This window comes from Choloepus didactylus, chromosome 5 (assembly GCF_015220235.1).
Source record: "Choloepus didactylus isolate mChoDid1 chromosome 5, mChoDid1.pri, whole genome shotgun sequence".
Lineage (NCBI taxonomy): Eukaryota > Metazoa > Chordata > Mammalia > Pilosa > Megalonychidae > Choloepus > Choloepus didactylus.
The window spans coordinates 68389672-68461760 of NC_051311.1; the positions used below are offsets into that span (position 1 = coordinate 68389672).

At 36.9% G+C, this 72089-nt stretch overlaps 1 protein-coding gene and 1 pseudogene across 1 annotated transcript; both read right to left on the reverse strand.

Moving 5' to 3' along the window:
• Positions 1–17577: 17577 nt before the first annotated feature.
• LOC119534163 lies at positions 17578–18960 on the reverse strand (annotated as a pseudogene).
• A 46356-nt stretch (positions 18961–65316) lies between these two features.
• On the reverse strand, positions 65317–65836 carry LOC119534164 (small nuclear ribonucleoprotein Sm D1-like). Its single transcript, XM_037836260.1, has 2 exons — positions 65708–65836; positions 65317–65584 (listed from the first exon to the last, which is right to left on the reverse strand). The coding sequence occupies exons 1-2, from the start codon at positions 65796–65798 to the stop codon at positions 65439–65441; spliced, it is 237 nt and encodes a 78-aa protein (XP_037692188.1). The 5' UTR covers positions 65799–65836; the 3' UTR covers positions 65317–65438.
• Between the last annotated feature and the right edge of the window lie 6253 nt (positions 65837–72089).

Genomic DNA, 72089 nt, shown 5'->3' on the forward strand with positions numbered 1-72089 from the left:
GGGGAAAACTCCCCAAACCTTCTACACAATATAAATACACAAAGCATAAATGCCCAGTGAACTCCAAATAGAATAAATCCAAATAAAACCACTCAAAGACATATTCTGATCACACTGTCAAATACTGAAGAGAAGGAGCAAGTTCTGAAAGCAGCAAGAGAAAAGCAATTCACCATATACAAAGGAAACAACATAAGACTTAGTTGTGTCTACTCAGTGGCCACCATGGAGGTGAGAAGACAGTGGCATGAGATATTTAAAATGCTGAGAGAGAAAAATTTCCAACCAAGAATACTTTATCCAGCAAAACTCTCCTTCAAATTTGAGGGAGAGCTTAAATTTTTCACAGACAAACAAATGTTGAGAGATTTTGCTAATAAAAGACCTGCTCTGCTTCAAATACTAAAGGGAGCACTACAGACAGAGAAACAAAGAAAGGAGAGAGAGATGTAGAGAATTTTAACAGACATATATAGAACATTACATCCCAGGTCACTGGGACACACATTCTTCTCTAGTGATCATGGATGTTTCTCCAGAATGGACTTATGCTGGGACATAAAATAAGCCTCAATAAATTAAAAAAAAAAAATTGAATTTGTTCAAAGCACATTCTCTGACCACAATGGAATACAAATAGAAGTCAACAACCATCAGAGACTTGGAGAATTCACAAACACCTGGAGGGTAAAAATGAGGGGCAGATGAAAACACTCCTGGATAATCAAAAGCTGAGGGACTTCATCACCAGTAGATCAGTCCTATAAGAAATGCTAAAGGGAGTTAAGCAGGCTGAAAGGAAGGGACACTAAACAATTGACTGATCCTATATGAAAAACAAAAGATTTCCAGTAAAGATCACATGGTAAATATAAATATAATACTACTGTATTTTTGATTTGTAACTCCACTATTTACTTCCTACAGGATCTAAAATACATAAACTGTAATGATAAATCAGTGGTTTTGGACTCAACATAAAATATGTAATTTTTGACAAGAACTACATAAAGGTGGGGGAATGGAGGAGTATAGGAACATAGTTTATGTGTCCTATTGAAGTTAAGTTGGTATCAAAGAGAAACAAGATTATTATAGATTTAAGAGGTTAAATTTAAGCCCCATGGTAAACACAAAGAGAGTATCAGAGAATATGACCATAGAGATGAAAAGTAGGGTATGGGTTCCGAGAAGTGGGGGAAGGGGCAATGGGGAGTTAAGAAATGAGTGTAGGGTTTCTGTTTGGAGTGAAGGGAAATTTCTAGTAATGGATGGTGGGAAGGTGATAGGATTACAACATTCTAAATGTGATTAATCCCACTAATGGAGCGCTTGGGAGGGGTTGGAAAGGGAAGATTTCGGCTGTATATATGTTTCCACACCTGAAAAAAAAAGACAGTCTAAATAGATGACAATTAAATGCCAAGGATGATCCTGGATGGGGTCTGATGACAGAGGAGAGGAGGCTCAAAGGGACACAGATGGGACATAAGAAAAAAAAAAAAAAGGAAGTATAGAATGTAAGCTTTGTATCAATGTTGAATTTCCTGAACTTCTTAGCTGCACTTTATGGGATTGCATAAAAGAATGTTCTTGTTCATGGGAAATGTATATGTGAATTACATTGTTTGTTCAAAGATGTGTGCAGCTTGGTCTCATATGTTCAGAGGACAGAGCAATAGATGATGGATGATAGGGAGGGAGGGAGGGAGGGAGAGAGGAAGGGAAAGAAAGAAATGGTGGTGTGATAGGATGTTAAAGTTCATGGATCGTTGTATCAGAGGAGGGGGGTCAGGGTATGCTGGAGTTCTGTGTATGTGGTTTGTATTGTTTTTGCAACTGTTTCTGTAAGTTTGAATTTATTTCAAAATAAAATTAAAAAAATTCATTAAAGGAGCTATGTTCAAATTGGCTTGAAGATAAATAAGCACTTATATAAATTAAATATTCCTAAAATCCCAGAAATTAAGGAAACTAAACATACAATACTACCAATGTCAAGGTTTAATAAAAACAGCTGTCTCCTGATCTGTCAAAATTAAATACAAGAATGCTTTTTATTTTACTTGAAGATGTTCTTCCTAAACTTGTAGATGTTTACTGGTCAAATAAGCTAGTATTATATCTACCAGATGTTTAAAATCATAAAGATGTAAATCTGCATTTAACCAAATTTAGTCATTATTCAGACAAAGGTTAATTCAGTAGTAATTTTGTTTTTTAGGGTGTCAACTTAAAGATAGATTCCAAGACGTTTTGACAGCTTAAAATGTTAGGATTATGCTAAAATTATGCAAGATTTGTTTTTTTTTTTGTTTTTTTTTTTTGTTTGTTTTTTGTTTTTTGTTTTAACAACCTTTTATTGTGGTGGCATATATGCAATTCAAAAATTCCCATTTTAACCACTTTCAAGCATACAATTCAGTGCTATTAATTACATTTACAATATTAAACGGTTTTAAATAGGGAAGCTGTGTGCTCCAATTTCTTTTTTTTTTTTTTTTTTTTTTAATCATCATTTTATTGAGATATATTCACATACCACGCAGTCATACAAAACAAATTGTACTTTCGATTGTTTACAGTACCATTACATAGTTGTACATTCATCACCTAAATCAATCCCTGACACCTTCATTAGCACACACACAAAAATAACAAGAATAATAATTAGAGTGAAAAAGAGCAATTGAAGTAAAAAAGAACACTGGGTACCTTTGTCTGTTTGTTTGCTTCCCCTACTTTTCTACACATCCATCCATAAACTAGACAAAGTGGAGTTTGGTCCTTATGGCATTCCCAATCCCACTGTCACCCCTTGTAAGCTACATTTTTATACAACTGTCTTCGAGATTCATGGGTTCTGGGTTGTAGTTTAATAGTTTCAGGTATCCACCACCAGCTACCCCAATTCTTTAGAACCTAAAAAAGGTTGTCTAAAGTGTGCGTAAGAGTGCCCACCAGAGTGATCTCTCGGCTCGTTTTGGAATCTCTCTGCCACTGAAGCTTAATTCATTTCCTTTCACATCCCCCTTTTGGTCAAGAAGATGTTCTCCGTCCCACGATGCCGGGTCTACATTCCTCCCCGGGAGTCATATTCCACGTTGCCAGGGAGATTCACTTCCCTGGGTGTCTGATCCCACGTAGGGGGGAGGGCAGTGATTTCACCTTTCAAGTTGGCTTAGCCAGAGAGAGAGGGCCACATCTGAGCAACAAAGAGGCATTCAGGAGGAGACTCTTAGGCACAAATACAGGGAGGCCTAGCCTCTCCTTTGCAGCAACCGTCTTCCCAAGGGTAAAACTTATGGTAGAGGGATCAACCCATCAAACCACCAGTCCCCTATGTCTGTGGTCATGTTAGCAACCATGAAGGTGGGGTAGGCAAATACCCCTGCATTCTCCACAGGCTCCTCAAGGGGGCACTACATCTTTTTTTTTTTTTTTTTCCCTTGTTTGTCTTTTTTCTTTTTTTTTTTTTTTTTTTAACTTTCCCTTCTTTTTTAAATCAACTGTATGAAAAAAAAAGTTAAAAAGAAAACAAACATACAATAAAAGAACATTTCAAAGAGACCATAACAAGGGAGTAAGAAAAAGACAACTAACCTAAGATAACTGCTTAACTTCCAACATGTTCCTACTTTACCCCTAGAAAGTTACATAATATAGCAACATTTCAGTGAACTTGTTCCTACTACATCCATCAGAAATTAACAGACCATAGTCATTTCTGGGCATCCCCAGAACGTTAAATAGCTTATATGTTCTTCTTGGATTATTGTTCCCCCTTCCTTAATTGCTCTCTACTGCTAGTTCCCCTACATTCTACATTATAAACCATTTGTTTTACATTTTTCAAAGTTCACATTAGTGGTAGCATATAATATTTCTCTTTTTGTGCCTGGCTTATTTCGCTCAGCATTATGTCTTCAAGGTTCATCCATGTTGTCATATGTTTCACCAGATCGTTCCTTCTTACTGCCGCGTAGTATTCCATCGTGTTTATATACCACATTTTATTTATCCACTCATCTGTTGAAGGACATTTGGGTTGTTTCCATCTCTTGGCAATTGTGAATAATGCTGCTATGAACATTGGCGTGCAGATATCTGTTCGTGTCACTGCTTTCCGATCTTCCGGGTATATACCGAGAAGTGCAATCGCTGGATCGAATGGTAGCTCTATATCTAGTTTTCTAAGGAACTGCCAGACTGACTTCCAGAGTGGCTGAACCATTATACAGTACCACCAACAATGAATAAGAGTTCCAATTTCTCCACATCCCCTCCAGCATTTGTAGTTTCCTGTTTGTTTAATGGCAGCCATTCTAACCGGTGTTAGATGGTATCTCATTGTGGTCTTAATTTGCATCTCTCTAATAGCTAGTGAAGCGGAACATTTTTTCATGTGTTTCTTGGCCATTTGTATTTCCTCTTCAGAGAACTGTCTTTTCATATCTTTTGCCCATTTTATAATTAGGCTGTCTGTACTATTGTCATTGAGTTGTAGGATTTCTTTGTATATGCAAGATATCAGTCTTTTGTCAGATACATGGTTTCCAAAAATTTTTTCCCATTGAGTTGGCTGCCTCTTTACCTTTTTGAGAAATTACTTTGAGGTGCAGAAACTTCTAAGCTTGAGGAGTTCCCATTTATCTATTTTCTCTTTTGTTGCTTGTGCTTTGGGTGTAAAGTCTAGGAAGTGGCCTCCTAATACAAGGTCTTGAAGATGTTTTCCTACATTATCTTCTAGGAGTTTTATGGTACTTTCTTTTATATTGAGATCTTTGGTCCATTTTGAGTTAATTTTTGTGTAGGGGGTGAGGTAGGGGTCCTCTTTCATTCTTTTGGATATGGATATCCAACTCTCCCAGCCCCATTTGTTGAAAAGACCATTATGGCTCAGTTCGGTGACTTTGGGGGCCTTATCAAAGATCAGTCGGCCATAGATCTGAGGGTCTATCTCTGAATTCTCAATTCGATTCCATTGATCTATATGTCTATCTTTGTGCCAGTACCATGCTGTTTTGGCAACTGTGGCTTTATAATAAGCTTCAAAGTCAGGGAGTGTAAGTCCTCCCACTTCGTTTTTCTTTTTTAGAGTGTCTTTAGCAATTCGAGGCATCTTCCCTTTCCAAATAAATTTGATAACTAGCTTTTCCAAGTCTGCAAAGTAGGTTGTTGGAATTTTGATTGGGATTGCATTGAATCTGTAGATGAGTTTGGGTAGAATTGACATCTTAATGACATTTAGCCTTCCTATCCATGAACATGGAATATTTTTACATCTTTTAAGGTCTCCTTCTATTTCTTTTAGTAGAGTTATGTAGTTTTCTTTGTATAGGTCTTTTACATCTTTGGTTAAGTTTATTCCTAGGTACTTGATTTTTTTAGTTGCTATTGAAAATGGTATCTTTTCCTTGAGTGTCTCTTCAGTTTGTTCATTTCTAGCATATAGAAACATTACTGACTTATGTGCATTAATCTTGTATCCTGCTACTTTGCTAAATTTGTTTATTAGCTCTAGTAGGTGTATCGTCGATTTCTCAGGGTTTTCTAGATATAAGATCATATCATCTGCAAACAATGACAGTTTTACTTCTTCTTTTCCAATTTGGATGCCTTTTATTTCTTTGTCTTGCCGGATTGCCCTGGCTAGCACTTCCAGCACAATGTTGAATAACAGTGGTGACAGCGGGCATCCTTGTCTTGTTCCTGATCTTAGAGGGAAGGCTTTCAGTCTCTCACCATTGAGTACTATGCTGGCTGTGGGTTTTTCATATATGCTCTTTATCATGTTGAGGAAGTTTCCTTCAATTCCTACCTTTTGAAGTGTTTTTATCAAAAACGGATGTTGGATTTTGTCAAATGCTTTTTCAGCATCTATTGAGATGATCAATTGATTTTTCCCTTTTGACTTGTTAATGTGTTGTAATACATTGATTGTTTTTCTTATGTTGAACCATCCTTGCATGCCTGGAATGAACCCCACTTGGTCATGGTGTATGATTTTTTTAATGTGTCTTTGGATTCGATTTGCAAGTATTTTGTTGAGGATTTTTGCATCTATATTCATTAGGGAGATTGGCCGGTAGTTTTCCTTTTTTGTAGCATCTTTGCCTGGTTTTGGTATTAGATTGATGTTAGCTTCATAAAATGAGTTAGGTAGTGTTCCATTTTTTTCAATGTTTTGAAAGAGTTTGAGTAAGATTGGTGTCAGTTCTTTCTGGAAAGTTTGGTAGAATTCCCCTGTGAAGCCATCTGGCCCTGGGCATTTATTTGTGGGAAGATTTTTGATGACTGATTGGATCTCTTTGCTTGTGATGGGTTGGTTGAGGTCTTCTATTTCTTCTCTGGTCAGTCTAGGTTGTTCATATGTTTCCAGGAAATTGTCCATTTCTTCTACATTATCCAGTTTGTTGCCATACAGTTGTTCATAATATCCTCTTATAATTTTTTTAATTTCTTCAGGATCTGCAGTTATGTTACCTTTTTCATTCATTATTTTGTTTATATGGGTCTTCTCTCTTTTTGATTTTGTCAGTCTAGCTAGGGGCTTGTCAATCTTGTTGATCTTCTCAAAGAACCAACTTTTGGTGATATTTATCCTTTCTATTGTTTTTTTGTTCTCTATGTCATTTATTTCTGCTTTAATCCTTGTTATTTCTTTTCTTGTACTTGGTTTAGGATTGGTTTGCTGTTCATTTTCTAGCTTCTTCAGTTGATCCATTAGTTCTTTGATTTTGGCTCTTTCTTCCTTTTTAATATATGCGTTTAGTGCTATAAATTTCCCCCTTAGCACTGCTTTTGCTGCATCCCATAGGTTTTGGTATGTTGTGTTCTCATTTCATTCGTCTCTATATATTTAGCAATTTCTCTTGCTATTTCTTCTTTAACCCACTGATTGTTTAGGAGTGTGTTGTTTAACCTCCAGGTATTTGTGAATTTTCTAAGTCTCTGATGGTTATTGACTTCTAATTGTATTCCATTGTGGTCAGAGAATGTGCTTTGAATAATTTCAATCTTTTTAAATTTATTGAGGCTTGTTTTATGTCCCAGCATATGATCTATTCTGGAGAAAGTTCCGTGAGCACTAGAAAAGTATGTGTATCCTGGTGATTTGGGATGTAATGTCCTGTAGATGTCTGTTAAATCTAATTCATTTATCAGATTGTTTAGGTTTTCAGTTTCCTTATTGGTCTTCTGTCTGGTTGATCTATCTATAGGAGAGAGTGATGTGTTGAAGTCTCCCACAATTATTGTGGAAACATCAATTGCTTCCTTTAGTTTTGCCAATGTTTCTCTCATGTATTTTGTGGCACCTTGATTGGGTGCATAGACATTTACGATTGTTATTTCTTCTTGCTGAATTGCCCCTTTTATTAGTATGTAGTGGCCTTCTTTGTCTCTCAAAACATCCCTGCATTTGAAGTCTATTTTATCTGAGATTAATATTGCTACACCTGCTTTCTTTTGGCTGTAGCTTGCATGAAATATTTTTTTCCATCCTTTCACTTTCAGTTTCTTTGTGTCCCTGTGTCTAAGATGAGTCTCTTGTATGCAACATATTGATGGTTCATTTTTTTTGATCCATTCTGCGAATCTATATCTTTTAATTGGGGAGTTTAATCCATTTACATTCAACGTTAAAACCGTGAAGGCATTTCTTGAATTGGCCATCTTATCCTTTGGATTATGTTTGCCATATTTTTCCCTCTCTCTATTAATATCCTTTATTGTACCCATACCGAATCTCTTTAGTACTGAACCTTTCTCCAGGTCTCTCTGTCCTGTCTTTGTTTCTCTGTCTGTAGGGCTCCCTTTAGTATCTCCAGTAGGGCAGGTCTCTTGTTAGCAAATTCTCTCAGCATTTCTTTGTCTGTGAAAAATTTAAGCTCTCCCTCAAATTTGAAGGAGAGCTTTGCTGGATAAAGTATTCTTGGCTGGAAATTCCTCTCACTCAGAATTTTAAATATATCGAGCCACTGCCTTCTTGCCTCCATGGTGGCTGCTGAGTAGTCACTACTTAGTCTTATGCTGTTTCCTTTGTATGTGGTGAATTGCTTTTCTCTTGCTGCTTTCAGAACTTGTTCCTTCTCTTCTATGTTTGACAGTGTGAGCAGTATATGTCTCGGAGTGGGTTTTTTTGGATTTATTCTATTTGGAGTTCGCTGAGCATTTATGATTTGTGTATTTATGTTGTTTAGAAGATTTGGGAAGTTTTCCCCAACAATTTCTTTGAATACTCTTCCTAGACCTTTACCCTTTTCTTCCCCTTCTGGGACACCAATGAGTCTTATATTCGGACGTTTCATATTATCTATCATATCCCTGAGGTCCATTTCGAGTTTTTCAATTTTTTTCCCCATTCTTTCTTTATGCTTTCATTTTCCATTCTGTCATCTTCCAGGTCACTGATTCGTTGTTCAACTTCCTCTAGTCTTGTACTATGAGTGTCCAGAATCTTTTTAATTTGGTCAACAGTTTCTTTAATTTCCATAAGATCATCCATTTTTTTATTTAGTCTTGCAATGTCTTCTTTATGCTCTTCTAGGGTCTTCTTGATTTCCTTCATATCCCGTACTAGGGTCTCATTGTTCATCTTTAGTTCTTTGAGTAGCTGCTCTAGGTGGTGTGTCTCTTCTGGTCTTTTGATTTGGGTGCTTGGGCTTGGGTTATCCATATCGTCTGGTTTTTTCATATGCTTTATAATTTTCTGTTGTTTTTGGCCTCGTGGCATTTGCTGAACTTGATAGGGTTCTTTTAGGGTTTGTAGACCAGTTGAAGTCCTTATCTCTAATTTATCAGATCTACAGCTTCGTGGAGTACACTTTCTCTAACTAACCAGCAGGTGGCGTCCACGAGCCACCTGTTCTCCACAAGCCAGATCTCCCCTGCTTAGCCTTTTTGGTGAGTGGGGGAGTGAGTCTTGTGGGGCCCAATTGGTGTACCAAGCTTGCGTGTGTAGTTGGTGTTGCCTGCCCTGTATGTGGGGCGTGTTTCTGGGCAGTCGGGGAGGGGGGGTGGCCCTAACAATCAAATCTCCCTGATGATCCTAGAGTTTTAAAGCTGCTGCAATAGTCTAATCCTTCAGTTCAGTCCTGCCACAGTTTGTCTCTGCCACTGACCCACAAGTCTTTGGTATTGGCGTATGGCTCCTGAGACTTGCAAGTGGGCCCCTCTTCCAGGCTGTGCACCCCGGGTCTTCTGTTGAGGGATGACTGTGCTATGTCACAGGTGAGTGCCGTCCCCCCAGGGCAGTTCTGGGCTGCTGGGCTGTGTTGGGAGGCTCCCAGTCTGCTCAAATGATGGCTGAATGGGGCTCTGTTAATTCACACTGCTCCCCCTTCCCAGCTCTGGGACATTCAGCTGAGGTTGCAGGGAAGGCTAATGTCCACGCCCAGTTTTGTGGTGTTTGCCTGTTATTTGAAGCACTTCCGTCACACTGGGTTGTCTGGGGCAGCTCTGGGCTATGGGGCTGGCGATGGGCAGGAGTGTTTCCTGTCCACCAGGATGGTGGCTGTGAGCGGACACCCCCCTTTTCTTGGGAAGTTGTGTTGTTTAGTGAATTTTCTCAGCCACTGGAATATTGCCTTTTGTCTCAGAGCTCTCTTAGTTCTGCTCTTGACTTGACGTGCCCAAATTTCAATTCTTTGAAGCTTTCTGTATTGAGCTTCTTAGAGTAATTGTTTTAGAAAAAGCAAAAAGGATTTAAAAAAAAAAAAAAAAAAAAAAACGGCCCTCCTCAGAGATCTAATGGGTTATTGAAATGCTAATAGACAAAGCAACCAGGGCCATTAAGGAAAGGTGCACAGGGCAGAGAGATCAGCTTTGCTTCGGGATTTGCATATGCGCCTCAAGGCCTGATCTCCGCCCTTCCCCTTTCTGTGTTCACCAGAACTCGAAAAATCCTCTGCTTTTATTTTGGAGTTTTTCGTGTTGTTTTTTTTCTATGTCTGTCTCCTCTCTGCTGGGCTGGCTGCTCTCAGAGTCTCTGGTGTCTGGTCTCAGTCTATCTATGGTTGGAGTTTGAATCAGTAGAATGAGTTTCCGATAAGAGCAGCCACTGCAATTCTCCCTTCTCCTTCCCGGAGCTGACAGCCCCTCCTCCCCCGGGACTGAGCCTGGCAGGGAGGGGCGCGGGTCCCCTGGCCGCAAAAACTTACAGATTTCGCTGATCTCAGCAGTTCCACGTTTTCATGAGTGTTGTATGAAGTATGCCCAAAGACAGATTGCTCTGTGGTGTCCAGTCCACGCAGTTCCTGGCTTTCTACCTACTTTCCTGGAGGAGTAACTAAAACATACAGCTCACCAGTCTGCCATCTTGCCCCGCCCGCAAGATTTGTTTTTGTTAGAAAAAAGAGAAGGATCCCAGAAAAGGAATTTTACTTTTTGTGATCAAAGTTCAGTGAGATTTAGTGAATTTTTTTATGATTTGTGAGAGTTTGGCTTTCTTTCTCTTAAAATGATCACATTTTCTTGGATTATTGGTCTGCTACTAAATTTTTCTTTAATCTTTTTGAGTAATCTGCCTAGAAGGAAAAGATTCTTTTTTAGAATAATTTCTTTTGCTTTATATTCATGTTCTCATCTTTCATTGTTTAGAAGAACAAGTCTTCTCACTTTTAAAAGAACTAGGTGCTTATTTTTTATGTCACTTTGGTTATATAGAGTCAAGTATTGTTTCACAGTGACCTATCATCTTAGTTCACCAAGTGTTAAAACCTGAAAATTTTTTTAAATTTTGTCTTCTCCAAACAAAATCCTAAATAATGTTTCCTTGATCTCAAACTGTCTTTGGGATTTTTTCAGGGGGCTTCTGGAAAATCACAAAGGATTTGTTCCTTCACCTTGTAAAAGAGAGAGGAACTAGAAACAGGTTTACTTGACTGTGAGGACCCAGGACCCGGGCTCCACTCCTCCCCTCCACAGTAAAGTGAGTTATTTCATGTAGCTGCCTATTCGACCAGGACAGATGTTAAAAGCCATCAGACCTCCCTGGTGGGGTGGGGTGGGGTGAATGTATGTAAGCAAAGCATTGAAACTCCCCTCTCCTGATCACTGTTGATAACAAATCTCCATGCCTCTGTGTCACAAGACCCTGGGTAAATTCTGTTCTCATACCTTATGGAATATTGTTGTCCTAACCCTTATAAACACCCCCTGGTACACACACCCTGGCTCCTGCTTTTGCAGAGTACTAACCTCCATCTTTCCCAACCAGCCACTGCCGAGGAATAATCATCTCCTGTTAGCAAGTCCTATTAAACTCATGTCTAACTCCATGCCTGGCATGCTCTTTGGTCTTGGGGCTAAACTGGGTTGGAACACTGATATGTTATGAGTTGCATGGGAAATGTTATCAAATTAAAAGTGATTTTCTAAACTTCTGTTAGTTAAATTTGTATAGGTAAAATGTAATTAATTAAACCAAATATTTCAGAAATACATAGAATTTCTAAAGATTTTTTAATGTCCTAACTGTCCATGATTTATCCTGAATCTGAGCTGCCTGATATTAGACAACAGAATAGTGTTATTCTTAAAAATGTTACATGCCACAAAAACAAGAAAATGTCCTTCTGAGTTACACTGTTTTACTCTGATGCTGCCCTGAAAGTGCCTGCAATCAGCTAGAGGTCAGAGCTTTGTTTCCAACAAAAAGGGACTTTAAATGGGAAGCATGGTGAGTATATAAATCATCTTCCACCTGTCAACCATATAACTCCAGTAAAACTGTAAAGGTGGGGCAGGAGCAAACACCTCAACCAACAGGGCCATTTTATACAGCTACTCTCTTCAATAGGATATGAATATGAATATGTCCTTGTTATCAGATGCCTATTTTCAGGATGGATATAGGCTTTTCCTTGTTGCAAGGCTACTGCCCTTACAGAAGCTAAAAACGATTAGACTTTGTTTTCCCTACCTTGGGAATTCCTGCTATTCTGTCAAGCATAGAAACACCCACTTTACTGCAACTATAATCAAGGAAATTTGCAAGGTCTTACCCATTAACCAACAGCATCACTGTCACTCTTCAGGAAAGGTAGAAAGAACAAATGGTATCTCAAAACAAATAGCTAAATTATCTGAATCTCTTGGCCACTAAGCCAACAAATGACACTACTGAGACTTCAGAAACCATGGTATTGGAATGAGCTTGCAAAGCCTTGGGAAACTGAGTTACCTGGCTACAGATAGGTCATGAAACACAGGAAGCAAATAGTGGTGAATGAGAGACTAACATGTTTGTCAAGCCCTCATAACACACTAGTTTCCTGCCATCAGGCAAATCTATTCTTACAGTTATTTGATACATAGACATACCTTCATAGTTTGGACTAATGAATTACTCAGCATTGTTAATAACACAAGAGAATGAATTAAAGACTTTGTAAATCAAAACAAATTATACATTAGTATCCTTAAAGAATATTGATGATAAAGATGAGCACCTTTCTATCAGATTATATCTAGATAACATACGAAAGATGATTAAGCTATATTTTATAAAAGAATCACTTTTTCAAGTAGGCATTAGTCTATTGCACTAAGTTTCAGTAGAAAAGTTGGGGAATTCTCTTTTCAGTGAATGACCAGTATTATACCTTTGCACAAGAAAGACAATATACATAGATACACAGTTTGTTTTTGTAAATCAACAGCAAAGTGGGTTCACTTTTTTCAATTCAATCATTTGCTCTGGGGTTACAAACTACAGCCAGCCTATGGGCCAAATCCAGCCTACCACCTGTTTTTGTACCATAAACAAGCCAAGTATTTTTGTTTTTTTAAATTTGTATTTGGTTTTTAAAAAATTGAAAGAGTGTTCCTGACATGTGAAAATTATATGAATTTCAAATTTCAGTGTCTATAAATAAAGTTTTATTGGAACACAGCCCTGCTCATTTGTTATGTATTGTCTGTGCTCTCATCAATTTACTCTGCTGCTCAAAAGTATCACAATGACACAGTTGTAACTTCTGAGTACCATACATATCACCATACTGCAACATTTTATTTTCCTTTATTACCAGTGCACAGCCACCATGTCAAAACAAGAAAAGTGGACTTCAAATGTCGTACTTTTAAGGCAAAGTGAAGTGTGAATATATATTTTTTTGTTATCAACTGTCAAAGTGTTGTGTTTATTATGCAATGACACCATGGTTGTACTAAGAAAATACAATATATATCAACATAGCAGGGTATATAGCAGAATACACTGCTAAATTTATAATATTATTAAATATAAAATATTACCATGATAGGGAAGAGATATTTTAGAACTTTGTGTCTGAAACTGATTAAAAAAAAGAAAGAGAGGAAGGAAAGAAGGAAGGAAGGAAGGAAGGAAGGAGGGAGGGAGGGAGGGAAGGAGGAGGGAAGACTACAGATTAAACTGAAGTTCTACCTCACTAAGAGCCATACCTATTGATCACAAATGTGAAATACAAGGGACAGTGTTAGAAAGGTCACAAGAAAGGAATAAAAAAAGCTGGCTGTACTATTTGGAAGTAAATAAAGAGTTTCATTAAAATCAAAGGAGATTATTGGATCTATATCTTCAACAATTATATATATATACATATTTAATCTCCAAGACCGAACAAAACAAAACTTTTCTAAAAACACCACTTTTCCCTTTATTCTACTGAAGTTTCAACAAGACCACATGTAGTGAAAGGTAGCTTTCTGTGATCCGAGGGAAAGAGGCACAAAATTAGGTACGAGGGAGCTTGTGTTCAGGTGGAGACTGTGTCACTCCAGCTGTATGTCCCAGGGCGACACTCAGATACCAATGCAGCCGCTTCCCTCACACAGGGCTTTTATAGATAAATAGCAAATGTAAGCTAGATATAAAACTGCTATACAATCACAAGACGTTTCTGATAAAACTGGAAAATACTTTGCTACTCTGTAAAACTTTTTTTTCCATGAGATTTCTATTCACATGGTGAGGCAGAAAATAAGCTTTCACATATAATAATATATTTTACTGAAATGGTTAATCCGGAAGGTAAAATGACAGATTTTCATTGTGCAGCTAACTCAGATCCATCAGGTTTCCCAGCCTTTCCAGAGAGTCAGAACTCTTTCTTTTCTACACACTTTATGCTCTCTCTCCTCTATTCCAACTCGTGACCTAGGTAAGATTGAGAAGGTGACTATTCTGCAGGTCCCCATGCAAAGTAAGTGAAGAGAAAGTTATTAAAATTAGTGATAAGAAAATTACCCCTGCTGTGTTACTTAAGTTGACTGAAAACAACTATCAGTGCTTGGAATGACGGTCATAACCAATAAATTCAATCCTAGTCAATGACACCACTTTGAAATTGTACCACTGCTGAGCTGAAATAAAATGGTAAACCTGATGCAGCCCTTTGTTTCCTTTGTCAGCAATTATTTATTTCTAATCCATTGATACAGCTAGTGTGTTTTAGGACTCCTTGCACATCACTGGTTTGCAAAAGGCTGCAGCTCAGTCTGGTGAAATCTTATAGACCAAACATTTATAAGAGGGTCAAAGTCTTATGCCTGGATTTCATTAAGGATGATTTTACAGTTAGCTACTAACCAGTTTGTAACCCTTATAGATTCACAGTAATATCTGATTCTTTAAGCAAAGACTTAAGGAAAAGGGCATTTTGAGCCTTTTGTTTCTTTGTCAATTTAAAGTCTCTTAATGATAAGTAATTGTAATTGTGCTTGTACTGATATTTTTGCTCCCAATTTATGGATTTTTTTTTAAAATAAAGGTAAGTACCTTTATTAGAGATTGCCAGAACATCACAATTATGCTTTTCAGATCCAGCAACAGGGGTAAATTATGCCTTACTTTATTTTTCTTTTCTGCTATCAATAGGTAGATTGTTCACAAAAGATGTTAATAATTATTGCTAATGTTTTTACACTCTTACTCTATGCTGTAAGCATTCTAAGCTGTTAGGCATATAATATTATCTAATTTAAAACCTAAACCCTAAGATCTAGGTATTGCTATTATATCCATTTTACACATAAGAAAACAAAACCTTGTAGAGGTAAGGTAACTAATTAATCAGAATTAGAGTTTGGAATCTGTGCTTTCCTGATAACCAAAACTGATTTCTTAACCACCATTATGCTATCCTGCTTCCCATGCAAGGGGACAAAAACAGGTTAGAAAAAATTTGTTAGCATAGGTTTATCCTACAATTTGTATATCAATAGACAGTTACAAGTCTGGCAGGTCGGAATGTTTTTGTGAAAAGAACATTGGCTTTAATTATGGTCACCTGGGTTTGGTGCTGAACTCCTTAGCCCTAGCTGTGTGAAGTAAATCACAATACTTGCCCTCTTTAATACCCATTTACTCATTTGTAAAGTAAGAGTGTTAGTAATTACCTTAAAATATTCTGTAAGTTTTAAATAAGACAATGTATTACAGTAGCTAGCACAAAATAGGCACAAAATAATTATTTTCCTTTTGTCAGTATTTTTTCAACTGTGCATAACTTCCTTTCTATAGAAAGGCTGAATCAATGTCTCAATCACCCCTAAATACCTTAAATTCTGACACAGAGTTTTTTGAAACTTGTCACAGGTTCTAAACACCACAATAAATTAAGATGGAATTTTTAATTAAGTTTTATTTGCAAACACCATATACCCATCAAGCTAAAACTATCCTTCCCCTACCCCCCCCTCCCTAGTAACCTCAAATCTACTTTCTGTCTCTGCAAATTTTCTATTTCTAGATATCTCATGTAAGTGACATCATATAATATTTGTCTCTACGTGCCTTGCTTATTTTATCAACATAAAGTTTTCAAGGTTTTTTACATTGTAGCATGCCTCAGAACTTCATTCTTTATTATGGCTGAGTAATAGTCCACTGTTTATACACCACATTTTGTTTATCCATTCATCTGTTGGTGGACATTTGGGTTGTTTCCATCTTTTGGCTATTATGAATAATTCTGCTATGAGCACTGTATATAAGCATCTGTTTAGTACTTGTTTCACTTTCTTTGGATAATATACCTAGGAATGGAATTGCAAGGCCATATGGTAATTCTATATTTAACTTTTGACAAATGATCATATTGTTTTCTACAGTAACTGCTGTACTTTCCCAACAATGCACTGGAGTTCCAATTTCTCTGCATCTTCTCCAAAATTTGTTATTTTCTATTTTTTAGTAATAGTCATCCTTCTTGGTATAAAGCAATTTCTTAGTGTAGTTCTTTTTTTTTGTTTATTCTCCCCCAACTTTTTAATTATGAATTCATAGTTATATAAAGTAACATGGATTTCATAAACTGAATACAACATAGTTTAAAAACAGATGACCCTTATCTGCAGTTCATACTTCAGCATCACTTTTCTAGGTATATTGCAGAAGCAATTACATTTAAAAAAGGTCCATTTCATAATGCAATCTGGTAACTAGATCAAATGAAAACAACTCAGATCAAGGAGCTCATGGTATGCTGCTGAAATATTTTAAAATACCTTAAAACAGGGTATTTATGCCTACAGGCTAGCTTTAAAGAAAAGGATAAATATCTAGCATATCCCTGAAAATAATTATACTGCCACTGTGAATTTTTATGAGGCATAAGAATAAACCAACAGACTGCTGGATTTACAAAAGTCAATTGTTATCTATTAAAATTTGGTTGTAGGACAAGGAGACTTACTCCATATGCATTTTTAATGTACCCCAGAATTAACCTGTGCCAGCAGTATCAGTGCACTCAGTTCTGGTGACAGATGTCCCTATAACCATGTATAAAATTCCACCAGGCTGTAATCTGAAGATCTTCAACAACCAAGATTTCGCTGCTCTGTTTTGGTATCAGGACAAATGTGGGAAGGGAAAAGAGGTTTAGAAAGATTTTCGGGATGGTTTCCATGAGATTTAGCGGTAACTGAACAAACACAAAAGCAATGAATGTTTAAACCCCACTGAACACATTAAAATAAGATTTAAAAGTTAATCCACTTTTCTCCCCCACTAGTTTATTTTTGGTAAAAGTCAGAAAAATTACTTTTTCTACAAAAATATCTACTTCTAAATGATAATTTGAGATTATATGTATTATATATATTTTATTTATATATAAAGACATAAAAATAACAGAGAAATGGCAGTAACAGATTAGGTACTGTAACTTCATAAAGTCTTGCCTAAATCAAGAATCAGCACACACACCTAATTTATGCAAACTAAAAACGTATACAAACAGTATAATCCTGTGATACTGGATCATGATACATTACCTTTACACATAGCTACTACTGCTATTAATAAACACTTGGGACACTGAGTTTTATGCCCAAGAAGACATCATTAAGTCTTTAAAATCTTCTCTTCTTCCTTTATGGGAGGGTATTTCCAGGCACTAATTTTCCCTTCTAGTATTCAAATATAGGAAACAGATTCCACAAGGTGCTTTAATTGATGAGACCTCAAGTGCTGTTTTCTCTCTTGAATTTTTGAACAGTAAACAGTCCATGGAAATCATACACAAATACTATGACAGAGGAGTTGTTACATTAAGTTTTTTCATGGTATTTGGTGATGAAGCTTTATGATGTGCTTGAGCAGCGCACTGAAGGGGATCCCATCTGAGTTAATACTTTGTCCAAACACTGTAGAGGACCATTCAGATGAAGTTCAATCCAGCGAGGAGTACTTGCTACCATCTGCCTTCAGTATTCTTCTCTCCACCCTTCCACAAAACTCATTCTTATGATGCACATTCTAGTTAGCTGGTATCTGGCTTCAAAACCCTGATTAACAGACTGAGCCAGAAGAGCAGCAAAATCTTGGTTGTTGAAAATCTTCAGATTACAGCCTGGTGGAATTTTACACACTGTTATAGTGGCCAGCCATATCTATAATTACAATTAGGGCCCTGCACAGAGATTGCACTATCGCTTAGTCACTCGGCAAAAACTTCCCCATCTATGTAATATAAGCCTTCTTCCTATATGCCTTCTTGTCATTTCTACTGTAGCATTTTGGTTGACATTGGAGAGTAAACCTAAACAGAACCTCTCTGAATCTGATGATCTGTAAAGCCATCTATAGTGCAGTGATGCATGGAAAGTCCCTCTAACCCTCCAGTTTACTTCATAATACACTATTGAACACCAAAATGCAGGTTCTCAGTAAGTAACTGGCTGCAAATCTGAGCAATGATTAACTGGGGAAAGAGTAGTAGGAGACAGTTCTGCTGGAGATCCTGTGTCCATGCTTTGGTTCAACTGTTGATCATTTGTTTCTCCATCTCCACTGATATATCCAGGAGGTAGCATTTTTGGGATGTAATTACTCTGTGGCTCAAATCCTTCTGGGAAATTATAGGGGTTCCTGGAATGCAGTGGGTATAATCATCTAGAGGTGGTAATTCTGTTCGGATCTCAGTGTGCCGAGGCACTAATACTGAAGACAAAACTGGTGTCTCAACTCTCTGATAACGGTAAGGGTTTACACATACTTGATCCTTTTTAGGGTTAAAAGCATATTCAGTTTTCTATTGCTTTGTGCTCATGATGATTGTGAACATCAGGCCAGCACCATAACTGGCAGTATATAACATGTGGCAATCCTTTTCAGTGAGACACCTGAAGATGACCATCAAGAAATCTGGTTTGTTCAGAGAACCTGTAAAGTTCTGTTGTACCCCACTGATCTATCTATCTTATGTACTCAGTCCCCAAATTTCAGAGCAAGTGCTTGGTATGGTAACACATTAAGTATTACAATTTTGAGTGGTGACAGCTTCCTCAAGCTCATCTAATCATCCTGTTCTTTTTAGTTTCTTCACCAAACTTTTAACTTTTTCACACCACTTTTTTTCTGTCCATTCTGCTCTCCTCCACCTGCTCCTCCCGATCCCCTAGTTGATTCTTCCATCCCAGCTGTCTCTTCACAACTGGTGGAGTGAATGGCAAGATGGACAACATGTTTTTATCAAAGGCAGCAATCCACACTAAGAAAATAACCTCCTTTATCTAACCTGGATGGAGGCTCCAGGTCCTGCCTTGTGAGACTTGGGGTGGCAGAGGTCTGGGAGCTTTTGTTCCTTCCTCTTCCGAATGGGATGGAGAGGCCTTGGGGCGTGGGGGTGGGTGGAGAGGGGAATTGTCAACGTGAAGTGGAACTGAAAACACTCTCCCCACCACCTGTCTTCCTGCCCTGCCCGGCACCCCCAGGTAAGTGTGTTGGGTGGGGAGGGGTCACCTCTCATTGTGGTTTTTGTTTGCATTTCTCTAATGACTAATGATGTTAAGGATCTTTTCATATACTTACTGGCCATTTGACACCTTTTTGGGAAAACGTCTGTTCAAGCACTCTGCCCATTTTTAAATTAGGTTGTTTGTCTTTTTGTTCTTGCATTGTAAAAGTTCTTTATATAGTCTGTATATTAAACCCTTATGGGATATATGGTTTGAACTATTCTCTCCCATTCTGGCAGTTGTCTTTTCACTTTCTTGATAATGTCATTAGATACACAAAGGTCTTTAATTTTGATGAAGCCAAATTTTTCTACTCTTTCTTTCATTGTTTATACTTTTGGTGTCATATCTAAGAATTCTGTTGAATCTTAGGCCATGAAGGCTTGCCCCTAATTTTATCGTTAAGTGTTTTATGGTTTTAGCTTTTATACTTACATCATTGATCCATTTTGCATTAATATTTATATAGGATGTGAGGTAGGAATCCAACATTATTCTTCTGCATGTGGGTATTGAGTTTTCACAATACTATTTTTTGAGGAGACTATTTTTTCCCCATTACATGTACTTGGCACCTTTGTCAAAACTCAATTTGCCATGGAGTATGGGTTTATTCCTGAACTTTAAATTCTATTTCATCGGTCTATTTGTATCCTTATGTCAATACCACACTGTTATGATAACTGTAGCTGTGTAGTACAATTTGTAAACAGGAAGTATGAGTCTTCCAAGTTTGTTTCTCTTTTTCAAAATTGCTTTGGCTATTCAGGACCCTCTGCAATTTCATATGAGCCTGAGGTTTGGCTTTTCCATTTCTGCAAAAAATAACTGCTGGAATTTTGACAGAGATTGCATTGAAACTGTAGATCATTTTGGGTAGTACTGATTTCTTAACAATATTAAGTGTTCCAATCTGTGAACATAGGATGTCTTGCCATTTATTTAGGTCTTCTTTAATTTCTTACAGTAGTGTTTTGCAGTTTTCAATGTAAAAGTCTTCATATCCTTTAGTTATATTTATTCAGAAGATGTGGCAGTGTTCTATTTTGGCCTTGGTAGTGGTGAAACGAGAATGTTCCCTTGATGAAAAGTTATTGAGCTAAATGTTCATTATTCATTGTTTTTCAATCCGTCTGTTACTCTCCAATGAAACAACTTTAAAAATATAATGATTAAAGGGATGGTTTCATCAAAATGCATAAATGAAAGAAAAATGGTGTTTTTAAAATCAGGGCATGTATTTTGAGTTGTCTGGAAGAATGTGTATATGTGGGAGGTGAGGGGTGGAGGATGGTTCTTGTTTGTTTTATTTAGTTTTGATTTGTTTCCACAATAGAAACTTTCTTGCTCGATAAGGCATAACACATATGGATTGGAATCAGATAGGGTTAAAGGTGCAGAGCATGGTTCTATGCAACCATGTTTTCTTTGTGCTGAGCTAACTGGCCTCAGAGAAATGAAACTACCAGCTAGGTCCTATTAGCAGTACATGAAAACCAACAGAGTAAAACAGGTAATTACCAAGGGGTATACATCTGATCAGTGAAATTATACACATCATATATGTCTAGCATTCTGAAAAGCCACACAAAAGCCTGGCCTAGTGTTACAAGAACTCCCTAGAGAGCCATGCTTTGCAAAAAAAATAAGTATATTTAAAAATGGCACTTAAACTGTAAAGTCATGCCTACTTAATTCTTTGGCATCGATACTAAATAATACATTTTAAATGGCTAAATAGTTTTGTATTTATAAAAATAGATACTTTCAGCTATCTCTTTCAAAAAGCTGATCTTATCATTAAGGAAATATTTTAGATCTTTCTTTACAGGAAACGGACTGTCACTTTTATTTAAATATGTATCTGCTCCCATCACACTCTCCAAAAAGCCTCAGGCTTTCAGATGTTCCTTAACAAACCTTCGATGACTACTTTGTTACTGTAAAAACAACTAAAATGTTCACTCCTTTTTTAAAAAATGAAATCTGTGACTACTAATAAGGTTCTCATTAACTGTCGCTGTATAGTTTGCACAAATCTTTGAGTCAAGAAGTCATGTGTGCTGTGCGGCCTGATATTTGTACAAAGTAAATGCTACTAGTCTTCGGGTGTTCATAACATCACCAGCCGGGAAAAATATAGTTGCCTTAAAAGTCACACGGCACAGCAAATAAGTGTGTACGTTTTGTAATCAATTCTCTGAGTTTAAATAATGAATATAATACTTATTTCTTATGTGGCTTTGGAAAAAAGTATTTGGGTTCTTTGAACTCTTCTATCTGTAAAATAAAAATAAATATCTTGAAATTCATTGTGAAAATTACATAAAATAATTCATGAAAAGTGCTAAACACAGTTATGGCATTTAGTAAACATAAATAAATGCTATCTATTATTTTTATTATCAAACTCATCAGTCTCAATGTGTTCTGCTATTTTGTATCAGGTTCAATTCACCAGATTATAAATTCTGTTTTTGCACTTGTAGGCTAACAAACTCTTTTGAACATTTTTCCTATATTGACTATGTGGTTCAACTAGTCAATTAGGATATATTTCAATTGTTTGCAGATAAACAAATCGATATTTTCTGACACTATAAATCTAGTAGAAAAAGCTCTTTGTTACTTAGCTCACCTTCATTCATTCATTATTAAGGGAGTATCTATTATTGTTAATGAGCATGTGGGCTCACTGTCCAGTGTGCATAGAAGTCAATACAATGACACCAGGATTTTGAGAAAATAAAGAGTTCTCTTACGTGACAGCCAAGTAAGGAGACAGGAACTAGCTCAGATATGTCTCCCTGAGCTGAGGAGGCATATATTATTTATGCAGTTTAGAAAGGGTTGGTCTAGGGGAGTGACTCAGGGTGGAGTGAGAGGATGCAGGTCAGGAGGCAGTGTTAAGTGGAGCATACACAGTTATAAATCACACTTGTTCAAATATCACATGTTTAAAAATGGTGGCTTTACCATGACTAGAGCTGTGTTTTTAGTATTATAATTAAACATAGGTAACTTTAGGTAAAAGTTTTATCCTTCTGCACATGTTCCAGTCTCTAGATCTAGTTGGAATTGGTTTTGACAAGTTTCTATGGGGAACAAGTCACTTATTAATAAACATGAGTAGGTGGATCTCACACAAATAAAGGAAGGGTTAGGATATGGGCTTGCTAATAGCTAGTTTCATTATGGATGATAAGGATATTACAATTATAGGCATTCCTCAGATATACTGCAGGTTTTTCTCCAGACCACTGCAAGAAAGCGGATATCACAATAGAGCAAGTAACATGAATTATTTGGTTTCCCACTGCATATAAAAGTTATTTCTACATTATATTGTAGTCTATTAAGTGTGCAATAGCATTATGTCTAAAAAAGCAATGTACATATTTTAACCAAAATGTGACACAGAGACACAAAGTGAGTGCATGTTACTGGAAAAATGGCATCAATAGACTTGCTTGACACAGAGTTGCCACAAACCTTCCAATCTAAAAAAAAAAAAGCAATATCGGCAAAGCATGATAAAGCAAAGCCCAATAAAGCATGGTATTGCCTGTAAATAAAGTAGCAATTGCATCCTAAAGGACCTTACAATCTAGTCAAAGAAGCAAAAATATATGAACAGAATTAATAAAAAGAAAATATATATGTATGAAGATAGAAACTGATTCAAAACCAATAATAATATCTGCCATTTTATGGTTGGGGAATGAGATTCCAAAACAAAAACCCATTATTTACAAAAGCCCTCTGTGCTGGTTTGAATATTATGTCCCCCAGAAAAAACTACATTCTTTGATGCAATCTTGTGGAGCAGACATATTAGTGAGGATTAAGTTGGAACTTTTGGATTAGGTTGTTTGCATGAAAATGTGCCCCACCCAACTGTAGGTGATAACTCTGATGAGATAAATTTCCATGGAGGCGTGGCCCCACCCATTCAGGGTAGGCCTTGATCAATGGAGCCATATAAATGAGCTGACAAACAGAAGGAACTCAGTGCAGCTGAGAGTGACATTTTGAAGAGGAGCTACAGCCAAGCGGGACACTTTGAGGAATACACAGAAGCTGAGAGAGTAGCTGCAGATGAGAGACAGTTTGAAGATGGCTGCTGAAAGTAGACTTTTGCTTCTGAGAAGCTAAGAGAAGACAAATGCCCCAAGAGCAACTAAGAGTGACCAAATAAACCCCCTTTTATAAAAGCCAATCCATCTCCGGTGTTTTGCATTCAGGCAGCATTAGCAAACTAGAACACCCTCTTGACCTGATTCTCCTCCAAACTCCAGGGTTCCTCTACCTCTGGTTGCCTAAACTCTAAACTCTGACTTGTCCTTTTAGCTTTTCCAACCACTTCAGCCCTATATCCTGCTTTAAGTCATTTTTGCTTACAGAGCACCAGTTTTCCCCAATTTTTCTTCTATTGAATAAGTAGAAACATGAATTGCCAAGATCATGTCAGAACAGAAAGTCAACTAAAATGATTCAAATTGCAAAGAGAATTGAGGCTTCTATATTAACTATTTTTTCATGCTGATAACATATTTTATATAGACAGAGACTATAGTTTTTACCTCAGACATGTAGATATAGAATATACTTGCATAACTAAACAAACATATATAACAAATTCAATAAATCTCATTTTATTTTTGTGTATATTACATGCTAATATTTTGATATTTCTATGGGATTTGGTTGCTGTCATTATTTTATATACTTGGTTTTGTTTTTCATCAAAGGGGAAGGAACCATTCAGTAGTTTGGGCAGGAAATAGAGTTGTAGTCCTCATCTTATCTCATGGAATGCTAAGAACAAGAAGAACCTTGAAGGTCATCTGTTGCTAATAAAACTTCCTCACCATAAAAACTTGTGGTTGTGAATTGCCAAAAGCAGGGCAAGGTTGCAGCAAAACCAAAAGGCTCCTTATTCTTTGTCTTCTTCTTTGTGTTTTTTGCCCTTTATCATGACTGACTTCAAGCATGCAATAGTATATAATTATGTAGAGATGGAGGTGCACTAACAACATTCTATAAGGAGGTTCTTGGTGGGTGATGCACATTCAGTTGGTCTGAAAGGATTCATTAAACCACTGTCTGGGGCTCATTCATAATACTGAAGCTAGAGTAAGAAGAAGATTCCTGTAATCCATTCTATTATAACACATATTTCAGTTCATAAATTCAAGCTTTTTCTCTATCCACCCCTCAAAGTCTATCTTTCAATTCCTCACTAAATTCACTGGAGTGACACTAAACCACTGCATCCATCTTTCACCTGCCTCACTGCCAATGTGATAAATCTCCATTATCCTCCTGAGTTTGATGCATGGTGTCTCTACTTCTGCAATTTTAACACTTGTACAGACTCTTGTGATTAGAATTTCTGATTGTGCCCAAAGCTGTGCAGCAAAACCCACATAAGTTTCTAATTCCTTTGAATCTCATTAGTTGTAAGTGAGCCTTGCTTAAAAAACAATGACCTTCTTAGTTTTCCAGATCTGCTATCACAAATATCCCAAACTGGTTTTGTCTTAACAACAGAAATTTATTTGTCCACAGTTTTGAGGCTAGAAGTTCAAAATCATGACATTGAGAAGGGTTCCTTGTTCTCAGACTCTGTAGCATTCTGGTGCTGGCTGCTGGCAATCCTTGGGGTTCCCTGGCTTGTATCTCTTGTATCTCATCACATGGTGATGTCCTTTCCGTGTTTGTTCTTCCAGTTTTATGCTGACTTCTTGCTCCTGGCTCCTCTTGTGGTTTTCTGATTTCTGGCTTCCAGTTTCTTCTCTTTATAAGGCCTCCAGTAATAAGGGTTAAGGCCCACCCTGATTGACTTTGAACTTCACCTTAACTAAAAACAACATCTTCAACAGTCCTATTTACAATGAATTGACACAGATAGGGATGCAAATTAAGATTAAAAACCTGTGTTTGTTGGGTAGATAATTCAAACTATCACAATGACTTCAAATGGGCCTCATCCCAGAAGGACAATGCCACATCCTTTTGATGTCAACACACTGCTCACTTTTCCTAATCATGACCATTTATATTGAACAGCTGTTTTAACCCCAGGAAGGTAGTCTTGTCTTTAGAGTACGGATTGCCATAATGTGTAGAAGGCCTGGTAAAGCTTCTCTAGGCTATTCTGGAAGTGCCACATGTATTTTAGTTCTAAAATACTAAATAAGGTAAGTATGGAAGTCAAGTGTCAAAGCTTATGGATTGCATTGAAAAGTGGTTATAAGGAAATAATGTCAATTTGAAATATAAGTGATTTGTCTCTTATATTTCATGAGAAAAACAGAGAGTACTTAGGTATTGAGGACTAAATGCACAGACTGGTACCATAATTGATAAAGGATAAATAAGAAAGTGAGTGGTTGCCCACACAACTATAATAGTTCCCCCCAAGTACTTTTAAGTAATATTTGGGTCAGAAGAAGTTTTACATTAATTCTTCAGTGGTTTTTATTAGCTTGTTTGCATGATTGCTTGATGCTGTACTATACTTTTAAGGAAAAATTTTCTGTTAACTAAACATGAATATCTCAGAGAAGAAAATAATAATGGTAGTGGGCAAAATGGCCGGAATACTAACAAAGTATATTTGTGAATTTATGTTTAAACTGGATGTAGTGTTAAAATTGGATGTCAGTAATGAGGTGATTTGAAGCTGTATGTACCCCAAAGAGCATGTTCTTAACTCTAATCCATTCCTGTGGGTGTGAACTCACTGTAAGTAGGACTTTTTGATGAGGTTATTTCAGATAAGGTGTGGCCCACTTCAATCAAGATAAATCTTAATCCTAGTACTGGAGTCCTTTATAAGCAGAATGAAATTCAAACAGAAAGAGAGAAAGCCACAGAGGGAGCAGCCAGAATCTGAACCCAGAAGAGAAGGGAAGGGCCACGAGAGGCTGCTGTGCCTTGTGCCTTGCCCTGTGACAAGCTGTGGACAAAGGATCACCAGCAGCCAGCCCCAGAATGCTACAGTCTTTGGGAAGAGAGCATTGCCTTGACAATGCCTTTATTTGGACTTTTACTCAGCCTCAAACAAGTGAATAAATTCCCATTGTGTAACCTGACCCATTTCATGGTATTTGTTTGAGAAACCTGGGAAACTAAAGTGGGTACTCAAGTTGATTAGAGTATCACTTATATTTAGGTTGGGAAGTACTTTACTTTTCAAGTATTATATTTCTAAATCAAAGATAATATAAAAGAAACATTTCAGTTTCTTGATGAGATCAAGTTGCTTTGCTTCAATCAAGACAGTTTTCTCTGCCACAGAGAAATTTATTATTTTTCAAGAAAGATGCTCTCTCTAGCCTTGAATGCTTGGCCCTGAGCAACATTCAATTTCCTGGAAAATAAGGATCCTTAACATTTGAGAACAGATCCCTGAATTATTCTAAACAGAATGTCTGGGGAAAGCAATGCCAGATGAAGGAAAAAGGCAAAATCCCACCCTACATCAAAATATACATATTGTAAACATACTTTGAAAGTGTTTACAACCACACAGGACATGGTAGATTATGGAACGTTTCCTGTGTGGGTCACTGCTCATCACAGTGGGGCTTTCATGACTAGGTTGGAGTGAACTGGGGACCCAACATGCTGTACAAAGTCAGGGTGCCAAAGTCCACAGCCCAACCCCTGCCCTCATGGAGCTCACCGTCTTGCAGTACTTCATAAAGTTTTCAAAGTCTGCTTTGGGGATATTTGCACCTCACAGCCACCATCTGACCATGATGCTAGGTCAGAAACAAGATTAAAGAAATACCACATCCCCCTTGCTGGTCTCCACTGCAGCTGCAGTGAATTATATACCATGATTTGAAGACACAGTGTCCAATTCCATCTCCATGCCTTTATATTTTTTCCCAAAAATTATTCTTCCTTTACCTCTTCTTTTATCCATCTAATTATTCCTTAAGGCAGATTTAGTCACATGCATGGCATTTGTGTGTAACTTCACAATTGCAATCATCATATTATATTATAATTATAAGTAATAGTTATCTCCCTCTGTGGTCCTTACTTTTTTAATCATCTGCCCAATCCCCCCCCCCCCCCACACACACACACATATACTTGACTCTAAGCTCCGTGAGGGAAGGGGTCTTAAGGGTCTTGCTCTCCTTCATAGCCCAGTGCCTGTTGCAATGCCTGGCACAGAGGCCATTGTCATTTTCTTTCATCTGTTTCTGTGTAAGCAAGGCTTACCATTCATCAACAAGGCACAGCAGGGGCATCCTATGTGCTCATTATCCTCAAGAAGCACCAGGGTAATGTGGAAAAGAGAAATAAAAGAAACTAATTATATTACTGGATGACAGATGTACATGATTCCCTATGGAAGAGATGTTCCCTATGAAAGAAGACTAAAAAAGGTAAAAATATATGTAAGATCTTACCCTAAAGAGAAGTGAGCTGTTTAACCTCTTGAATGGTGGAATCAATTCACAATAGCAAGGAAAGCTAGAAGCCTCTTTTGAGGGATCCCTGATGTTTTGTCAACCTCCTGAATGCAATCCTCTTCATGAAGACTTTCTCTCTCATTATCTCTCTCTTATACTCATTAGTCTTCTCTTCTGACTCCTTCTACCCTCACCAACGTATCTATAAATAGTGAAGAATCTTGTAGAATGAACACAAACTGGATTAACAAAACTGGCACATTAGGGAACATTTCCTTCATTCTTGACAAAAAAAAAAATACTTTTAGAAGAAATAAAAATTATGTCAACAGGAGGGAATTTATATGTCAATTTATATTTCCCTGCCTAGAGCAAATGAAGGAAAAGGAGGGAAAAGTATTCAAGGACAAGGAAATAGCATGTGTGAAGGCCTGGAAGATAATTGTGTTTACAATTCTAGGAGAAAACTCATTATGTCTGTAACAGAACATACAGGGGAGTATTAGGATACAAGCCTGGAAAGGCAAGCAGATGATGGAAATGGTGTTTAGGTTTCATTCTGTTGCTAATGGGAGTCATTAAAAAGTTTGGCCAAGGCAGTGATGCAATCTGACTGATGTTTTGAAAGACTAACTCTGGTGGCAGTGTGGAAGGTGGACTGGAGGGAACAGTTGCTGGAGGCAGAGTGACAGTCCAGAAAGTTTTTGCAGGAATTCATGTGAAAGATAACAAAGTTCGTATGCATTCTGTATACTCTGTATATGGTAGGTTTGTGGCCAGTTGCTGAATGGTATGTCATGAGAACACAGGCTCAGGAACAACAAAACTTTCAGCAAATGAGCACTTTATTACTTTTACAGCGCAGAGGGTCTGAAAGAGCACAGCAAGAGATCCTATCTTGACAAGTCTGGGGAGGACAAGTGCTCACTGCTCGGGTTAGGGTAGGTAGATGGCAGCACTGCATATCCCACTTTGTATCAGAGAGGAAAGACAAATCTGTCCTGCCTGAGGGCAGGGATATTTATATATCCCAGGGGGAGGGACCCTGCTACTGAGAGTTCCCACCATGGTAAGCAGCTGGGACTGCTGAATCCTGGTTTCGTGTTTAAGGTAGGGTCAATTTGCTCCATTAGACTGAACATCTCCCCTGGGCTTCAGAATGGAAACATGTTGGAGCATCTACACACAGTAATAAAGGGGGTAGGGGTAGATGAGTGCTGGGAAATGGCCTCTGTTTTGTAACTTCCCCAGCAGTATTCATTCAATGTATTTTTTTAAAGCAAATAAATGAACTAGAATGTGAAATTCTCCCCACAACAAAGATCTGTGCTTGTCCCAGTTTAAAGTCCTAAAAGGTGACAGGGAGCATTCCTTGATAAAGAGGGAGTCAGAAACTATTTTTTCATTGTTTTTGTTCATTTTGTGCAACGCTTATGCAGAATAAACAGACCACAATGCTCTTTTTCTCCTACTTTGGCTGCTATGACCTTAACACCTCACTGGGCATTTAGAATTGCTTATCGTGTTTAGCATGTTGCGAGAATTCTTAGACAACCCTAATTCCAAGACTTCTACTGATTTTCCATGAGCACTCAATGAAAATATTTCTTTGAAATACAAAGTAAATGTCACTATACACACACACACACATACACACATCATTGTGCTATAGTCCTCTGTTAAATGGGCACACAGGGATTAACCAAATGAAAATCGATATAAATCCTGAGTATTATTACCAGGATATTATAAAGCAGATGGATGAGCATATGTGCTTAGTTTTAATTGTCCTAAAGATAGTACCTAAATAATATGCTTTTAGCAAAAAGTTATTTAAAAATATCATTGAACATGTTTACATCTTTTCCTTTTATATATTTAATTCTACTCTGAATTTCCTACAATCTGTTAGAAATTGAAAAATAGGTAACAATACAGAAGTCGTGACTGCATCGATAAAATAATCACAGAATATCAGTTTCAGACACAACTACATTTGCAATGCAAAAATCTCTTTTACCGCTTCCCTGACATAAGATCATTTGGGAGATTTGCTCCTTCTTAAGGTTACCTGATATTGGATCCAAGGCTCTGTTGCACAATTATGATATTCAGTCCTCCCAATGCCATGTGAAGCAACACAGAGTTTATCTGCTGCTTCTACATCAGAGCCCTACAAATTTTTAAAGACAGCTATTATATTTTCCCTCATTCTGGAAGCCACTGCTGTATTTCAGGGGTGAGTTAACAAGGCTATGAACTGGAGTGACTCCTGAAAGAATGGAGATGGTACACCATTTGTTTGCCCTTCTCAAATGGGAGAGTAAAAGAGGTTAAAGATACCCCAAGCATATCAATCTTCAATCTTGAGTGAGAAAAAGAGTACGTATCGTTGATAGAGGAAGTCTGGAGGTAGTTGGCCTGATGAGAGATTCTCTGTCTCAGAAGTGACAGGACATCTTGGGAAACTCATTCTTCCCATACTGAACTGAGAAGCACTTACTGTTGAAGTGGAAAGCAGGCAGGAGCAGGTGCTTACCCAGGTTTTCATGCTCCCAGGGTTGAGGTGTGCTATACTTGCTGCTTTTTGTATGACTGAGTCAAGTGTTCTGCCTTGCTCCAAAGCCAGACTCCAGAGCACACTGCCAAATCACCAAACTCCTGGGACAACAAACCCCAGCCTCCTCAGTGGACAGCAAAGAAAATCTACTGAGTTTGTGTTTTCATTTTTGAAGTCACAGTTAAGAGACTTTCACTGAGATTCTATATTATCTAAATTCTAAAACATGCTTGCTTTGCAATTTCTGAGGCCTTAGAGAACCATCGTTTTTTCCTGCCTATGTAGTCTTACATATTACACTAATCAGCCTCTTTGGGCCTATATAATTAGGCAAAATTAGTTGGTACCTTTATGTCTTAGCCTCCTCCCCTGAAGTGATTTTACTTTGAAGTTTATGTTGTCCAGCATTCATATTTAAATAATAAATACAAAATTCCTAAGAGAATTCATTAAAAAATGTCTACAAAGTACTTTTAAAAACTTAAGACAAACACAGTATGCAACACCAAGTAAAGAAGGAGGCATCCGGAGTCAGCAAGATTAGCTGAAGCAGGCCTGGTGATCAGTAGAGTCCCAGGCACACAAACGTATAAGAAGAACAATTAAGCCAGGAGGACTTCTTAAATGTATCCGATAATGATCTTGCCAAAATCTTGCTTAAAAGCCTTCAACTGTTTCCCATGTCCCCTCTTAATATGGCTTACAAGACTCTCCGATATCCTCTGGCATCTGCTATCTCACTCCCTGCCATTCCACCAACATCGTACCGGAGCCAAAGTAGTTTTCTTCCATTTATCAAATGTACCTTGATCTCACAGTCCGGCTCCTTTTTAAGATAATGGGTTACTCACTGTCCTCATCCCATTTCTAAGGCCCACCTTGGGTGCTTAAGTGCTATCTCACACTTACCCTTTAGGTCTTACATTACGGTCTTTTCTCCATGAGACTTCTCTCGAAATCCTTTATATTAGATTAGCTGTTATGCCTGCATTTTCTTCTTATCACGCCTTTAGTATAAAAGCAATGGCTCTGGGCTGCCATTCCTGTTTGAATTGTCTCCTTCCCACCAATCCCTAATCTAGACTGGAGGCTTGGAATGTCACTTTTAATCTTCGTATCCCAAGAACTTAGCCCAGTGCCTGGCAAAAAGAAGGATTTCAATACATGCATGCTAAATGAATGAAGGAATGAATAAATGAATTGCTAGCAGATGGCACTGAAAACTCACCTATCTGTGCTTTGGAAATAAAAATAAACACACACAAATACACTTTTCAATATTCTCTCAAGCTTCAGGCATCTTTCTGCAATTAGAAATTACACCATTTTTATGTGGGAATTAATTTATGTAGTGTCCAATTCTGACCTTTATTATTGAAACAGTTACATATAAATAAATAAGTCAACTAATCAAAATTTATGGATAATCTATTAAAGAAGTCTTTCTGGTTCTAAGCCAGTGAAGATGGAGACAAGCAATTGAGCATTTAAAGTGAGGTCTTAAAGTTATAAGACAGTATAACAAACACTAGCAACATTTTAACAGTTTATCCCCAAATCAGTTTTCCCCAATTGTAGCAATATATGTGTCACCTTTTACAATTATAGTCTTCTCACCTTTCAAAACTCCCTTTTCTCTTGCTCTCTTTCTTTGGTTCATCTCAATGTGTAAATATCCAGAAGCCTACTTTGGGCAAGATTTTCTTGTGAAATATCCAAAAAATTTTCCTTAAGTTTTACTATTCAGGCCAGGTTCAAGTGATCACATTGACCATCTACTAACATTCTAATCCTGGGATGTGAACCAAAACTTCAACTCCATCAGTTATCAGGGATGCAAGAGGGACTGGGTGAGAGACACCCATGAAAGATCTAATGAGATAATGCAGGAGAGGATGCTTTGCAAGTCTTCAGTAACTATGCACATTTAAACATGTATGTTCTTGAATTCTTAGAGTGATTCCAAAACAATGATTGGTCTATATATAGTTCTCCATCATGGAAGGATGTGAATTTGAAATTGAGATTTGGTTGTTGGTGAAGGTAAGGAATGAATGTCAGTTAGGAGAAATGACATGATCACCAGTGAAAGTAGGTCAAGTAATCAAGATGTCAAGATGTTAGAAGGGATCTCTATGTGAAGACTGAATTTCATTAAGGATTATGCAGACTACTGGAGACAGTGCTGATGAGCCAGGAACTAAGACCTTTAAAGGACAAGGGAGGGTTAACTAGGTATCAGTGAGATATCTAGAAAGGAAATTTGGATGGGATAGTTGTAAGGAAGAAGTAAACCCTTTACTTGTATTTGTATTTTATTAATCAAAACATCCATCTACATACATGTGAAAAATGGTTCAGAGAGACACATATAAAGACAGGGTGTGGTATGTGTATTTGGATTCACAGGGTTTATGCAGTAACTCCAAGGCTCACAGTGGTCTATTTCCAAAAGGTGGGGAATGACTACTGTGTCAAACTCAATTTGATATCACAACTGAATACTGCTTAGGTGACATTTGAACCAATCATTGAATAATAAGATTGCCCCCCTTCTTTCATAAATTTTAGATATTCTTCTGAAATTTGAGTGTGAAAGAACTTCCTGTTCTTTGGTTTCCTTATACCTCTCCTCTAGTTTCTTGTTCACTGGAATTATTTTCAAGAGGATGTTCAGAATTTCTCTATTTAATGATGTTCCAACCTTTCTTCCCATTCTGCAAATCATGTACCTTACCCCATTAAGGTCTTTGCAAATACCAGGCTTTTGGCTCTTTGCTTAGTTAGTCATTCCTCATCTTTCAAATCCCAGTCCCCAACTAGGTCAGATGCCCCATAAAATGCACTCACATCAGTATCTCTTTTTCTGGTACTTATCACTATTAGAACTAAATGTTTAATGGAGTAATTTTGGGTTATTTTCTGTCTTAACCACCACTGCCTTCCCCAGCACCAAGCATAGTACTTTGCATAAAGTATGTTCTCAATAGAAAATTGCTGGACCCAATGAACAGATGCAAAAATCAATAGGAAGCTCAACATGGAAAACTAGTATTCATCCATTAAGAATGATATCAAGAGAAAGGAAAAGATTGCAGAGCAATTTTTAAAAATGACATGATTTTGTTAATAAAAGCAAAAATTAAATGTAAAAGTTTCAGCAAAATGGTAAAAGTGATTATTTCCAAGTGGCAAAACTAAGGGAATTGGAATTTTATTTTCTTCTTTTTAAAACCTTAATGTGTGCATTTCATGTATATCTTAATGTATACATTTTCTATGATTAAAGCTTATTTTTATGTGCTAAAATAAAATGTCCCAACATGCTTTATTTCTATTTTTAGAAACCCTTGTTTATTTAATTTATGTCTATTATTTATTTGAATATGTGAAATCTCCATTCAAAAATCTCATATTATTATCATCTCGTAGTTGGACATGGCTTTATAGATTCCATAGTTCTACTAGTTTATTTGACCTTCACAAAGACTCCAGGATAAAAGCAGGACAGTTGTTGTGCCTATTTTACAAATGAGTCTGTGAAGATACTTTTATAGCAATGTTTAATAACTCTTCCTTCTCTACTACTATATTCTGCCAAATTTATTAAAAAGTACTTATTCATGATCTCTATATCAAGGAAGGAAATACCCATGTTGCTTCACCTACTCTTTTAAGATGAAGATTGTCAGAAAAGAAAAAAAATGGGTGAAAATTTTATCCTATGCATCACTTTAATCATCTGCTAAGAAGTATTTAGAGATTTGAAATTCCAATTATTATTAACTCTTTCAATTCAATAAATATTTACCAAGCACTAGGACTAGGCAGTAGGGTTATAAGGTGAAATATTGTTCCTACCTTCATGGAATTTGTAGTGTAGAGTTAGATAAAGTCATAGTACATATACACACAAGGAAATATATAAAAACAAATTTTGTTAAATCCTAAGGTGCAGAAAGAAAAAAAAATAGGTGTAACATAAAAGAATAAGAAAGACCATTTAAATTGGGAAGGTGAATAAAGGAGTTTCTGAGGAAGCAACAGTTTTACTAAGACCTGAAGTATGAGTGAGAGTTGTCCAGGTAAAAGACGAGGTATAGCATGTGTGAACTTGGTACACTGAAGACCAGAATTGCAGGAGCAGAGGGAGTAAGATGGAGAGTGTCGCAAAATGAGGAATTGGAGATAAAATGCAGCTCTTCTTTTTCCATTAAATGTGCTTTTATTGTGTTCATAGGAACCAGGTGTACCCTCTATGATGGTGTGCCAGTTTGTATATTTATGTCCCCCAGAAAAAGCCATATTCTTTAATGCATTCTTGTGGGGGCAGACGTATTAGTGTGGATTGGGTTGGAACCTATTGGTTCAGTGTCCATGGAGATGTGACCCACCCAACTGTAGGTGGTAACTCTACTTGGATAATTCCATGGAGGCGTGGCCCCATCCATTCAGCATGGACCTTGTTTAGTTTACTGGAGCACTATATAAGCTCAGACAGAAGGAGCTCATAGCGAGCTGAAGCTGAGACAGACATTTTGAGGATGGCCGTTGGAAGCTGATGTAGACATTTTGGAGAATGCTGTTTTGAAACGCAACCTGGGATCAAGCAGACACCAGTCACGTGCCTTCCCAGATAACAGAGGTTTTCTGGATGCCAGTGGCCTTTCTCCAGTGAAGGTACCCTTTGTTGGTGTGCATTTTATGGCCTTAAGACTGTAACCTTGTAACCAAATAAACTCCCTTTTGTAAAAGCCAATCCATTTCTGGTGTTGTGCATTCTGGCAGCATTAGCAAACTAGAACGGATGGCTAGTTTTATGTGTGAACTTTATTAAGTGATGGTACCATGCTATTTAATCAAATACTAATCTAATTGTCACTGTGAAGGTATTTTGTGGTTGTGGTTAACATCTACAATCAGATGATTTTAAGTAAAGGAGAATACCCTCAAAAAAATGTGGGCCTCATCCAATCAATTGAAAGGCATTAAGAGCAAAAACTGAGGTTTTCTGGAGAAGAAATTTTGCCCTAAGACTACAGTATTAACTCTTGCTTGAGTTGCCAGCCTATTGCTCCACCCCATGAATTTTTTACTTGTCATCCTCTACAATTGTGTGAGCCAATTCCTTAAAATAAATCACTATATTATAGAATATATATAAAGGATATGTGTTTCTGTATCTATATATGTAGACATAGTTGCAGACATAGATATAAATAACAAGATACATACATATCCTATTGGTTCTGTTCTCTGTAAGAATCCTGACTAATATACCCTCTCATTATAAACCCACTCTATCAATTCCCAGTGATAACTGTAAGAGTTACCTACTCACATAAAAATGCCAACTTCACAGTTTATTATCCTTATTCTGTGCAATGGTAGAGAGAAAATCGAAGTTATTACTGTGATATAGAGGAGTATCTCCTAATTTGCAAATTATTAAATTATCATTATCATTGATCTTTAATTGTTACTTTAATTGTTCCTTATGTCTATGATTCAATCTATAAAGTTGATGATAAGTAAGTTCTTAATTAAGGTGGTAGGCCGTTTACCTAAGAATGAAGGAAGTGATAGAAATGAAAACTTAAATTCCTATGGAAATTGCACAGTTGAAGGATCTGATAGCAGATCTTTGAAATATAAGATACACTAATCAATTATTTTTTGTAAGTTTGGACTTTCTTTTACTGGACATTTATTAGAAATTTTCAAGTACAATCTACCTTCTTTGATTACAGTAGAGCATATAAGGACAAAGTTCTATAGTGAGTAGAATAAATGGCTCTTAAGAGTGTGGCTCATCATCAGGGTGGAAGATCTAGAAAAAAGGGCCATTTCTGTATCACTGAACCCATGTATTATACTGAAATCTAGAAATTTAGAACTGCATGTCAATAATGGAGAATTTTCAATGAACCTATACTTCTGTTGGGGATTGAATCATGTCCCCAACAAAAGGCAAGTTCAGGTTCTAACCCCTGGTCCTGTGTGTATGAACCCATTTGTAAATAAGACTTTTGAAGATGTTAATAGTTAAGGTATATTCAATCTTAATGAGAGTGGGTCTTAATCCAATATGACTCAAGTCCTTTTAAGCAAAAGAAACTGGACATGAAGCCCTAGGAAGTAGCCAGAAGTTGGAAGTCAACAGAATCCAATAGGGAAAGAAGACACGGCCATGTGTATTGCCATGTGATGAAAGGCCAAGGAACCCTAAAGGCTGCGGCCCAGCCAGAAGATAGCAACCTGGAAGGAGGCAAACCTTCCAGCCTCTGAAACTGTGTCAACAAATCCCTGTTGTTAAGCCAACCCATTGTATGGTATTTGTTTTAGCAGCTGGGTAGATAAACTTCTTAACACTCAACTTTTCCATTCCTTAATTCTGGAAAGCCAAGTGTTCCCAGCAATTTTGCACTTAGTAATCATGCCTTAAATTAGAAATCTTGATAATGTCTGTTTAACATCCTTTTATCATTTGAGCTTGGTATTTTAACTAGGAAGACATTTTAGGAATCCCATTCTGTTAGCTATGCAGACAAACCTTAGATTTTAGCCTAGCTGGCTCAGTTGATTAGCACAGTTCAGATGCAAATAAAGTCATTAAACCCCCAGAAGCCAGTTACCTCTGCTCTAAAGGCACAGTCTACACTGAAATAATAAAAAGTTTCCTTATGTGTACCTTTAACCTCAAGGTAAATCAGTTGAGAAAATGAGGATGGCAGGGCTCAAATCTATCAGCACTAGCAAAAAGACATCTCAGCTCAAACATTTTTTTGGCAATAGATGAGAATACTATCCTCACATCGAAAACAAAAAGGCCATTACTGATGTAACTGCCTCTTATATTAGCTCAATTAAATATCAATTGTTTCTGGTTGTATCATTACATATCTATAGAAGTGTATTTGTGGGGAAGAGGGATAGAAAAATGCAAAAGACAGGCTATTAGAGCAGAGGACGTTTTGAGTCAGATTAGAATCAAAGAAAGTTAGAGATGAAAGGTACTTGTAGAAACCATCTCTTCTCATTTGGCAGAGAAGAAAAGACTGAGGGAAAGAGTGACTTATCCATGATCATGAGGACTACAAAAAAAAAAATACTGTGTGCCATATTTAACTACATGTTAACTGCACATGTGTGGGTGCTCTGGGCCCAGGGCCTTCACTAAGGGCCTTGAAGACTGTGCACACAGCAGCTTGCGTGACCTAGGCCAGTTAAAGGGTAACCTACCCTCCTTGTAAAACCAGGCCTCCTGCACCAAATGTTAATCTATAACTTCCCTCCTTCCTGAACTCCCTAAGATGCTATCACTCTTGTTGTTATCTATAAGGTAACCTGTAATCCTCCCTGCTTTCCGGTTCAATACAATCAATCCTTCCCCATGTCACAAGATCCCGTTCCCATGCTTATGCTCTCATACCCATTGGAATGTCTCTGTGTCAAGCCCTTATAACTGGCTTGACTAGTTCCCCCCAAAGTGCAGAGTACCTACACACCGAGCTCTGCACCTGCCACCATCAAAGCCATTTGATAGTGCCTCTTTTTCTTGCTCCTGTAAGTAACTCCGCAATAAAGGCTCGTGTCTCAGACTGTGCCGGCATCTTCTTTGGTCTGTCAGCTGGGAAAGCCTCCTTGGGCCATGACAACATGTCACTATAAATGTAAAAAAATGGGTAAAACAACAAGTGTCTTCTCTTTTAAACTTTTTTCTTTTTAATGCATTAAATCAACTTTTTAGTTGGGACATTTAAAAAACCCAACAACAAATATTATAAAAAAGGATGGAATTTCCCTTTAAACTAGTATCTTGGGTCATGAACTAAGTTGTTTCTTTTCTCTTACTATGAAGTATTCAATTCATCAGTTTCAATACAACTTGCACACTTGTAAAGCCATTACTTTTGTAAGAGTAAGAAACAAAAAATATTTTCTTTTTATTACTATCAACTGAGAAGTAACAAACTAAGCTGCAAAAGAACAAAGGCATTTATTTGGGGTCTTAGAATTGCAATTTGGGGACCACAGATTCAGGTAGCAACCCAAATCATTCCTGTCTCAGCATTTCCAGGCAAGGTTTCTAAAGAAAAAGAAGATTAGATATGTTGTTTGTAGCTGGTGAATTATTTGGGGTACTCCAAATGTTCATGGGTTAGATAGTTTGCAGTGTTCTTTATCTTGTGGTTTGTTTCTGGTGTCTGGATGTCCTCAGGGTTTTAAGAAACATTGTTGCTTGAGACTCTGCATGCTTTGGCAGTTTGTGATATGTGGCTGAGATTTGCATAAGAGTAACTTCCAGAATGACCTTTAGAATCTATTTTAAATCTCTTAGCCATAGAAACTCTATTGTTTAATTTCTTTTTACAGGGAGAAGTCACTGTTTTTAGCCTATAATTGGGTACCCAAATCACATAGATTTGTACAGTCGCACATCCCTGCCTGTTCTACCACCAGTCCCTATGTCATTCTCATTTAACTGCTAGAGCTTAAAAGGCTATCTCGTGCTTAACCTTGACCGTGACATTTTCCTACTGACTATAGCTCATGTTGAACTCTCCCTTCGCAAACTCCTTTTTTTTTAGTGCTTAATTTACTATTTCTTTTCTAACTGTCTGAGCCACCCAATATAGTGATTCCTGATGTTTCTAGGACACTATTGAATGAGAAGCAGCAAAGCCTTAATGTATCATTTCTTAGTTTTAGGAAAATACTGCTTTCTTTGTTTGATGTTCTCTTTCTCTCTCCTTGAGAAAATGAGACCTGATTACTAAAGTGCTTCTGTCTTAAAGAATTTCATCCTCTTGCATTTAGAATTCCTTTGGGTGGAATTTAGCAGGAGATATGTAGGAGAAAGTTCACTTTTCAAAATGCACCTTGTTTGCATGATGTTATTGTCAATCACTTACTATCAGTTACCCTATTACCCACAGCTGTTCCCACCACATTATCTAAATTCCACACGAATGTGAAATTCATAGCAGCTTGCTTTGTGATTTTGCTGTTTTTAGGATAATTTTTTTCTGAAGTGACAAGCAGGCACCTCTCACAGTGGCTTTGGCTTTTCGTCAGACTATGGTTGTGGAGCTCAACATCACAGCTGGAGCAAAGGCCTTGAATTACACCTCAAACAGGGAAGTGTGTAAGGAATCTTAAACACATTATGATGCCAAGTGCTTTCTGGAGACACTGCCACATCTCCAATTAACACTGTTTCTTCTCCCCAAAACACATATTTGAGCTTATGAAATATTCCATAAATTTAGATTTGTGAAACAGAATTTTTTAAAAGACTGATACTCATAAAGTTTCTGGAAAAAAAGGAAATTTTGAAGTATTTTTAAAGAGCATAGAATACCTGATTCAGTATAACTAACAAAAGATATCTCAGGTTTAAGAGCTTGGATAATATAAAATATAAATATATAAAATATATACATCTTCTTATGTTCCTTGAGAGGTAGAGGATGTTGAATGGAAAACAAAGACTTGTGTTTAAATTAACCATATTATATAGAACCACCTGCAATTATTCTGCTTTAAGACATATGGTTTTACTTGAAATAGATCCAAATCCATGTCCTAACAGGAAACTGTTCAACTTGGAAGGAATATTTCAACCTGGAATGAGCTCTCACACATTTACTTCCCCCAATCTCGAATTATAAAATCTCAGTACAATCTATCTGATTCCATAAGACAGGCTGTGGTAGCTTGTGACATGCCTCCCATTTCCTTCAATGCAGGCTAGACTAGTGACCTGCTTCTAATACATAGAATATGGCAAATGTGATGGGAAATCACCTCTATAATTAGGTTATGAGACACAGAGTTCCATCCTGTTTGCCCTCTGTGGGAGCCATGGGCCCTGTGCCTTCCCCAAGTTCCTTGAAGACTGCACGTAGCAATTTTGACCTACTCTCCTTGTAAAATCAGGCCTCTGGCTCTAAATGTAATCAGTAGCTTGCCTCCTCCCTGAAACTCTCGGAGACTACGAGATAATCTATAATCCTCCCCTCCTCCCTGTTGACTACAATTGATCCCTCCCTACATCACAAGACGCCTGCTCCTCTCATGCCCATTTGAATGTCTTTGCCCTAACCCTTATAAACCACTGCCTGGCACCCCCTGCTTTTGCAGAGTATCTTCATGTTGAGCTCTGAACCTGCTGCCATTCAGAGCAACTCCTGAATTCAGGGCAATGTGACTGACTTCCCACCCTGTAGGTAAGCCTCAAAATAAAAGCTCATGTCTCAGAATGTGTCCGGTGCTTTCTTTAGTCCTTTGGCTGCAAAAGCCCTCTTGGGCCATGACTCTTTCCTTCCTTTGCCCTCTCACTTCCTCTCTCTGAAGAAGTCAGCTGCCATGTTCTGAGCTGTCCTAAGGGGGGGCCTGAGCAACTGAGGATGACCTCCAGCCAAAAGCCAGGGAAGAACTGAAGTCCTTAGTTGAAAGCCTACCAAAACCTCTGAGTGAGCTTAGAAACAGTTCCTACCCAGTAGAACCTTGAGATGACTGAGGATCTGTCTGAGAGCTTGTGAGACCTGTGAGCCAAAGCACCCAACTAAACTATGCTTGGATTCTTGACCCACAGAAATTGTAAGACAATGAACATTGCTTTTTCAGCCTCTAATTTTGGACACAATTGTTATGCAGCAATAGATAACTAATACACATCCCCTAAAACTTTCTTAGTGGATGCTAATTTATCCCATTCATCCCTGAATTAATACCAAACTTTTGGGGGAGTTAATCACAAATTGTCTTGCTTTATTTGCTTGGCGTTCAGTTCCCAGACTGCTCAAAGCAAATACCATGAAACGAGTTAGGTTAAATAGTTTAACTGTTTTGAGGAATTTATTCACTCACAGTTTTGAGGCTGGAAAAATGTCCAAATCAAGGCACCATCAAGCAAATGCTCTCTTCTGAAGACTGGCTGCTGGAGATCCTTGGCTCCTCTGTCACATGGTAAGGCACATGATGATGTCTCCTGGTCTCTCCTTTCTCTTCAGGGTTCCATTGATCTCAGCTTTTTGCTTCTGTAGCTTTCTTTCTCTCTCTCTCTCCCTCTGTATTCATTCTATTTATAAAATACTCCAGTAATAGGATTAAAACCTTCCTGATTGAGGTAGTCACATCTTAACTGAAGTATCCTCATGAAAAAGTCCTACTTACAGTGGGTTCACACCCACAGGACTGGATTAAATTTAGGAACATGTTTTTCTGAGAAACATACAGTTCCAAACCACCACACTTGGCATTAATTGGACATTTTCAAATGTATTCTGCAGAGCCCTGGGGGTGGGGGGGAAGGGTGGTGGTGGTGGTGGTGGTGGTGGTATAATTGTGTGTTGTATGTGTAGTGTAGGTGTGTTTTTGTGGATAGAGTTCAAATGAGGAAGTTAAGTGGGTAGGACTCTAGGATATATTCCCCTGCCTTCTTTTACCTGCTAATATACTTCATGTGGCATAATATTTAATTGGGTGGGGTGCTATTTGTAATAGTTGGAACATTACTGACTTAAATGTTTCATGTCATTATTCCTTATTTACCATTAAACAGTACAAGTTTTTAAGGATCAGGATCTATTAGATATTTTTAGATAGTCTGGGATTTCCCTTCAGGTATCTGAATCTAAAGGTACTAGACTAGAACTCTTAGATTCTACTTTATAAAATATGCTTAATAAAGTAAAACACAACCAGATAGTCTGTAAATCAGGCAGCAGTATCATCTCTTTACAGTTTGAGAATGTGATTAGCATGACAATAAATTTAAGGAACAAAATGGATGTTATGCCTGAATGATCATTTAAACCATAAAATAGTAGAATCTCAGAATTGAAAGACATAATAAAGCTCATTATTACTTAAAATACCCACCTGATGCCTTAACCCTTTTATAAGCTCTTCAAGTTGCTAGTCTGTTCTTGAAAAATTACTGTGCTAACAAACTGGAGTCTTATAAAGCAAGTTGACATCTTGGAACTAGGATATTAGCTTCTGGAAATCCAGAATTTTGGTGCCTACATCCTCAATAAAAACTCAATAAATTTAATATAATGGGTAAAGCCACTGCATATGGAAGTAAAACACTCTAACAGGGTGCAATACAGTTAGCACATTGATTCATTCATTTAAATTTTATTTATTCTCCTCCACTGCTCACACACTTTTAAATGTTGTCTACAATTGCTTTTCTCCACTTTCTCACCTTTTCATGCACTACTAAACTCTTCGCAATATGTCTTCCACTTACTCCACTGAAATTGCTCTTGCTAGGGTTAGCCATGATTTTAGGTCACTAGTTACCCTTGAAACTATTTTCTGTTTCAATATTTAGAAGGTCAAATCATCAAGATATTGTGATTATTAGATATTGGATGGGCCATTCAGATGGGCCTTGATTAGTTTACTGGAGCACCATATAAGCTCAGACAGAAGGAGAGAGCTTGCTACAGCCAAGAGGCACACTTTGAAGAATGCACAAAAGCGGAGTAGCTGCAGATTAGAGACAGTTTGAGGACAGCTGTTGAAAGCAGACACTTGCTCCGGAGAAGCTGAGAGAGGACAAATGCCCCAAGAGCAACTGAGAGTGACATTTTGAAGAGGAGCTGTGGCCTAGAGAGGAACATCCTGGGAGAAAGCCATTTTGAAACCAGAACTTGGAGCAGACACCATCCACATACCTTCCCAGCTAACAGAGGTTTTACAGACACCATTGGCCTTTCTCCAGTGAAGGTATACAATTGTTGATGACCTTGGACACTTTATGGCATTAAGACTGTAACTGTGTAACCAAATAAACCTCCTTTATAAAAGCCAATCCATTTCTGGTGTTTTGACTTCCGGTAGCATTAGCAAACTGGAAGAGGGCCAAAGATAATTCCTAAATGCTTAGCTTTAATAACTTGGTTACTGCCTCTTACCCTACCCTTGTCCCAAGGCAAAAATTAAAATTGCTTGCTCAGATTTTCCCCTCTCCTTAGTATCTTCTAGATCTGGTGAAAACTTGAATACTTTGTAGAGAGACAGAGCCAAAAAAGAGAGGATTGTTGATGAGAGAGAAACATTAGTAGAGCAAAAAGAAAGAGAGGAGAAACAAAAAAAAAAAAAGAGGGGAGGGGTTGTTTTTGATGGAGAGTTGAAAGTGAGAAGTGAAGAGAGAAAAGTCTATGAAAGGTGAGATGCTTGGTTAGTAGTTGGAACAGTGGAAGGGACACTAAGTGGTGTGTGTGATCAATCGAACTTCCTTTGTTCTAAAAGAATTCTCCAAAGAAAATTAAAAGATGTGAATTGCTCATCTTTCTGAACAAATAGCTTACATCAGGTACATTTTACATTCTTTTCATGTCACCAAGTCTGGAACTTGTAGGTTCCCAAGACTTATTCAGGTAACATATTTCAGTATTCTTAGACCAGGGTGAAAGTTGCCCCTTTCCTCAGTCCTGTGCTTAGAGATGTCCCTACTCCTGTCTCCTCTAGCCACATCCCTCTCCACAGGGCAAGGTGGTTTCAGGGCTAAGATAATGGGCCACAATGAACCCATCCCCCTCAAGCTTCAAGTACAATGAACCCATAACACTGCCCAAATATCATCATGCCAAGATCCAGAGCCTGGGTGACCATCTTCCCTGGTTACCTTCCTAGGTGACCTTCCATGGAGTGGTTGTCACAGCTTGTATGGCTAAAGTGGCAAGAGATAACTGCATGCAAGGAGTGTGGACATGGGATTCAGGTCTTTTGTGATGTAGGAGGGAATCAGGGATGGGAAGAGAAGGGAGGTCAGGCCATGGACCCAGGGCCAGGGGCCTTATCTCTTCATACTGCCATTCTGGAAGGAAACTCTGAGGAATCCAAAAATGCTAAGTTCAAACCCACCCTTTCAGTCATTATGAAAACTGGAAGATAGGTCATAGTTTGTGACAGTTTATTAACTTGCTTTCTAAGTATTTAATATTTAATATTATCCATAGTTGATAAATATTTAATATGACATTTGGGTCTCCCTTTCAACTTTTGACCTTGGACACGCAAATGATAGGGGTGAATGTTATTATTACATTTCAAATTGTGTGCAGGAAGCAGACAAGGAGGAAAGGGCATTTGGGGTAAAGTTTTACATCCATGGAAGTGTGAGACAGCCTGACATGTTTGCCTGCTGGGGCATCTGCAAGCTGCCTGTTGTTGCTGGGGCATTGAGTGTGCATGAGATATGGTGGAAGATGGGTCCAATAATATAGGAGGAAAATATGCAAACATGTTGGAAATTCTGTTAGCAATGAATAGCTATTGTGGGATTTTAAGCAGAAAAGAGATAGAAGCAAAAATGCATTTTAGAGCAATGTTTTAAACAGCAATTAAATAAACTGATGTGAATTTTCAGTGTGCCTTAGCATCTCTCTGCATCTCTCTACCTCTGCATTGAGCTTCACTGATGTGCAGGATCTTGATTTATATGAGAAAAGGAAAAGAATAGAGAGGAGAGACAAGAAAGCTCTTTTCTGCATATTATATTAATGCTCCTAAGTAAAAATTAGACACTTTGGGAAGGATGGAAAATAAGTGATACAAAAGGAAGGAGAGCACCCTGTTAGCCAGCTAGATCTGGGAGATTCTGTCTAGTACGTTTCTGTCTTGAATAGTCACAGTGCATATTAGCATTAGAAAGTCTCTGAGAAATACTGAGGCAAAGAAACTTCTTCAACTTTGTTTACGCATAGCTGTCAACCTTATTTACCAGGGGGCCCCTTTCCACATAACATGTATAAAACCCCCTCAGAACAGCTCTGTGATGAAACATGATTTGGAAAACTGAGAATAGTGAAAGAGTTTTAAAAGGTGAGTGACAGGTTTGTTAGTCATAAAATAGTTTTGCTTTATTAAAAAATGGAATGGATAAATATGCCTAATGTTAATGCTAAGGGTAATAGAAATACCTTTGGGAATAATGAAAAAACAATTTTCCTTTGGAGTTGTCTAAGATAAAAGCAAAGAAGGAAACTAGTGGGACATTTATTTGAAAGTCTTTAATAGTGTTAAGTTTTCAGTGTTTGGTGATGAATTTAGGTTTTGAATATGGCCCAGAATATTCATTGACTGAAGTGTGAGGCTAAGTGGAATCATTTTACATTAAAAAAAAAAAAAAAAAATTCAATGTTACTATGAATTAATTTGGTGAATTTTAGGACCCAAAAGTTCATCTTAACTTTATTTCTATTGGAAGGATTTTATTTTTTTAAACAAAGCTTTTGCAAAATATCAGTACGTTAGTATCAGCATATTCTCTCTTAAAATAACTAGAGTGATAACATGTAAATTTTGCTCATTTGAAAATTAGTCCTGGAGATTTCTGAATCAAGATTAAGAGAATAAAAGTAGACAAACTCTGCTCTCCTCCTTTGTACCCATGGGAAATAGGAAAAGTACAGAAAAAAAAAAAGAGCAGAAAAAATTATAAATAAGATAACATGGCATTTGCCTCATGCTACAAAGCTCATCTAGTTAAGATGATAAAGTCAGAACCTGGAAAGGCATCCTCCTGAAAGTCAACACAGGCAGCTCAAACTTTTAGAAGGCTGTGGATGCCCCCCAAATAAGAACCTCTAGCATCCACTGAATAGAACGCTGAGAGGTAGGACAATGAAGACTGAAGTAAGAAATGTCACTGAAGATCCCAGGGTGACAGCACAGAGCAGCAGAGAACGTAAGATTGAAGGAAAATTCATCACTATATGTCATTCTATTGTGTACAACCAGCCCCTGGTAACAAGAGTGTCAAATAAGGACAGTGAAGGAGAGGAGACATTGTGACTTAAAAGAAGATACTGTGATTTAAAAGCTTTAGTGTGAGCTACACTTTGAATGTCAATATCTGAAAAGAAACCCATCTACCAAACAGAAGAAATAACAGAGTTCATGAGTGTGTTCTGAGAAGAAACTGTGCAATGAACCAGATTACTCCTCTCTCCTCCACCCCAAAATCATGCACTTTGGAGGCTAGCAGATACTAAAAGTGAGAAACATTTTTATTATGATAAAAATAAGTCTAAATCTACCTCAAGCTAGTATCATGCTTAATGGTCAACACTTAAAACAAGCCTATTAAAGACAGAATAAAAGAAAGCATAGCTATTATTTTCTCTGGTATTTAATGTTTTTCCTGGAAGTAATAGCACAGTTAGAAAAGATTAAAAGATTTTAGTCGTATAGAAATTGAAATAAAGAAGCTAAAGTGTTATGCCTGGAAAATTAAAAAATAATCCACTGAAAATTTATTAGGAACGATAAGAGAATTCACAGGGTTGTCTAAATTAAAAATTAACATGCAGAAATTGATTCCCTTCATATGTGCACACAAGAAATTAGACAATCTACTGGAAAAAAAGATGACATTTAGAGTAGCATTAAAAAAGACCAATTACCTAGGAATAAATATAACAAGAAATGTATAAGATGAGCATGAAGAAAACTTTAAAATGCTGCACAGCATCACCAAAAGAGGACTTGAACAAATGGGGAAGCATATCATATTCTTGTTCTTTGAACACTCAACATCACAGGGATGTTGGTTCCTCCAAAACGCATCTAAAATATAGCATAATTCCTTTTAAAATATCAATAAGATTGTTTAACTATATAAATGAACTCTAACATTGATGTGAAAATTAAAAACAGAAAAGCATACCCAAGAGACTACCCAATGGGGTAGAGGAACAGATCCACAAGACATTAAAACATAATAAAGCTAATCAAAACAGTTTGATATTGGCACATAAATAGACAGAAAGATGAATGAAATAGAAGAGATAGCTACAAGAATGAAAAGCAAGACATGGATTAGGAAAAGATATTTGCAAAGCATATAGTCAATAAAAGACTTGTATATGAAATATATAAAGAAACCCCAACCCCAATAATAAGAAACAATCCAATAAAAAATATAGGCAAAATACTTGAACAGACACTTCACACACAAGAAGATGTATGGATGGCAAAGAAGCAGATGAAAAGATATGCAACATCATTAATTGTTAAGGGAATGCAACTAAAACCACAATGAAATACTGTAAAATTAAAACTTCTGACCATACCAAGTATTAGCAAGGATGTGGAGAAACTGGACACTCACCAAGCCAGTAGAAATACCAAACAGTCTACAACTCTTTGGAAAACAGTATAGCGATTTCTTAAAAAGTTAAATGTACACCTCCCATGCAATTCCTCCATTCAACGCCTAGGTATTCACAAAGGAGACATGAAAGCATATGTCCATACAAACATGAGTGTTTATTGCAGCTTTGTTTTCTTGTTTTGTTTTGTTTTGTTTTGTCTTTTCCAGAATTCTGGGAATCAGTCTGCATTTTATTTTACAGTAGATTCCTAATTTCCTGCACTTCCGAGGTAACCAGATCACTTGTACATGAATGTTTATTGCAGCTGTTTGTGCTAGCCCCAAACTGGAAACAACATAAAATTCCATCAGCAGGTGAATGGATATACAAAATGTCGGGTGTCCATACACAACAGAACACAACTCAGAAATAAAAAGGAATAAACTTTCTACAAAATACCTGGCCAAAACTGGTTTGGCCCGGTTTCCCTCTTCAAAACTGTGAAGGACATAAAAATCAAGGAAAAACTGAAAATTATCAGAGATCAGAGGAGACAAGTCATGAGAACTAAATACAATATGATTACCTGGATTGGATTCTGGCACACACACACACACAAATACACAAAGACATTAGTGGAAAAATGCTGAATTCAGAATAAACTCTACAGTTTAGTCATTAGTGCTGTAGGAATGCAAATTTCTTATTTCTGACTAAAGTTACCTTGATCATGTAAGATAACATTAGGGGAAACTGAGTAAAGTGTATATAGGAACTTGCTGTACTATCTTTGCAGTGTCACTATAAATCTAAAATTATTCTGAAATAATAACAAAAATTAAAGGAATGGACTTTTGAGATATGTTACATCATAGATGAATCTCAATTGTTATGCTGAAGGAAAGAAGCCAAACAAAAACTAGTACATAATGTATGGTTGCACTTATATAAAACTCAAGGAGATGCAAACTAATGTACTGTGACAGAATCAGATTGATGGTGGCTGGAGATTGGGTGAAGGTGACAGGGAGGGACAGAAGGGAGGAACGGCAAAGGGACAAAAATAAACTTTTGGGGATGATGGATATGTGCATTATCTTGATTGTGATGGTGGTTTCATGAGTGTGAGTTTACATTTACATGTGGTAAATCTTACCAAATTTCATACTTTCAATATGTGCAGTTTAATGCATGTTAATTATACCTTCATAAAGCTGTTTTAAAAGCAGTTTATTTAAATAGTTCTTTATAGCCTAGAAGAAATTATAGACAACACATTGAGAATTAAGCTTGCAGAACTAAGGAAACAAATTTAAAAGAATAATTCAAGAATTATAGAAAAGAAACCCATGTTAGAAACAAAAAAAAAGAAAGAAAAAGAAATGCATATAACTAAAAATTGCTGAACTAGAGATGAAAGTCATCTTAACATATTAGATAGAACATTTACATAGAAAAAATAAAAGCATCTATATGAGGTATCTTAACTAGTCTACAATCTCATTCAAACTAAATTCCAACATTTCTTTATTGACAAAGCTCACACAATGGGGAAATTAGCATGAGATTTAAAAACCCTATTGAGAATCTTTAACACAAGAGTGTCACCAGCTATGCAAACCTGGGGATTAAAAAAAACAAATATGTGCAAGGATACTCCTTGTGGAATAACTTTTATCTAAAGATTCAGTTCAGGGTAGGTTTTGAGATGACACTTCACCCAGATATTTCATAGGGAGATATGCAACACTTTTTCAAATGTCAAATACTGAGATGTAGTTTTTGAACCTTGCGAAATTAGGTAACTAAGTGTGGTGATTCATCCCTTTTTCATCTTGAAATCATTTTTCAAGATCCTAACTTCAGTTTTTAATAGGGCACATCATTCCACAGAACAGTTGTGTAGAGCATCAAGACACTTGGCTTAGCTCATTGTTCCAATATTTCTAAAATGGTCCTCCATGGTATCAAAATATACTGTATAGAAGACAATGCACTAAACACTAGCATACTCCTAGAAAGGCAAGACATTTTCTAGAATTTCAGTAGAACTTCAGTCATAGACATGGTAGAATATGTTGAAGAAATCACACTGTTGTGTCACCCACAGAAGTGGTGTGGACTTTCCACCCAAAATTTGGTTTGAATATCGACTGATGACACACACACATGCACACATGCATGCCAAGAAGTTATAAGAAAGAAGTATTACTCACATAATGAATCTTTCTGGGGAGATCAGGTCAGGATTCCAAGCAGGTCTTAAAATGGTTTGAGAGAGTGCAGGGAATGACACTGCCTTAGGGTTTAATTGTGGCAGAAGGGTTCCACCACACGTATTGGGGGGTTTGTGAGGTTTGAATTTCCTGCTGGCACTAAAGAGGGAGAATTTGGACTTCTCTTATCAGCTTTGTGGGGCTCTAGGAGAATGGCAAGTGGTGGGACTTGAAAGCTATCAGCAGCAAATATCAAAAATGAAGTACACCTCACTATTATACACAAAAACAAAATTGACAAAATCATCATGATGATAATATGAAGACAATAAGTTTAGAATACAAAAGAAAAAGGGCATGTGCATATGTTAAGCAAAACTTGAATAGGAAAACTGAAAAAATATGTTGCTTATACCAGAAAAATTAATAGAGCTCCACTAGCACCAAGTAATAGTCTGGTAAAGTTACTGTATTTCAAGGATAAAAAAAAAATCAAGAATCCAGGAAGAAAATGTAAAATACATTCAATGGGAAAAAGAAATAAAGTTGACCTCATACTACTCTACAGCAAATACAATGCAAGATAATAAGGAACAGCATCTAAAAAGTTATAACGGAAAGAAAATATGACCAAAGGGATGTGTCTCCTGCTAATTTGCCATTATGGTCTGAAGGCAACAAGTATACTTTTTCATGCATGCCAAAATTAGGGAACATGCATGCACAAATCTTTTTTAAAAGAGTACTGCATGACAAAATTTCTCCAATAAGGTGAAAAAATAACATAGAAATGAGGAAATGGTGGTGAAAGGAACGGTGAGGAGAACTGAAACAGTTTAAGCATAGAAATCACATTTTCACATTGTGAGAACTGTAGTTTCTAATGATAATGTAGGTGTTCTAACTTTTGAGAGAATAAAAAACTATAGAAGAACAAGAGGAGGGAGGGAAATGGAAGGGTAAAGATACTATTTTCATTATCTTTTATAGCAAAGAGTCAATCATAGATACTGTTTAATGTAAAATTAATGTAGCATCTTTCTAAAATATTTCATAATCACTTTTTCTAACATTAGAAGACTCTTTAAGGAGCTAATATATTTAACGGTGAAAATATATTTATTTGAATTTCAGTCTACAAATTTTACTTCAACTTTTCTTCTTTTGGTTAAATTCAGGAAAAAAATATATTTTAATTTTAATGGAAAATAGCACATTTAGTATAAGAGTTTTCCAAAACCATTCTTCTATATATAACTATCTATATGTCCAGGCCCTTGGCTTTTGAATTATACATTTAGCAAGATAGCCATAAAAATATCCACCAAATACTTAATGAGAAATATTTCTGAGTAGTGAGATCGGAGGTTTTAAAATAAACTTTTAATTTTAGATTAGTGTAATAGTTACAGAAAAATTGTGAAGATAATTGTGGTGGTTTGGATTTGTATATACCCCAGAAAAAAATATTTTCCTAAATTTAATCCATTCCTGTGCCTGTGAAACCATTTTAAGTAGAACCTTTTCATGAGGTTACTTCAATTAAGGTGAGACCCACCTCACCTCAACCAGAATGAGTATTAATCCTATTACTGGAGTCCTTTATAAGAAAATGAACTTCAGACAGAGGGAGAGAAAGCCACAGAGGGAGCAGCCAGAAGCTGAACATCAATGAAACTCAGAAGAGAAGGGAGAGACCAGGAGACGCCACCATGTAACTTGCCCTGTGACAACCTAAGGACCGAGGATCACAGGCAGCCAGCCCCAGAACACCACCATCTTCAAGGAGAAAGCATCACCTTGATGATGACTTGATTTGGACTTCTATCTTAGCCTCAAAACCATGAGCTAATAAATTCCCATTGTTTAGCCCAATCCATTTTGTGGTATTTGCTTGAGAAGCCTAGGAAACTAAAATAATAGTACAGAGAGTTTTTATATAATCCATACCCAGTTTCCTCTACTATTAACATCTTACATTAGTATAAGTAAGCATAAATTAATATAGTGTAATTCCATTAAGTTGTCATAATTAATGAACTAATGTTGGTATACTATTATTAGCTGAAGTCCTTATTTTTCATGTTCTCTTAGTTTTTACCTAATATCCTTTTTCTATTCAAAGATCCCATACTGAATTTGACATTTTGTTTATTCACCATTTCTCCTTAGGTTCCTCTTGGTTGTGACAGGTTCTTAGAGTTTCCTTGTTTTTGAGGACTTTGATAATTTTAAAGAATGCTGGTCAGATATTTTGTAAAATGTCCTTCAATTGAGATTTTTCTGATGTTTTCCTAATGTTAGTCTGGATCTATAGGTTTTGTTGGGGGTAGAGTTTAGATCACAGAGGTAAAATACCAACCTCACCACATCATTTCAAGGGTACACACTATCAGCATGACTTATTACTGTTGATGTTAATCTTGATCACCTAACTGAGGAAAATGTTTGTCAGGTTTCTCCAATGTAAGGTTACCCCACCCCTTTCCATTGTATTCTTTGGAAGGAAGTCAATATGCGTAGTCCATCCTGAAGGAGTGGGGAGTTATGCTCCATTTTCTTGAGGGCAGAGTATCTTTATAAATTATTTGGAATTCATTTTAATGGAAGATTTCTCCATTCTCCCTCATTTATTTATTAAAAAGTTTATTTATACCAATATGAGCTGCTCTTGTTTTATACTTTGGATTATAAACCAATACTACTTTATTTTTCTGCTCAAATTGTTCTAGCTTTGCCCATTGAGAGCTCTTTCACTTGGCACCTGAGTCCATTTGGAATAATCCCATCATTGTAAGTTTGGGGGTTGATTTGTTGTTGGGTTTTTGTTTGTTTGTTTGTTAGCTTGCTTGTTTTCTTGAATACTTGGTAACTTCCTTGCACTACAAGGTTCTCCAGGCTAATCTTGTGTATTTGCTGTGCCAGTCTGAGGATCAGCCAGCCAGTTCTACAAGGAGCTCTGATTCCTTTTATTTGAGAATGTTATTAGAAACCAATATCTGGGAGCCAGGTGTGCTCATTGGTACTGGGGTATCATTGCTAGGTCCTCTCAGTCAACAGAGCAAGGAAATGTGTTTTCATCCTAACCCTTGATATACATATATCCATAAATATACAAAAATATATGTAACCATCTGAACCTTTATTAAACTAAATGTAAGTTCATACCGATAGCTCCAGTTCTAATCCTTTGCCATTTGAGTCATTCTAGCCTTCCAACCCTTGCTTTTGCTATAAAAAATCTAGCTCCCATCCTTCAATATCCATTTAATTGTTCAATTCCAGTATACATGTATAGGGTTTCAGAATTGTTAATCCATAACTCAATGGGAAACAAGAAAACAGCACTTATGTACAGTCTATTTTTCCTTTAGTCTTACAAACTCCACTTATTTCCATAGTTACTTAGGTAAGTGCCTTCCCATCTTCATCCTCCTTGTTGAGATTGTTTCATATATTTGTAATGCAATTTGATCTTTTGTCACAGTCTGCATTCTATCCTGTGATCCCTGGCCTCCTAAATATTTTTTTAATTTGCATACATTAGAGTTCATTCTTGTGCAATGACATTCTATGGGTTTTGACAAATGGATAGTATCATGTATCCACCATTACAATGTCCAACAGAATAGTTTCACCTCCTTTCTTAGTTTGCCAGGGCTGCTAGGACAAATACCACACAATGGTTGGCTTAAAGAACAGGAATTTATTGCCTCAAGTTTTGGAGGCTTGAAGTCCAACATCAAAGTATTGGCAGGGCTTGCTTTCTCCTGGAGTCTACAGAGTCCCTGCCATCCTCCTTTATAAGGCCATCTCTCTGCTCCTCTGGTTTCCATTGACTTCCAGCTTCTGCTGACTGCATCCTAATATCCTCTGTATAAGGACTCCAGTCATATGGACTAAGGCCCATCCTGATTCAGTTCGGCCTTATCTAAACAGGATCTTCAAAGAGCCTGTTCACAAATGAGTCCACACCATAACTAATTATAACATCTTCAAAGATGTATTTACTAATGATTCAAACTCACAGGACCAGAAATTAGGACTTGAACATGTTTTTAAAGGGGCATGATTCAATCCCCAACACACCCTAGAGATTCCCTGTGCTTCACCTATTCAACAACCTCATTTTTTAAATTGCTTTGTGGTTTTCTCTATTGCTTGATTTAAAAAAAAAAAAAAACACATTATTTTTGTTTAAAAATGAAATAATTAATATTTTTAAATGAGATGTATTTCTTTAACTTTAATTTAAGAAAATTGACAGACTGTAAAGACATACTTGGGAAGAACATATAATATCTTTAAAATAGAAGGGATGTGATGGTCCTTCAATATTAAAGATTCTAAGGTGAAAGTATTGCCTCTGGTAATGAGAGCAGCATATTTTAAATCTAGGAAATTTGGGGGAAAATAGGAATGGAGGAGATTTAATTATTTGTAGTGAATTAATCTACCTATATTATAGACTCCCAAGAAAAATGGCATGGAGGTTCTTGTTACTGTCTGTAAAGTGTATAAAGCTGATTGCAATATTACTGGCATTTTGTTTTCAAATGTCATACTCATTATTTAAAGAAAATAATGGAATATTGCCATAATTTTCAAATTAATTCTTTTGGCACATTTTTTTTTTTTCTCTTTGTCACCAGCTACACTTTTCCTTTATTTTGACTTCAGGGGTTAAATCTTCTAAAATGGGTTTAGCACATTAACTGAAGATTCTTATCATCTGAAAACTCATCCTGTGGATAATTTATTTCAGGATTCTTTCTATTTTTTCCAAATGAAAATATGAGTAATAATTTTGTATGAGAGAGTATATTAAATAGAGAAATAAAAACTTAAAATTTTCAACCATAGCACTTTTTCCACTCTGATATGACAGTGATTATTATATCTTTATTTTAATTATTTGTGCTCAAGCATTAAGCAACTATTAATGAGAACTTGATATGTGCAACAAATTCCTTTAAGGGACCTGAGACATGCAAAGATACTATGAAATGGTGTCTACAATGAAGGAACTTTTGATTTAGTAGGAAAATCCAAGTATTATTTTTAAAGTGCTAATATTAAAAAGAAAAATTAAATGGCTATGAAAGGAAGGGTGAAAGAGGGAATTGAGATGTTTTCTCACTGTCCTAAGTTCCTTACTTCATAATTACTCATTAAACAAATATATTATCTGCTTCCACCCCATTCCACTGAAAGTGTTCTTGCTAAGGTAGTCAATGACTTCATGTGTGTTAAAACCAATGATAATTTTAGGTCCAATCTTAAGTCTAAACTTTTCATCCTTTCTTTTAGTTAGAAACTCTTTTATGTATCAACCCTATGTTAGGCTCAAATAATGCAAGAAGAAAAGAGCATTGTTATCTGGACTTTTTCAGTCTATTTCAGGGAAAATTTTGGCCAAAGATTGGAGAAGTTTTCCTTCTTACTGAGCCCTAAATTAATCAATAGGCTCTTTTAAAAGCAACTCAGAACTATAAGGAAAATCATCAGTCAAATGGTTTGTGGCAGTGTTATTGTTTGAAACAAAGTCCTGCTAGCTTCTACTGAAAGTAACAATATATAAAGATCAGCTATCACCAAAATAGCTTTTCATTCCTCAGCTGGTGAAGTTTCTCAACCTCAAACCTTCAAATAGAATTAGAGACCCCAGCTACTTTCCCCTTTGTAAAGGAGCAGGCATAATGAAATTAATTTATGGTCACATTCCCCTATGCCCCCAACAACTAAAGCCTGATCACTCTTTAAAGACACCAGTTTCCTCTTTTGTATCCAAGATGATACAGAAAGATACCAAGTAATTGTAACTTTCCTTTTTCTTTAAGGATACCACAGTTCAGGCTTCCTCTGTTTTCTAACAGATATATTAAAAATAAAAATGAGTAAAAAAATCTTCTTACATAATTCAGAATTCAAAAAAAATGAAGATATTATATTATTATTCTTTTTCTTATTATAATTTATATAAATTTTCTCATGAACTATCCCCAAAATTACTATTACATGCTCTGTAGGGAGCATTTTTCAATTCTGTATATTTTGAGGAAAGAAGCAATGTCAACAGGACTGCTAAGGCAGGGTTATCCAAGGATCCCCAGGTCCAATTTCTACAAACTTCTCTGATTTGCTTTTAATCCTCTGACCACTCATAGAACACAGCAGCTCTGAAAAATTCAATTTTGTCCTTGACTGTCTTCTGTTTTTGAAATTGAGCTAGGAAATCCTATCTGATCTCCTTTAGTTCCCTACTCCCACCTATGTGATGATGACGTTTTGTCCAATCTCATGCCAAATCTCTCATCTGAATTCCATATCCTTTTTCTGTCTAGAGGGCATATCTTATAGGTGTCTCAAACCAAGTTATTCTTTTTTTCCCCCTCAAATATGCTTCTCCTCCTATATTCACAATGTTGTTTAATGATCTGCACAATTATCAAAGCCAGTAATACAAGAGATCACCCACCCCTAATATTTGTGGGGTCCAGAACAAAATTGCAAAAGGAAGCCCCCAGCCAGAGGCCCACTTCTTTCTCTTTCCACTCCCCTTTTCCTTTGTCTATGACGGGTCTTTCTTGTGCACATGCATCTGGATGCCTTCATACACATATTCAATTTCTGTTCATCTGCCCTCTAACAGTGGCCCTTCGGCCACCCCTGAGGCATAAGTGTGCACAAACCAGTGGATTAGCTTGCTTTTGTGAGGATGGATCCTGAAAAGAGGACTGACAGTGATGCTTGAATGGTTAGGATAGGGAATTCTAAGGTCCCAATAGTTTGGAAGGGGAGGTATGAACTCCAGTGAGCATGTCCCTTGGACTGCAGACTCCATACACTGCAAGGAGGGTTACAAACAGAGAAAGGTTGGAGTGGGGCCCTCTAAACTAAGTTTGAGGTTTGGGCGAGAATTCCAGTTACCTGAGTCGACACATCTTACAGTCATCTTCAGCTCCATTTTGTCTGTCTCTTGCCATATCAAATTGGCCACTGATTCCTATTAATTCCACTTCAAAAAACATTTTTAAGTTTGTCAGTTCTTTTCTTAGTTCTCTCCATATAGCCTTCTGCAACCTTAGGTCGGGATCACATCATCACTTATTCTGAATATTTCCATATCCTTCTAATTGGTCTCCTCATAGCCATACTACATTCTTCCAATAAAGTGACATTACTGAAATGCAAAGCTGATTAGGTTCCATTGCTTAGCACACCTCATTGGTTTACCATTATATAAGATGAAGTCCAAGTCCAAACTTGAACAATCCTGTTTTGTGGTGCGGCTTCCATGAAATTAAGCCCTTGCTTCTCTTCTCATCTACTCCCTAACCCAATAATACTGAAAAATCTCAATTAAACTGGTACCCTATTAATTCCTGCCTTTGTGCTTTATCCCCCATACTGGAACCCCTGCCTAGACCTGCTACAGCACCCCCTCTGTGCCTTGTCCCATCTGCCAAAATACAAGTGTTCTTTCCAAAGACATGGTAAGGGCCCCCTTTCCTGAGAAATCCTCATCGTGTCCCAGAAAGAATCAGCATGTCCCTTTTCAGTGCTTCTTCAGGAGGTAATATATGACAGGGTTTGAAGTTAATAAGACCTAGATTTGAATTAGGTTTCCGTCAGTTATCATGTAACTTTGGGTAAGGTGACTAAATTTTCTAAGTTTCCTGAGAAGGGTGGTGGAGGGGAGGGGGGACGGTGCTGAAAGTATCTGCTTCTTAGGATTGCTATGACTGTTTAATGCGATGATATATGTGATGTACCTAGCACAGTGCATGGCACAAGGCAAGTCCCCAAGAAATAGTATTTAATGTATTAATTGTTTAATTGTTGTATTTATGTATATTTGCCTCTAATGTTGTATTCTTAGTGTTTTATTTTTTGCACCTAGTACCTGAACAGTAAGTGTCCTTCATATAAGTGTTCAATAAGTATTTGTGAAATGGATTATTCTCCTGTAACTGCAAATGTAATTCAGTTGATCAGCAAATAGTCCCCCAGCCCTTTTCTCGATGCTTTTTACATTGTTTTTTGTTCAGCATCTGCAGCAACTGCCTTTAGGGCCTTTTTCTATTTATGGTCTTGTCTTTTCAGCACTGATGTATTTGGATAAACATGAAAGCATAAATATAGATTTTTATTATACACCCTTTAATAATTCTCTTCAGAATTTCTCATGTATAAAATTTGAAGAAAGCTATGGTTTTTAGCTCTAGGCTGAAAGCCACTTTGGCTTCCCCCAATTTTTTTTAGTCATAAAATTTTTTAAACATCCATTTTGCTCTAATTATTTTAGAGTAAAACTATGGTTACCAAGAACATGAAAGTGAGCTATAATCAATCAACTATCAAAAAATAAATACTTTCTGTGTTCACAGGGTGAAGTTAGGGAATAAGTCCCAGAACCCAATAATTTTCATGAAACAATCAGAAAACAATTAAGTAATAATTTGTGAATTTCTAACTTTAATTTCAAGTGGATTTCAAAGAAGGAAAAAATCAAGATGGACTTGGGAAACTATGGACGCTTCATCAAAGAAGTTGAACTAGTCCTATCATCAAACTGGAGAGAGGAGTGAGTGTAGCATGTACAGAGAAAGGGAATAAAATGGTTTGACTTAGAAAAGCATGCATTCATGTGTGAAGCATGATGACTTGAGGCTGGGGGCAAGTTGAGTGAATAGACAGGGGAGTGGAAACAAAGAAGAGATGACCTTGAAAATCAGACAAAGGAATATGAATTTATGGCTTAAGTAACAGAAAGTCCCTGAATTCTTAAGTAAGGCAGTTTGAAGAGTGTATCTTCAAAGATTCACATCGCCATCTAATTCACTGAAGGTAGGGGAGGCATAAAGCTGTTAGGATAGGTTGAATCTGAAGGATATCTCAAAGGACCATACAGGAATAGCTGTTAGCCGATGACATAAAGGAATGAAGAAGAGAGAAATAGCAAAGAGAAATTTAAGTTTTCTATCCTGAGAAAAAGATGTTTTTATGGACAAAGTGAATATTAAGATGGAAAGTTGGGATTGTTTCTTTGTTTTGTGTTGATGTTTGCTTTAGATAAGGGAAAATACAAATTCAGTCTTAGAAAAATTACCTTTGGAATGATGATGGAATAATAGATAGAAAAGCCCAGAAGATGGTAAGAAATACAATTAAGGATGGAAGTATTATGTCATATCTGGACATTCATGTAGGGGAATTATGAGTGGAAAGCTATAGTTAACTCCATAAAAGCAAATGAAAGTTAAGAGAGCTGTTGCTCATTTTTAAAAACAAAAGTGAATGTCAATTTCTGTAAACCTAAGCCTGTGGCTTGGATCCTTTACTCAAACCACCATCAGAGATAGTCCTACACAACAAAATATACTCTAAAAATAGCAACAAATATTTAAAGCAGACACTCAAGGGTCCAGGGAACACATTTCCTAATTTTATCTCTTTAAAAATATTATGGAATGAGCTGGGTCTTCACACTCACTGAAATAAAATAATTAAGAAAGCATTCAAGAAAATCTTACTGCACAGTGGAGCCAAGATCAAGATTAATATTATCATTACTCTTTAGAAAGCGACTTGAATTAGTATCTAAACAGGCATCCAATCAATCTCTCAAGAAATACCTTGAACACATCTTCCTACATTAGTCAAAAACCTTCTGAAAATAAGGCCTCATTTCATAATCCTTTTTAATATCTCAAAAGCTGAAGGCAAAAATCGGAAACTCCTGCAAAAGTGACTTTGATGCTGTTAATGAAATGCAAAACAGATGCATTTGTATATAACTAAGGTCCACAAGTCTTCCGCTATTAATGGTGTTTGTTCCTTAAAAAGCAGGCTTGAAGCAAGCCTTTTCAATGCATTCTAATTACCTATGGACTTTAATGTTTGGGGCAGAAAAAAATCTCCATGGTTTAAAGGCAATTTATATTTTTAAACTTTTAATAAAATTGAGAGGGGTTTCGTTTTGAAAAAGCTGTTTAGTAATTCATGCTATGCCAAATTTCAAAATAAGAATAAATGCCAAGCTTTCATTTTATTAAATTTGATGTCTGCAACTTAAGTTCTCATCCTATCAGCTATTGAATATCTGCTTCATTCCTCTCTCCTGATTTCCATCCTTCAAGCCCCAGTAATAATCCCAATAGTCCATGAAGCTTTTCCTAAATACCCCTGAACCCCATTTTCTCTCTCTCCTTTGGGCCCGTACAACAAACTTACTATTTAATTTTACTGCATTGTTATTTAAATACAGTATATGTGTATATACATTACACATACACACTTATATGCATAGTAGAGTTAGCATTTATTGATTATATATGCTAAGCACTACTACATATATAATGTTATTCAGTCCTCTCTACAACCTTACAAATTGGATAATATTTTTATTTCTATTTACACTAGGGGAAACTGAGATTTAAAACAAGCTAGTTCCATACAATTTCACAACTAGTTATGAATAGTGGATTTTGAATTAGAAGTCCATACTATCTGAATCTACAGTCTGAACTTGTAGTCACTACATTATAGACTACTTAAGGACACTGTAACCTGTATTTTTACGTATTATTCACAAAGGCAGCTATATAGGCACCCAATAAATATAACTTGAAGAAAGAATGAATAACTTTGTTCAAGGAATTAGTGAACTACCTTTTACTTTAAGTATGTTTAAAAAACCAAAATCTCTGAACAGATACCTGTGTTCACTTAGATACATGCAAATTGAATTATCAAAATCACAGCATAATTTTAATATTGCTTTGAGTCCATCTTATCAGACTCTGTTAAACTGGCCTCAAAATGGCATTTGCAAAGCTCAATATTGTAATGGGAGCCAGAGTCTGCCACCTGAAACAGGTAATCAAACTATTGATTGGCTGACAAAGTGAATACAATTGCTATTCATTCCATTTACATTTTTCAACTTGTAGAAAATAATCTTTGCAAGTATAAATCAGAGTACCCTGAGGGGTGGAACAAGTGGACATTAGATGGGGGCATAAATAGCATTTTAATAGTGGACAAAAGAATCATCCTTAGTGATGGAATGCTGTGGCATTTACAGGGCCCTGGGGAGGAAAATCATAATGACAGGAGAGAAAGAAGAACTTTCAGCCTTCGTCTAAAACCAGAAAGGAAACCGTTAGCACCATCATTTTAATTTTTTAAAGACAGTGGTCTTAGGATTTATAGAGGAGCAGTGTCTTCCAATGATGGTAGCAAAAAGGTGAATTTTTTTCAAGTTCATCCACCTCTATTGTTTTCTCTTCCCCTGACATCTGTGTTTCTAACCAGCTCCTTCCCACACTTCCTCTTCTGCCCTACAAACCCCTCACCCCCTTCATTTCCATGCCATTTACAAAATTATATGTATATGTTTTCTCATTTAATCGTCATAAGGGTCTGATATAAAATCCACTGTGGACCCAACAGGCAACAGATTTGTCATCTGAGAAAGGTATATATATTCTTAAATGATGTACATGCGATGAGAAACTAACCATTTAATAATACTTTTATGATGCCTCTTTAACAGCAGAGTTGAAGCATTTAAATGTTTTATATTTTCCTTCTTTGTTTCACACCCCAGCTCCCCAAGGGCTATAGATCCTGGATGCACTACCCAGATCCGCCCCTCAGAATTTCTTTGATGAGCTGCAGGCAATGTTGTCTGCTAATGGTTGATAGCTGAGTCCCTTCGCAGGCATTGCTCTTAGCCAAAGAGAGCAGTCTTGCCAAAGTTATGCCCCCTCTTCACTGGCAGTTCACATCCACTGACTAGTCTAGGTGGAGTACAAAGGCCTGGACAATTTGTCTTAATTCAGAACATCTCTCAAGAGCCTCTGGAACTTCACAACCCCTCCCACCCCGTTGGAAGGCTGATTGTTGCAACTGCATCCCAGTTCTCCTTCTGCCTAATGCTTCTTCCCTCACCCCCTTACAGATGTCCCTGAAATTATTTACCAGTGAACATCCGGTACACAAATCTTCCTCTCAAAGCCTGTTTCCCAGGAAACCCAACTTACAACACTGATCATTTGCTACTATGAAAAAATATATTCTATTGAAATAATTCTTTTCCTTTTTGGGCTTCTTGTTCTGCCACTGAGGTCTTTTCACCATGGACTTACTTCAGGTATATTTAATATATGTCCTGTGTATGTGGAGCCTTAGGGACCAAACGATCACCCTTACTTTCACTCTCTAATCCCAATATCAGATTGAGGTAAATGTCAAACCTCTTCCCCTCAGCGCATTCCCTAACCAACATATGTCCTCTTGCACAACCCTGCCACCAAATCCCAAACTCACTAACTCACTCCAGATTCTAGGTCAATTTAGAACTTTATAAATTGTCTGTGGAATTTCAACATTTGGAAGCAATGAAAAAAATCTTATTTAAGCCACTCTGAGGAGTTCAAGCTCCTCCTAGACCTTTCCTTCTGCCATGCATGTGGTAACACAGAATAACCCAGAATGCATTCCTGTGAGGTGTCCATGTACTCATATGATTGCTTTGAATCTGGCTGGTGGGCAAAATTACACCCAGCTTGTATTGAAGTGGAGTATCCTTTGAAGAGACTGGGCATTCAAATTCTCATCATCCTGAAAAAATGCAGATTAGGGAACTCAAAAGGAGAAACTCTTGGTGAGTCTTACAGAACGGGAAAGGACTCTCTTTTTAGAGCTCATGACCTTAGTCTGAACTTCAAGAAGTCTGTTGTTTGTTTGAGTGTGTTCCTGAGGATTGGGGTGTGCTGGTCTCTGCCACAAGAAAAGAGCCCTGGATGTTTGCAGAGAGGCGTCCCCATCTAGGAAGCAACCATAAGGCCGAAAGGAGAGGATTGGGCCAGCTTTGCTGTGGGCAATGCAGGGAAGGATCTGCATCCATGTTGGAGAGTAGTCGCTAAAGAAGGCTCAGAGCCCAGAACTGCAGGAGGGAATGAGGCAGTGATCCATGGAGAGATGGGAAGAAAATGCCATGGGTGATCTGCAGTAACAGGGCAGTGGGCTGTAGTGGAGCTGAGATCAGCAGTCTGGAGCCAGGCAATGCCAGGGGCACAATCTTCAGCTTGGACTAATATGGGAACCATAGGATCATCCCTTTGAAGTCTGTGAGAGACAGCATAGGAGAAGGCGACCCTGGAGGATATTTTAATATTAGAAGAGTGTAAAGGATTTCAACTCAGTAAAAAGCACTATCTTTTAAACTGAAAGAATTTAAAATATTTCCTGTTTCTACTTTTTAAATTTTCATTTAGCCTTGGACTGGTTGGAAAAAAAAACAAATTCTCTTATGAACTTAGACCAGTGTTTAGACAGTTTTACAGAAGAACTATTATAAGCAATGTGGATTCAGATAGTAGCTAACCCAGAATAATGCATTACCTTTCACAGAGGTATCCTTGAGGATATAATGTCTTAACTCACAGTAAAATCTCTCCTTGGTAGCCATTTCAGGAAGTCCATCTTGAGTCACATTTTGTTTATTAATTCAATCAGCAAATGTATTTTCCAGTCATTGTACTTTAGACTACTTGCCTTTTGGTACGCATGTGCAATTCTATCTATAGGGAAGGTAAGTCCTACTGATGGAGTCCTTGGGAGCCACCTAAGGCCACCTCCTACTTTGGGAGATGCCAAATATATATGTTTCCCAAAGAAACTCAGAAGTTACAAATATGACTAAAAAATTCTCATTAGAGAGCCTCAATTTTTAGGCTGTTTTTTTTTTTTTTTTTTTTTTTAAGTATAAAATGGACTAGAACCGAATTGTCTGCTGCAAATCTAAAATGTTACAATTCTGTAAAGACACAAGGATCAAAAATTGACATTTTTGATGCGTTTTAGATTTATCTCAGTATGCATAGCAGTATAGAAGCCAAATTTAAGAAGGGACCTTTGTTAATTAATTTTCCAACATGAGGTTATATGATTATGATCCCAGGAGGAGCAAACTAAGGCAGAAAAGTTTAAACCATAAGAAATTTTGATGATTAAGGACCATATAAATCTTACATTGCTGTTGTGGGTAGGTCATGCTTCAAAAATTGCCCCCCCATTTCATTTATTTTTTTTTTTTTTTTTTTTTTTTTTTTTTTTTTTTTTTAGTTTCTCACATTTAAACCATTTATTAGACTGGATTCACAATGCCAACATCTTAGACATTAAAACCCTCAAAATAAAAAAGTTAAAATGTTAAATGTTGTATAATATTTGAACATCAAAGTGAGCTGCCACTACATACTGCTTTTAAAATGGACAAGAAATATGAAGTACTCTTATATCTGCAGAGTATTCACCACAATTTGCAATTATGTAGTTATGTTTGCTTAGCATGTAGGAAACAATTGTTTCTTCACTAGCTGTGTGGGGTCTTTTCTGTCTGCCCCCTTCAAATCTACTCTCCACCTTGCCTTCTGGTTTATGCTGGGTTTCAACCAATAGGAGCACCAGCAAGAGATCAGAGGGTGGGAAAGAATGAATTTATTCCCTCAATGTCTTAATTTACAAAAGGTATGGAGGAAAATTACATATTGATTATGGTTTGTCATGTCATGTGGGTTCAAGTTTAAAATATTTACCACTAAGAAATATTCATAAAAGTTGCCTTCATCATCATGGATTTCATATACACTACCACCCTCTTTCCTAACCACTGTCGAATAACTTGTGATAAAACAGCTAAGCACCATGAGACGGTTTCAATGACTTATGAACAGAAAAAAACATTTCAACTGTGGAATTATCTTCAGGAGGTGAGCAAGATACTTTAAAAAAAAATTATATATATATCCCAGATTTATAGTAACGTTTTTAAAACACGCATGTGCACGCACACAGTGCTCTTGCTATCTCTCAAATTAAGTAATTGTATTTTTAGTAACAATCCTTGCAGTAAATTTTCTTCTCATTAAAAATGAAAAAAGCCAACAATACATAATTAAATGAAAATAAAGATTTAGTTCCCCCACATCCTCAAAGTTAGCTTGCTTTCTTAGTACAGAAACAGTAGTAAGCTTCATAAAAACAGTAGTAGGCCTGTGTATACAGTTTTTATCAAGCTTATTCAATTAAAAATTTTTAAAAAAATTTCCTTTAGTGATTGACAAGATTCTAGTTTTGCTATAAAAGAAAGTAGGCCTCTTTCATTTTGTTCTTCAAAGATTCCTTGTAGAAGTATTTGATAAAGCCACTAACAGGTATATTCCAAATTAACATGAGGTCTTAATACTGTTCACAATTGATAAGCAACTAGGTATTATCTGCAGTTTCAACTCAGGAGAACTTAAAACTATTCTATTGAAAACCTATTATAAACAAACAAAAAACATTAACAATGACAACAAAATCACTGACTTCTTGATTTAGAAGATGACTACCATTTTTTAACCAAGTTCCCAAGTCTCCATGAAGTAAACTCAGGGAAGGAGAATCAATTGTAGACCCTGATTCAAAGGACTTCAGTTTCTAAAAGTACCAAAAAGAACTTAATTTTACCTATAGGTAGGTTCTACAGAGTAGAAATAAATGGATCTTCAGTGCATGTGAAATAAAAGGTGTATATTCTACATAAATTCATCATAAAATAAAAATTTTAGTTTAAAAAATTAAAGCATAACCACCTAAGAATGTAAATTTTCCTGGGACTACCTAATAGTTACAAATGGCTCTCACTGTGTTAGTATCATGCATATATATATATGAAACTATTAAAACTTTAATTTGATGGTCAGTAGACAATGTGGTCCCATATTTAGGTTTATTAAAAACTGACATAAACAAACAAAAGCTGTACAAAAAAATAGCCCATATCACCACTTTGAAACACTAATCTTGAGAGACATTATCGTCTAGGACCCCCTCTTCCTCTACCACGGCCACGTCCTCTTCCTCTTCCTCGGCCTCTTCCTCTTCCTGCAACAGCTTCCCTCTTCTTGGATTTCACCTTAGGTTCAACATCCACAAGTAGTGTATCCAGAGGCAAGCTGTCTGGCAGAATAAAATATCAAATATTATTTCCTCGAATACTCAGTGTTTCCAGCTGTACAGGTTCTCTGTTCTTCAAGGTCATTTTCACAGCTTTAAGATGTGTGTTCATGCTGACATCCACACCTGTGATGGTTCCATGGACCTGTGTTCCATTCTTCAATTCAGTTGTTACGGTTTCATGACTCAATTTCATCAAAAATCTCACGAGCTTCATCCTAGCGAGGCCGTCACCCTTTTGGCCAGATAGCTCACAAAATCTAACCCCCCCATTTCATTTTTCCCTCAGCTTAGAGAAGAGCCATTTTTCTGTTTTGTATGCCTTTGTTTATCTAAGAATACAGCCTCCTAACTTTGTTTTTGCTACTGGTGGCAAAGCTTTTAAACTTTTTACAATAAAAGATATTATATAAGAAACACCATGTATTTGTGAAGAAGCGTAAGTGCCCTTCCTTCATAAACAGAATAAAAAGCCTCATTCTGAGTTTGGAACACAGGCATTGTCTTACTGAGAAACTTCACTCTAGATCTCAGGAGACACCATTAGAGCATTTTTTCTTTCTTTCCAAGAGCCGCTGAGACCGCAGTGGCAGATGTGAGTGTCTCACAATTGTGGTCCATTAGAGAAATGGAAGGTGTCCTTCGACCCCTGATGTGTGCTTTCACCCTTACTAGGACTTACAATTAGGCACATGGATAAAAGCAGTTTCAGATGAACTCTGTTTTCCTCTTCAGTTCTTTATTATGACTCCATTGTGTGAGAATTAAAACATCCCTTCCACTTTAACGTAGGCCAAAGTCTGGTGAACTGGAAATGAGGATGAAGAATATCAGAGATCTTCCTGTAGGGTGAATCATTTGTATTTGACATATATTATATTTTTCACATAACTACATGTAGGGTAATAATTATGGTCCATTTCTGCTTTGCTGCCTGGAGAGTGCCTGGGGAACAAGGAGAGAAAGCTCCATCAGCAATGCTTTTGGGTAGGAAGGGAGTGATTAAGAAATGGGGCATCAAAAAAAAATCAGCTTTTTAAGAGAAAACATATCCTTTGAATGTCAATGCAGAACTTAATACAGAAAATAGCACTTGTCTAGTATCTATTCTTTTGTTTGGAGGCCACTAATACCCAGATTAGCAAAGATGCTTTGTACAGCCCTGAAAACAGTGACTACAAAAGTGTCGAACCTCACAGAGATGCTTCATCAAGCACACAGAACACATTCCTTTCCTAATGAGTTAAGAAATGATATTGTTAAGGTTCCATTATAACAAATTACTGCTGTGCTTTTCTTTCAGTCTTGAGACAGGGGCAGCATAAATAAAAAGTTCAGAGACATATGTTGAAGTGTATTAAAAAATTGTGAACTGCAAAAGGTGACATTGTCACAGTACTACAAGTTGCTGGGAAGTTCTTCACCATGTTTTTAAAAATGTGCCAAGAGTTACTATCTGAACCGACAGCAACTGACAAAAAAGAATTCTAAACTGTTAAAGTAGTCACAAGCAGCAGGAATGTTAGTACCAAGAGTAGAACATTTATAGACAGTCCTCTATTACATCCACAGGATTAAGACTTTAAGATATCAGTATCAAAAACAAAAATTAAGTCAGGCTGATGCATAATCAGATCTATAGGCATTATATTCAGAATCTAATGATTTGGTATACAGGGTAAGGATTATTTATAAATTAGTAAAAACATATCTTGCAGCTTAAATGTTGACTTTTAACTACCAGTTTATAAAATAGAATATTATTTTTCTGTGTAATAAAATGGCTAGTGATTGTTATTCAAGCGAAAAAGTAGTCTTCCATTCTGACAGGTACTGCATCTCGCAGTGAACTTGTAAAGAACGATATAATTGCATCCACATTCACAAAGCAGGGATGCATTGGAAGTTTTGTCATTTTCCTAACAGCAATATTCTGAGCCTTTTCCCTTATTTATAATAACCTTGGTTTTCTCAGATGCATCCAAAACCCTGAAGGTCTTGCTGCCTTTTTGAACAAAACCATTATGAAGAAAATGAAGACTTTTTTTTTTTTTTTTTGCTTTTATCCACTTTTAGAAGAAAGATCAGTGCTCAATTTCTGCTTGTTTTGTGAGTTCTCAAGCCCACCACATCCCAAATCCATTTAAATTGTCCCTCCTGGAATATATCTATGGTGTTTATAGCACAAGAAAAGTAAGATTCGTGAATTTACAGGTAGATGCATATCAATTGAAATTTCTAACTATGGTTTCTTTTTGAAATATGAGAAAACTGGCCAGAATTTAATATGGTTTAATCATGCTGAAATTGCACAGCTCTTAGGCCTTTTGATTTGACACCAGAGTAACTACCACCTTAGTAGCTGTAATTATAGTGCATCATTTATGACATGTGTGCCAATGAGACATTCTGGAATATTAAAATCACCTGTATAGCTTTTAAAATAGCAATGTCAGGACCCCATACCAGACCAATTAAATGAGAACCTTGGGGGATGGTTACAAAGTATCATTAGTTTTAGAAAGCTCCCCAGGTAATATAAATGTGCAGTTGAGAACCACTCCTCTAGAATAAGTATGATTATTTGGTACAACAGTGTTTCTTACTATTCAAGTAGAGAGCTAATAGCTTTTTGTTGTTGCTGTTATTTTATTATTATCATTGGCTAGACAAATCTTAATTAGTGTATTAGGAGAAAGCTTCTTCAAAATGAAGACAGGAATAATTGTCATGAATTCTTCCAATGCATCTCTGTAGCACTACGTTTATTCCTCATTTAAAGCTGTGAAGGCAAACTTCTAAGATGGAGGTGCAAGAAGCACTTTTATCTTCTCAGGTCTTGTGCTCCTTCTTCCAGTCTTAACCAGGAACTATTCTCTAGACCACATTTCCTAATGGACATCCTAAATGGACACTGTGATAGATAGAATAATGGTCCCCCCAAAATGTCCACATCCTAGTCCCCAAAATCTGTATTACGTGGTAAAGAAGTTTGCAGATATGATTAAGGATCTTTAGGTGGAAAGATAAACAGACTATCCAAGTGGGTCCAACATAATCCCAAGAGTCCTTATAGGTAAAAGAAGGAGACGAGAGTCAATGAGACCTGAAGATGCTAACCTGCTGGCTTTGAAGATGGAGGAAGGGGCCACAAGTCAAGGAATGTGGGCAGCGTCTAGAAGTTGGAAAACACAAGGAAACAGACTCTCTCTGGTAGAAACACAATCCTGCCAACACCTTGATTTTAGGACCTCTGACCTCCAGAACTGTGAGATAACATATTTGTGTTACTTTAAGATAGCATATTGTGTTACTAAGAGTGTGGTAATGTGTTATAGCAATAAAAAGAAAGTAATTCAGACATGTTGAATTACCTCTAACTTTGCCTGCCTTGAAGATTTTCTACCAATTTTCCCTGAGTCTAGCAAACATTCATTTAATTATGCAGAAATCTGACACTGCACACACAGATCTGAAACATGAACCTTCTCCTCAAGAAGTATGCTGTTAAGCAGGGGTAAAGAAATTCCCATAAAACATCTCAACAGAGGCCATGAAAGAGGTGTGCAGAGTGTTTCATGGAGTGTGTCATCCAGTCTAGTGGAGGTGTAAAAGCTTGCTTGAGAAGATGATACTTGACCTGTTTCTTGAAGGATGAGCAGTGGAAGCATTAGGGGGAGCAAGCAGGAAACTTGGAATGTTGTAAGTGAAAAGTATAAGTAAACAGTACATATGACTGGAGCTCAGATACAAATTAGGTGGTATTGAATATGAGACATTCAAGCTACATGTATATGCTCAGCTGCCATTCAGCAACACCAAGTAGGTAGGAGTCATCTTAGCTATAAAGCACATTCATTTTGCTTAAAAAGAAACTCACCTCTTAAATAAAAAGGCATTCCAAAAAAAAAGCCTAATTTAGTCATTGGTGGGTACCTTGTTCCTCATGCAAATAGATTCCTTTAGGTCTTAGTATACAATTTTTCAGACACGTTTAGATAGAGCCAGCTCTAAATTAGCTCAAACCTGAAAAAGCTGAAAATGCTGTCCCCTTATGTCAATACCCAGTTTGGTTTCTTCTGTTCATCTGTTGTTTCATGGTGATATGAACAGTGAATGTATTTTTTATCATGGGCCCAGATTGGAAAAACTCCCTCACCCCTACTCCATCTTCTGCCAGAGAAATAGTGTATTAGGGGCAGAATTTTCCAAATAACTATTTCCAATTCAGCATTTCAAATAGGGGGAGAAAGAAGATTCAGGTTGTGTGATTTGTGTGTTTGTGCATGCATGCATCTGTGTGTGTGTGTGTGTGTGTGTGTGTGTGAGCACTCTTATTCCCACTTCTCCTAAGCAAGTAAAAATCTCTCAGGAATGCCTTTCCCAGACTGTTTTACTTTTCCTCTTTCATCCATTTTACCTGCCTCCCACCTCAAGACCCAGGTAAGAGCTTAATATTCCTGCTGGAATGGGAGTTAAAAGTGGCCCATACTAGAGCATGAAGAGTCTCAATCTAAACTCTGAGCCATTATGAACATTTCTATATTACTTTCTTCATTACTACTTATACTACTTGCATACATGTCCCTTCTGAGGGATTATAAGCAATTTGAAGATAATATGGGTCTTACACTTTCATGGGACCACATACAATGATCAGAGTACACTTAGTAAGTCTTCGTTAAAGATTTGTCCATGTAACAGATTCAGAGTCTTCAGAGGTTGCAGTTTAGATTTTTTTTTTTTTCTTTTTTTTGGTGATTGGTCATTAAGCATAGAGGGGAAGCTCAAATTTCCTCCAGCATATTAAGATTTACATCAGTCTGTGGATTTTGTGCTTTGCCCTTTAGAAAATTGTCTAAACAGCATTCAGATTCCAAGAAAAAAAGGAATTGTGTAACTGATTCCTCTGCTGTTCTCAAAACAGCTGCATCCTGGGAAAAAGTTCTGAAGCACAGGCTTGCCCATCCTGCATGAATCCATTTTCCCTGGCACTAAGGCATTTGCATTATGATTCAGCAAGATATCTTCCTACTGCATGGTTGCTATCCTAAGCATAGCCAAATATTTCTCAGAGGGAATATATGAAACAGTCAAATTACTTTCAATGAGGCTTATATTTCCTTATTTCCTCCCCTCTTAGTCATAGCACTAAGAGCCTTAGGAAATTAGGAAGTGGAGGCAACCAGGGACTACTAGTTGCTGCTTCCACTTTATTAACTCATAGGATATTAGATCTCTGCAAAACATTAGAAATCATTTTGCCCCACTCATTCACTTTGCAGATGAGGAAACAAGAGTCAGAGAGGGTAATGGATACGCCCAGGTGCACACAGCTTGCTGGTGCAGAGCCAGGGCTAGCTACTGGGTCTCCTGACTCCCTGTCTAGAATTTTTCCACTTCACCGAAACTATATATTTAAAAGATATTATGTCTTCCTACTATGAAAATGGTAAATTGATTATTGGCCAGCTCATTTTGGTTACAAACTGAGTGTTCCAGTTACTACTACCATGTAATAAGCCACTCCAAACCTCAGTAAGCTTAAAACAGTAATTTTACTGGGGACTGATGTGCTCAGCTTGGGGTCCCTTATACAGTTGCTGATAGACAGCAGCTGAAGTTGGAGTCATCTGAAGTTTCTTCCCTAAAATCCAGTATCTAGGCTGGGATAGATTAATAGCTGGGGGCTGGCCGGGCATCTGCTTCTTTTAATGTAGCTACCCTGGGCTTCCTCACATCACAGCAGTCTCAGGCTTGCACTTCTTCTTAGATGGAAGTCAGTGTTCCCCAGAATGAATGTCTGAAAGGCCAAGGCAAGAACTGTGAGGCTTTTCTAGCCCCAGAAGTTCCAGAATGCTGCTTCTCTTACATTCTATTCTGTTAAGCAAGCAAGTCCCTAAAATCAGACAGATTCAATGGAGAAGAATTAAAATCCAATTCCCAATAGGTGAAGAAGCAAAGAATCTGTGACATCTTTTATACAAAGAATCTGTGTCACATCTTTTATACACATCATCTGTGATATTTTTTATACACACACACGTATACATATACATTATCTATTATATATGTAAATACATATGAAATACATGAAGGGTGTTATAAGCAGAATTTTTAATCCCTGAAATGGTAAATTTCACTAGTCATTCAGAGAATATTAGAAGAAACAGCCCTTTGCCCACTAGACATGAGAGCTATTTCCTACCCCCAAATTAATCTGGGGTCACTCTGCACGGTGGTCCTCAACATCGCTAAGTTGATTACCTTTATTTCTGCAGTCAAGTTTTCATCTGCTTAGATAAAGAGTATATAGTTGATGTAATTTTAAAAAATGGAAAACTTTTCTCTCTCTTAATTATAGGCCTATTAGTTTTCTAGTCATTAAATACGAAATACATGTTTTTTTCTTCCTTGATAAATTGAAAACTGAGGCCTCTCTGGGAAATGTTCTAAATTAGGAGTTGACAAGCACCAGGTACAGCACTTCTTTCACTGAGATATGTTA

What these genes read in the sequence shown, in the direction of transcription:
- LOC119534164 (XM_037836260.1), bottom strand. Translation starts at nt 65,798, where the DNA reads ATGAAGCTCGTGAGATTTTTGATGAAATTGAGTCATGAAACCGTAACA. An exon ending in GGTCCATGGAACCATCACAG is followed by an intron (nt 65,585 to 65,707) that starts GTGTGGATGTCA and finishes TTATTCTGCCAG; the next exon opens with ACAGCTTGCCTCTGGATACA.